Source organism: Carassius auratus, chromosome 18 (assembly GCF_003368295.1).
Source record: "Carassius auratus strain Wakin chromosome 18, ASM336829v1, whole genome shotgun sequence".
In the NCBI taxonomy this organism is placed as follows: domain Eukaryota; kingdom Metazoa; phylum Chordata; class Actinopteri; order Cypriniformes; family Cyprinidae; genus Carassius; species Carassius auratus.
Window position 1 is genome coordinate 15,735,262 of NC_039260.1, and position 72,089 is coordinate 15,807,350.

A 72,089-nucleotide genomic window follows, 5' to 3' on the forward strand; every position below is an offset into this window, starting at 1 on the left:
TTTTATTGGATCTTAGTGCTGCGTTTGACACAATTGACCACAACATTCTTTCTGTGTATGTATGCCACGGCCTAGCCTTTTACATCAACTCAGCAGATAGTTAACAGTTTCCCCAAGACAAACAATGAACCTTGTTTATCCTTTCCAAACTTTACTCAGGAAGCACTGTATAACTGCAAAGAACAATACATTTCAGTATTCCATTCAAATACAGAAGTTGTTTATGAATAACATTGAAATTTAATCTGATAAACATATAAAATAAAAGTGCCAGCTTAATGCTTACTTCTATGAGAATTTACATTACGAAGATGACGTTTAGCATATGCGATCAAAATACACATTTAGAACTCAACTTCATTAACAAAGGATCTCATTACTATTATTCTTAGTGGTAAATGATGTGCTAACTATATGACTTCGTACTTACAGGCAAACGTGTTTTCTGACCAAATTAATTCAAGCGAGAAAAATATGAGACCGCTTAATTCACTGAGAGACACTGAACTGACGCAAGACTGCTAGTAAAATGTAAACAACATGCTAGGTAAGGAATCGCCACAAAGAGGTCTCTCTTTGCCCAGATAAACCACAGAACATAACAACTGGAAACTGATTACCTCGCAAAGCGAGGTTAGCCAAAGTTATAGCAGTGGAACGAACGCTTAAAAAGCTGTCAGTTTGGGACAAAAGAAGATTGTTTTGACTAGTGATTCAGAATATGTTGTATATGGTTTCATGAAGGAATTATAGACCTGGAAAGTGAATGGTTTCCACATGGCTCGAACTAAGCCAACGGCGCACAGAGAGCAATGGCAGGAGATAGATAAATTATTACAGGAGGTAAATGCACATTTTTATCACCAAGTGTCCCACATGAAACATTCAGAATAGGTAAGGCAGCGGACAGGAATTGAGAAGTTGAGAAATTAATCGGCCAAGTGAATCTGTATAATTACAGGAAAAATAGTTTCTGGCCATGAAACTATTGTCCTATCCTTATAAAATTTAGGTTACTGAAAAGTAACAAATAAGCTTTGTAGATAAGATCAAATATTTCTTTGACTTTGTGATGTGAGCATTTTAGACAGAAGCAATCATGTATATATATATATATATATATATATATATATATATATATATATATATATATATATATATTGGATTTTAATAATTGAACTAATAATACATCAAACTATGATTCACACAGAGTAAATATGTGTTTAACAATACAAACAGTAAAAACAAATACAAGACATAACGGATACAGATGAGAGAGAGAGGATGAAAGTGTGAGCAAGAGAAAATGAGAGAGAAATAGTCGTGATCACAGAATGATCTCCCAGTATGGCAAAATCACAGACAGTTACCTTTTGAAAGACAACAAGGAATCAGATCACCTGAGATCAAGTACCCGATGAAGTACAACGAGAACTTCCTGGGTCAGGTCTCTTATCGAGCTACTGGTTCACACCTCTGTTCGCGCGAACAACCAATGAACGTCTGCAATCTGAAGCAGGAAAAAGTTCCTTTGTCTCTAAGGGAACACCCACTCGCGTAAATTATGGTGTTATCAGAATTCAACAGTTATATTCCAGCAAAATGGTATAGCGGAATAAATACATTTTACATATATTTCCTATATATGAATAGTTCAGTCAAAACAAGACGGTTAAATAGATACCAAGAATGACAGGTAAAAGTGATAGAAATGTAAAGTTACTTTTATATGCAGAATTACACACATTTATTAATTTATTTGTTAATTAAGTTTGATTTTAACACGCGATAAAATTGCAGATACTCCAATTTGATATGGGAAGACATCTAAGCACAAAATACAGTCAATACATTTAGAATACATTTTAAAAAGGTACTTTTCTCTTTTCTTACAAGAATTCCTGCAAGTTGCGTTTTTCCTTTTTCTCACAGTTGGGTCATAAAGTTTAATGACCTGGTCAGGGGTAAGGTTACAGAATCCTGACTCTACATGAGAACATTAATTAAGAGAAACATTTCCAAGCTATAAATCTGAAACTTGTAACTATTGCATAATACCAGTTATGCAACGCACAAACCTATCAGACCCATCTTAGTAATAACTTACATGATGATGGTAAAGAAACGTTTGTGTGGGGGTGTGTGTGTGTGTGGTGTGGAATGTCTCTTATGCCATGGGGGGGGGGGGGGGGGGGGTTGTAAAGTTACTTAAACCCATCCATGCTGGCGCCAGGCCTTCAGCTTGCAGAGTTTGGTTTATATGCCTGAATTCAAAAGCTAAAAGCTTTGGGTTTTAGCCAAGGAAGGTGTATTGTTTTAGATTCAACGAGACAGTGCTGAATCCACAGGCTGTCAAGACAGTGCTGAATCCACATGCTCTGGTCAAGCAGGTTGACACGGGTGGCTGTGTCATGCTGGTTGTAGGTCAGTGTAGCTGTACGCACAGGAGTGTTGACGAGCCATCTGTCACCTACAATCTCTGCTTGCTTCTCTGTGACTTGTGTAAGAGGCTTGGCTTCGGCAAGGCAGTGTGTGTCGCTGACCAGTGGTTGCAACCCACAGATTCCTTCAGGGTTGTCTCTGAGGAAGGGTTTGCTAAGGCAGAGATAAGGAATGTCTTTGGTCAAAGTACACATGTGCAGGTCTGGGGCCAGGTACAGCTGTGTGTCGCTGTCCTGGTAGGCCACCACATCTGGAATATGTGTCTAGGTGTGGGTGTTGCTTTTCCAAAACCTGATATTGACAATGTCTTTAAGTCTGTAGACTTAGCTTGACCTGCTGTTGGGTTGGTTTAGGAGCACATCCACTTCCCTCTGTTTGGGATTGGCATGCAGTAGGATGGCGCTATCCAGAGGCCAGGTGTATTTGTAGCGGGTCAGCTGGCGTGGTGATGGCGGAAGCCAGCACAGTTAGCACAAGGCTTAAGGGTATCATGTACAGTGGGGCATACCACAGCAGCATCCTGGTACAGACAACAGGGAGAGAGAGAAAGAGAGAAAGGGGAGTAAGAAACAAGCGAGGGTTGTCTTCGGTTGGACAGGGCAGTCTCTTTACTTTGTGGGCGGTGACTGGGTTTAGCTCGCCTTGGCCCATGTTTTGCCACATCTTGCTAAATTTTATGTGCCCCACTCCTATCTGTTCGAATCACCTCATGATCGAGATCCCCAACTTGCCGTGTGACCTCGAACAGTCCTTGCCACTTTGCAAGTAATTTAGAGCTCGAAGTGGGGAGTAATAGTACTTTCTCTACCGGTGAAAATTTTCATAGACGGGTTCCCCTGTTGTACAAAAGGCTTTGTTTGTCTTGAGCCTGTAACAAATTCTCCATAGATAGCCGCCCAAAGTGTGGAGTTTTGTTCTCAGGTCCATTACATATTGAATCTAATTTTTACTTTGAGAGGCTCGTCCTCCTAAGTTTCTTTTAGGACGTCTAAAACCCCCCGGGGCTGACGTCCATAAAGAAGCTTGAAGGGGGAAAACCCTGTGGAGACTTGCGGGACCTCTCACACAGCGAACAAGAGGGCTCCAACCATTTATCCCAATTTTTGATGTCTTCATGAACAAACTTACGAATTATGGTTTTCAAAAAAGTGCAATTAAATCGTTCCACCAGCCTGTCTGTTTGTGGGTGATAGATGCTGGTGCCTTCAGGATATCATGTTGTATAGTCGACTAGCATAATGCAAAATGAAGCCCTCTTGCAGATCGCTCCAATGACCCGATGAGGTCAATCCCAATTCTTTCAAAGGGGACCTGCATTAATGGTAGAGGGCGCAATGTCGCTTTTAAGGAGGCCGGTGGATTTACCAGCTGACACCTGTGCACGTTCTCGTGAATGCCTGGCCAAAAGAACCGGGCCATGAGATGATTTAGTGTTTGACCTAAATGCCCTGCCATGGGATTACAATGAGCTGCCTGGAAAAGCATTTCTCAACTTCTTTTTTTAGGAACTAACAGCTGTGTTGTATCCTCCTTTTTCTGAGTTTCTTGGGTCACTCTATACAACCGTTCTTTTATAATTGCAAAATAGGGATAGGAAAGAGGACAAGCAGGCTGGAGAGGTTGACCGTCGATATAACGAACCTGTTCAAAAGCCTGTTTCAATGACTCATCCTGTGACTGTTCCACAGGAAAATCATCGTGACCTGAGAGAAACCTGATGAAAGTGCTCTAGTTATTGGTGATTCTATTGTATTGTAGTATGTTTACTGGGAGCCAGACCACCTGACATCTTGCCAAATTTAAAAGTGCTGGCTAATGCTAAATGTAAATAGAGTAAGATTGTTATTGCAGATTTGCAGTTTTGAAACCATCCTGTTTCCAGTTTGGAAGATGTCACATGAAACTGAGTCTAGCATAGTTAGATTCTGTACAGGCTTTGTTCAGAAGGATGTTGAATTCAGCTGATGAATTGGCGTAGTCGAATGGACACCTGTTGGAGGTGAACTGTCGGTTGCCAAATGTGAATGCCAGCTTGTGTTGGTTTTCCGGGGTGCACCCGAATGGTCCAGAATCCAGAGACCACATCAAGTGTAGGGAAGATTGTGGCTCCTCTGATTCGGGGTATTTCTTGTTCTAACTGTGTCCTGGGCCACCGTGACAGCGGCACCTGTTGATTCAGTTTCCTGTAGTCAATGGTGGGTTGCCACTTGCCGTTAGTTTTGAGGACGGGCCAGATGGGGGCTGAGTAGGTGCTGTTGCATGGACGGATGACACCTTTCTCAAGCATGGATTCGATGATCTCCTGCACTGGTTCGTGTGAGGCGATGGGAATCTTGTCCTGTTTGACAAAAGTGAGAGGAGCATCAGGGTGCATAAGGATGCGCACCGTGTGGAGGTTGATAAGACCACAGTCTAAAGAGTCTTTAGACTCAGGATCACTCTCTGGAACACTCTCTGTTTTTTAAAGTGATAAATTATAACTTAATTCATACCATATTTCTGATATTATCGATCAATCTTATCAGATTAATTTTCATCGTTCACTTTTATTTTATATCCGTGAGTGCAGTACACCTGCAAAGCGTTAGCACTCTTTAGCTTGTCATTCGCGTTTTTCATTCGAACCTATCGCTGTTTTCTTTTCTCTTCTCCTCTCTCTCGCTGTGAACTTCAAAAGCCTCTTCCTAAAGAATCTACACCCTGGAGTCAGTCACCATCTAGGTGTCATGGCCTGTCCAAACTCCATGACCATCCAACAGCTGTGTAACCTAACACAGAAGGCCTATAACAAGCAGAAGATGGCCTCAAAAAAAGGTAACAGAACCGCCACACTCTTGAACTCCGTTAACAAAGACTCAAGCCTTGCACTGGATGACACCCAGTGGCATCACAACAATAGAGTCTTCCATCAAGAGCACAGAGAACGTGACACCCATGTCCACAACCATTTTCAGCCCAACCGCTGGAAAAATCCATGGGGCCAGCCACGCTTATCAAGAAACCAAAAGGATAAGAACATCTGGAAACCTAACCTGACATCCAAAGGTAACCACCTGACTCATCCAAGAGCAACTCATGTGGGTAAGCGACAACAAAACCGATCTCAGCACCACTCAGACATGCACAGTGCTGAGTACTCACAAGAACATGACAGCTTATAGTCAGAAGACATGGAACAAGTCATGATACAAAAGAAAGAGTTCCTTCAAGACCAGTTACATGCATATGACCTCAAAATTGAGTCATCCTCGCTGCGACCAGTGACAGAATGGAGGGCCGGTGATCACCTGGTGCACTACATCAGAGATGAAAAGCACCTGTTCAACAAGGACCCGGAACGAACAAGTCTTTGACGGCCAACCGTTGATGAAAAATCTGAGGTACCAAAGGACATCACCTCAGTCACTAACAGACTGTCAAATGAACTCCAACTCCAAGATCAACATTCCAGTCTGTGCAACATCAACCACCAGAGCACAGAAGGTCAGGAAGTCTGCTACAGCCAGAAGGCACCACAAGAAGAATGCAACATAGGAGACAAAGTTTTGCAACCCAGCTTCACACAGCCATGCCAAACTGCCTTACATTGTCTGCTAAAGAACTTCCTGCCTTGCTGGACTGACCCCCATTAGACCATGGACACGCCCTCATCCAAGCCAAGGATGCAGAGAGCCAGTCTTCAGTGACATACTAGAAAAAGAGGGAGACAACACAGACTTGAACAGATCTGACCACACATACACTACGTCATCAACACACACAACATTACCTACACCCAGAGGTAACCACATCTACTGATAACACATTCAACAAACGTATTCTTCCCACAGGTAGAATATCCAACTTTTAGCGTAACAAAGTTACACATACCCACCATGAAAAAACGTGCAGCCATCCTCACAATAGGTAGAACACCTGACACTAAGTTAAGGTTCATGATACACTAGCTGCACCTGAAATCCTAGCTCAATAGTAGTTATAAGCCATGCTAGAAAAACCCACAGCAGCTGTGTTTTGTTTTGTTCTTCTTTTACCTATCCTTCTCCTTCCCCTCTTTCCTGAGTAGGTGAAACACCTAGACACCCTGCAAGGGTCGAAGGTTGGATATTAGGATTGACTCTGAACACCTAATATCCTCCAGCCACTCTAAACTGAATGGAAGCTAGAGAGCTCCATGCATGATAGGTCAATTCATTTATTTGAAAATGAGGTTACTAGAAAACGTGAGTACAACCTAGAAGAACCAAACAAAGTTAACCACAAGTTTGATTGATGAATCAAAATAAAACAACGATTTTCAAATGATCTAAACTATCCTCAATGTGCTAAACTACATTGACTAATTGAACTTAACCAAGTGCGTGCGTTTATGTGCTAGATTAGTTTATATGTCTTAGATTTATCTAATAAAGCCTTATTCATATTGAAAAGAGAAGTATCTTGTGTTTTGTGCTTACAAGTTAATGTCTTAAACTGCCGATCTTGTTACTATGCTAATTGATAGTGTTTTCACTGTAGCCGCACTGGTTTGTACATAATAATTAACTCAAATGATTTATAGGGAATTTGAATAATTAATCAGGAATATGATTAATATATACATCTCATATGACACTTACATTAAAATTATTGAAGATGAAAAATAGCTCAATTGCATATATCAATAACTCATTACAATGCACTTTAATTTACTCATTAATATGTCAATATTCCATTCTTCATATCAATTATAGTGATATCTCTTACTGTAAATTACTGCAAATCAAACAGTGGTTTGTCCAGCAAACGGCCGTAAGATTAACTTATCAACTTTCAATAAAGTTATCACTTCTTATAATTCAAGGAAAAATATTCTCTGGCCATGAAAACATTATCCTATCATTATGAAATTGTTTACTAAAAAGTAAAGAGCGTGTAGCTAGATCATTTCATTGACTCGTAATGTGAGCGCTTAGGCAAAGGCAATCATGAATATATATTGGTTTGAACTAATAATACATATCAAACTACAAATCACACAGAGTAAATACGCCTATGACAATACAGATAGCGAACTTTGTACAAGACATAACGGAATCAAAATGAGGGAGAGAGAGAGAGAGAGAGAGAGAGAGAGAAAGAGAGAGAGAATGAATGAGAGAGAAAGGACGAGAGAGAGGTGAGAGAGAGAGCGTGATTACAGAATAAGTTCAGTTATGCAAACTCACAGACAGTAACCCTTAAAAGAATCAAATCATAGACACACTTTAAGCAGCATTTAAATCTCCATAGAGAATGATACTTGCACGTGACTCTTTGTGTTGCCAGACCGGCGTGCGCTGGAGCAGCATGGTCTTTTTGTGGCAAGGCGTGTTCTTTCGTGTCTTCCGGGGCTGCTGCGGAATCGCGCGGTATTTGAAAGGTCCAACAAAGCAATGTTTCAGAATTCGTCTTCCTCGTGTGGAGAGGCGAATAGGTGAATAAACTTAGTAAGGAAAAGAAACGAAAACAAATGAGATAAAAGCTCCCGAAGGAGCCATGAGAATTGCTGTCCTCTCAGCGGCCGTGCTGAGAGGGACTGCGATAGGAGAGCGGACCAAGGCCACGAAGAAGGACGAGCGCCAGAGAAGAAGGGCAAGGAGGACTAAGAGCGGCGGAACTTCCTGGGTCAGTCCTTTATAGCTCGACTGGTTCACGCCTTTGTTCGCGTGAACAACCAATGAACGTCCACGATCTGAAGCGGGAAAAAGTTATTTTGTCTCTGGGGAAACACCCACTCTAAGTTATGGCTTATCAGATTTCAGCAGTGATATTCTAGCAAGTTCGTAATTCCAGATTAATACATTTTTCATTAATTTCCTTTATATAAGTGAGTCCGTCAAAGCAAGACGATTAAACAGATACCAAAAATAGCATATATAAATGATCAAAACATGAAGTTACATTCAAATGCAGAATTACACACATTTAAAGTTTGATTAACACACGATAAAACTGCAGATACTCCAATTTATATGGGGAAACATCTACTGCGCAAAAAGGCAATACTCAATACATTTAGCATATATTGAGAAAAGGTACCGGTGAACTGGCTTTTTCCTGTCCTGTTTCCCAGTGGGATCATAAAGTTTTATGCGCTGGTCAGGGTAGGGTTCTATTTGAGAACATTACTCCAAAAACATTTTCCATTTAAAAGTCAGCAACTTATAATCCTTGCATAACAGGATTAACCATTTTTATGCAATACACAAACCTATTCAAAATACACATTATTAAGGACTTACATACAGAGTGTAAAGAAAAGTTTGTGTGTGTGTGTGTTTAGGAATGTGGGCATGGGGAATGTGTCTCCTTTGAGGCTGCTCACGTGATTCTGGAATTTCTTGTTGTAAATAATTTAAATCCAGCCAGGCTGGCGCCAGGCCAGGCATTTAGTGTAATTTTAGTGCCGCTGTTGGACGCTGTTGTCGCTGTTGGACATTGTTTTCTCTACTTCCTGTTGGCCTTCTGTAGCTAATCATAGCTCCATGTAGCTGTTTTTATTTTATATTTTTTCTCTATAATCTTTCTTACTATCACTGTCTGTTTGTTTTTTTTTTTTTTTTTTTAAATTGTAAAATATAACTTAATTCACACCATATTTCTGATATTACCGATCAATCTTATCAGATTAACTTTAGGTGTGTTCGACATCGGCTGCGGCTGGATGCAACCGATCGGCGAGAATAGCCGCGTGCAGGTGGGGAGGAGCTGCAAGCGGAGATATGAAGCCGGACACGTTGTGGCTCCCGTAGTTTGCTGCAATTACGTCAGTCATGGCAGATCACGTGGCGATTGCTTACTTGATCGCGTTTAAATGTGTGTATAAGTGGTGTTTTGAAAAAAAAAAAAAAAAAAAAGTGGTGTTTTGGAAGGGTGCCTTCCAAAACAAGATACCATATTGGACATATAATTTATCAGTATGACATGGGTGTTTCTGCTCATACAAAATGATAAAAGTAACCTATAAAAAAATTCCCTGGTGGGTATGTGTTTTTCAAGAAGGTTTCAGCAACAAGATTTACAGTGCCCTCCTGCTGAGCTTTTTAACATTTTAAACATAACACCACTGATTTTCATATACAGAAAAGCACAATTCTGTTGGATTTATATTGTGATTTAGACCAACTATTTGAAAGTGAACAGTGTTGTCAAGTTGTTAAGTTGAAGTTACAGCAAGTTGTTAGCAGTTTGCTAACCACATGCAGGTGAAGTATAAACACAGCAAAATAAACTAGAGAATATGAAGAAACCAAACAAATGGAGGAACATAATGTATTATGTATCATTTGTATAGGAGCATTTATGACCACATTAGATTGTATGCTTTTAAGATTAACATTTTAGTTCTTAAAAATGCTTATTTGAATAGGTTATGCTGCTGAATACTGTAAAAGGTCTGTATAAAAAAGAAAGTCATGCAAAATAAACATACACAAACTTTATATTAACAATAAAGTAAATACAGTAAAACAATATTTAATAAATATGATTTATAAGATGAAGACGACATAAAAACGTATTGAACTGTTTTTAAAGTCCATATGAGAATTTCTGAAACTGAAGCCGACTCGCAATAAACTTGAAACGCACGTCATCGGTGTCATCAGTGAATCCAGCCAATCGTGGATCAGTTGTGTCGTCATCAGAACCTGTGCAGCCGCTCTTCAGGAGCTGCGCTGGCTGAGTTCTCCGGCTACTCTCGAATCGCTCTCGTGGTACTTTGACGGCACACGTCACAGTCACGTGGCGTCAGCGCTGTATCAAGTCGGACAAAATTTCTAACCGGCATGCACTGCTTCAAGTCAGCCGACGATCGGTTTGCGCAAAACTGCATGAAGTCGAACAAGCCTTTTGATTGTTCACTCTTCCGTGACTGCAGTACACCTGCAAAGCGTTAGCACTCGTTAGCTTGTCATTAGCGTTTTCTTTTCTCCTCTCCTCTCCTCTCCTCTCTCACGCTGCAGTTTTCCACAAGTTCATCAAACAACCGCAGTAAGAATATTTCATCAAGCACGGTGAGTAATGGCTTCTCCTACAATTGTTATTTGCACCTCTTGCCACATGTACAGTTTATCTATCTCTGTCGCTGATGAGGGATTCACATGTGATAAATGCAGGGAAACAGTTAGGCTGACAGAGAAGATTTCAGAATTAGAGACACGCATCCAAACTTTAATTGAGGACAGTAAGAATGTTAGGGCTCTAGATATGGCTTTGGATGCGTCTAGCTCAGGGATTCCTGTACAATGTCCGGTTCCAGCAGAGCCCCTGCAGCAGGGCAACTGGGTGACGGTGAGGCAGCGTAGTCGTGGGTCAAAACACCGCTCTACTGTTCCGATCAAAACATTAAACAGGTTCTCCCCACTCAGTGATGCACCCACTGAGAAACCTGATGAAAGTGCTCTAGTTATTGGTGATTCTATTGTAAGGAACGTGAATATAGAGACACCAGCCACCATAGTCAAATGTTTACCGGGAGCCAGAGCGCCTGACATCTTGGCAAATTTAAAAGTGCTGGCTAATGCTAAACGTAAATACAGTAAGATTGTTATTCATGCCGGCGCTAATGATGTTCGACTTCGCCAGTCGGAGATCACTAAAAATAACTTTAAAGAGGTGTGTGAACTTGCAAGCACGATGTCAGACACTGTAATATGCTCTGGTCCCCTCCCTGCTTACCGTGGTGACGAGATGCATAGCAGATTGTCATCACTCAATGGCTGGATGTCTAAGTGGTGCCCACAGAATAACATAGGTTTCATAGACAATTGTACGAGCTTTTGGGGCAGACCTGACCTGTTTAAAAGAGATGGTCTTCATCCCTCCTGGGGTGGCGCAACTCTTCTGTCTAGAAATATGGCAAATAGTCTTAGTGTTTATACATGACTAACTGGGGCCCAGGTCAGGAAGCAGACAGACTGGCTAAACCGACCGTCTGCTAGCTGCCTCCCGTCACAGAGGTCAGCTAATTCTCAGCACATAGAGACTCTTTCACCTAGATATCACACTATAGAGACTGTGTCTGTTCCCCGAACTAGAAAATACAAAAAACGTCCAAACCAAGTTAAGGTTAACAATTTAATTGAGGTTCAACAAATAAAAAACAAATGCAATATGGATAAACAAATGATAAAGATTGGCTTATTGAATATCAGATCCATTTCTACGAAAACACTTTTTGTAAATAATATGATAACTGATCATAATATAGATGTGCTCTGCTTGACAGAAACCTGGCTAAAACCTGATGATTACATTATTTTAAATGAGTCCACCCCCCAAGATCATTGTTATAAAAACGAGCCGCGTCTAAAAGGCAAAGGGGGAGGAGTTGCTTCAATTTATAATAACGTTTTCAGGATTTCTCAGAGGGCAGGCTTCAAGTATAACTCGTTTGAAGTAATGGTGCTTCATATAACATTATCCAGAGAAACCAATGTTAATGATAAATCCCCTGTTATGTTTGTACTGGCTACTGTATACAGGCCACCAGGGCACCATACAGACTTTATTAAAGAGTTTGGTGATTTTACATCCGAGCTAGTTCTGGCTGCAGATAAAGTCTTAATAGTTGGTGATTTTAATATCCATGCCGATAATGAAAAAGATGCATTGGGATCAGCATTTATAGACATTCTGAACTCTATTGGTGTTAGACAACACGTTTCAGGACCTACTCATTGTCGAAATCATACTCTAGATTTAATACTGTCACATGGAATTGATGTTGATAGTGTTGAAATTATTCAGCCAAGTGATGATATCTCAGATCATTATTTAGTTCTGTGTAAACTTCATATAGCCAAAATTGTAAATTCTACTTCTTGTTACAAGTATCGAAGAACCATCACTTCTACCACAAAAGACTGCTTTTTAAGTTATCTTCCTGATGTATCCGAATTCCTTAGCATATCCAAAACCTCAGAACAACTTGATGATGTAACAGAAACTATGGACTCTCTCTTTTCTAGCACTTTAAATACAGTTGCTCCTTTACGCTTAAGAAAGGTTGACACCATGGTATAATGAGCATACTCGCACCCTAAAGAGAGCAGCCCGAAAAATGGAGCGCAGCTGCAGGAAAACAAAACTAGAGGTATTTCGTATTGCTTGGCGGGAAAGTAGCATATCCTACAGAAAAGCATTAGAAACTGCTAGATCTGATTACTTTTCTTCTCTTTTAGAAGAAAACAAACATAACCCCAGGTATTTATTCAATACAGTGGCTAAATTAACGAAAAATAAAGCCTCAACAAGTGTTGACATTTCCCAACACCACAGCAGTAATGACTTTATGAACTACTTTACTTCTAAAATCGATACTATTAGAGATAAAATTGCAACCATTCAGCCGTCAGCTACAGTTTCGCATCAGACAGTGCACTATAGACCCCCTGAGGAACAGTTCCACTCATTCTCTACTATAGGAGAGGAAGAATTGTATAAACTTGTTAAATCATCCAAACTTACAACATGTATGTTAGACCCTATACCATCTAAGCTCTTAAAAGAGGTGCTTCCAGAAGTCATAGGTCCTCTTCTGACTATTATTAATTCCTCATTGTCATTAGGATATGTCCCCAAAACCTTCAAACTGGCTGTTATTAAGCCTCTCATAAAAAAGCCACAACTTGACCCCAGAGAACTAGTTAATTATAGACCAATCTCGAATCTCCCTTTTCTGTCCAAGATACTAGAAAAGGTGGTATCCTCACAATTATATTCCTTCTTAGAGAAAAATGGTATATGTGAGGATTTCCAGTCAGGATTTAGACCGTATCATAGTACTGAAACTGCTCTCCTTAGAGTTACAAATGATCTGCTCTTATCATCTGATCGTGGGTGTATCTCTCTATTAGTTTTATTGGATCTTAGTGCTGCGTTTGACACAATTGACCACAACATTCGTTTGCATAGACTTGAACACTTTGTTGGCATCAGTGGAAGTGCATTAGCATGGTTTAAATCGTACTTATATGACCGCCATCAGTTCGTAGCAGTGAATGAAGATGTATCATATCCGTCACAAGTGCAGTATGGAGTACCTCAAGGCTCAGTTCTAGGGCCGCTACTCTTCACGCTTTATATGTTACCCTTGGGAGATATCATCAGGAAACATGGTGTTAGCTTTCACTGTTATGCTGATGATACGCAGCTCTATATTTCCTCGCAGCCCGGTGAAACACACCAATTTGAAAAACTAATGGAATGCATAGTCGATATAAAAAATTGGATGACGAGTAATTTCTTACTGCTAAATTCAGAAAAAACAGAGGTGTTAATCATAGGGCCTAAAAACTCTACTTGTAATAACCTAGAACACTGTCTAAGACTTGATGGTTGCTCTGTCAATTCTTCGTCATCAGTTAGGAACCTAGGTGTGCTACTTGATCGCAATCTTTCCTTAGAAAGCCACGTTTCTAGCATTTGTAAAACTGCATTTTTCCATCTCAAAAATATATCTAAATTACGGCCTATGCTCTCAATGTCAAATGCAGAAATGTTAATCCATGCATTTATGACTTCAAGGTTAGACTATTGTAATGCTTTATTGGGTGGTTGTTCTGCACGCTTGGTAAACAAACTACAGCTAGTCCAAAATGCAGCAGCAAGAGTTCTTACTAGAACCAGGAAGTATGACCATATTAGCCCGGTCCTGTCCACACTGCACTGGCTCCCTATCAAACATCGCATAGATTTTAAAATATTGCTTATTACTTATAAAGCCCTGAATGGTTTAGCTCCTCAGTATTTGAATGAGCTCCTTTTACATTATACTCCTCTACGTCCGCTACGTTCTCAAAACTCAGGCAATTTGATAATACCTAGAATATCAAAATCAACTGCGGGCGGCAGATCCTTTTCCTATTTGGCGCCTAAACTCTGGAATAACCTACCTAACATTGTTCGGGAGGCAGACACACTCTTGCAGTTTAAATCTAGATTAAAGACCCATCTCTTTAACCTGGCATACACATAACATACTAATATGCTTTTAATATCCAAATCCGTTAAAGGATTTTTAGGCTGCATTAATTAGGTAAACTGGAACCGGAACACTTCACATAACACTGTACTTTCTACATCATTAGAAGAATGGCATCTACGCTAATATTTGTCTGTTTCTCTCTTGTTCCGAGGTCACCGTGGCCACCAGATCCAGTCTGTGTTCAGATCAGAGGGTCACTGCAGTCACCCGGATCCAGTACGTATCCAGACCAGATGGTGGATCAGCACCTAGAAAGGACCTCTACTGCCCTGAAAGACAGCGGAGACCAGGACAACTAGAGCCCCAGATACAGATCCCCTGTAAAGACCTTGTCTCAGAGGAGCACCAGGACAAGACCACAGGAAACAGATGATTCTTCTGCACAATCTGACTTTGCTGCAGCCTGGAATTGAACTACTGGTTTCGTCTGGTCAGAGGAGAACTGGCCCCCCAACTGAGCCTGGTTTCTCCCAAGGTTTTTTTCTCCATTCTGTCACCGATGGAGTTTCGGTTCCTTGCCGCTGTCGCCTCTGGCTTGCTTAGTTGGGGTCACTTCATCTACAGCGATATCATTGACTTGATTGCAAATTAAAACAGACACTATTTCAACTGAACAGAGATGACATAACTAAATTCAATGATGAACTGCCTTTAACTATCATTTTGCATTATTGAGACACTGTTTTCCAAATGAATGTTGTTCAGTGCTTTGGCGCAATGTATTTTGTTTAAAGCACTATATAAATAAAGGTGATTGATTGATTAAAAAGGTTTAATTTTATATGCATGAATTCAAAATCTAAAAGTGTTTTTGTTTGCATTGTTTTAGATTCAACGAACCGCGATTCATTAGTTCAGAACCCATGAATCAATTACCTGCATATCCGTTACATCTCCCCCTTTTCACCGGATGAAGTCCCTGTGTGGAAATCATCGGACGGCAATCATCAGGATGGGCAGATGACAGGTGAATCATGATGGTCATGTAGCAGGTGGATCATGATGGCAGGTGGTTCCTGGAGCTGAGGATTCAGCTTGATGAGGTTCGGTGTTGTCTATCCCCTTTCCGGGGATTCCATCGGAGACCTCCAGCCACGGTCACGGTTGTCGTGAGTTTGGCTGAAGAGGTTTGCATCTCGTTGAGTCTCCTGTATAGGATGAAGGTCACGCCAAGGGTCAGGGCGGGACCAATGACAGTGGAGATGCACCGTGCAGTGTCAGCAGCAGTCCAGGCTCGGACTGCAGCTGACGGGTTCAGAACGGGCTGTCGAGACAGTGCTTGGAGGGCTGTGTCGACGGGAGTAATGTCAATGTGTTGGGTGGCATCTTTCAGTACTTGATCAAGCAGGTTGACACGGGTGGCAGTGTCATGCTGGTCGTAGGTCAGTGTAGCTGTGCGCACAGGAGTGTTGATGAGCCATCTGAGTCTGGGTAAAGTCATTCTGGAAGACAGTAAACAGCAGTTTCATGGAGTTTACGGTCTGGTTCGCTGCATTGACACTGGACATACCAATGTTAAACTTTATGGCGCCAGCAGCGGTTCTGAGCAAAGCTCCCGGGAACTGTTTGGAGCGGTGGTGGCGTCCACCTAACTCCATTTGTGTAACAGTCACTTTCTCATGTTGGCTGAACATGTGTTTGACATCGGCCTCAGTGTGAGTGAGGGAGTCCTCTCTCCATCAGATCCCTGTCCAGCTGTATTGGGTTACAGTGCTGGGGTAGTGTGCCCTGTCGTCGGTGATCCGGAGTCTCGGTGGTTCTCGGTGGCAGCTGTCCTCTCTTTGGCTGACAGCACAGCACGACAAACCACAACAGCATCCTGGTGCAGATAACAGGGAGTGAGAGAGAGAAAGGGAAGGAAGAAACAAGCGAGGGCTGTCTTTGGTTGGACAGGGCAGTCTCTTTGCTTCGTGGGCAGCGACTGGGTTTAGCTCGCCCTGGCCCATGTTTTGCCACATCTTGCTGCTGGCATGCACAGTGCGAGCTCCACACATTCAGGTGAGGATTGGAAGAAACCCAGCGTGTGGTTTAAGGTTTGACCACATTGCAGGTTGAGCCGAACAGCGACCCCTTTGGTGTAAGCTGGTACCACCGTACCCTGTTCGTTGACTAAGGTGCAGAGGCTTGAACTTGAGCTTGAGTCTGTCGTTAGGGTGTTGTACCCATGGCTTGCTGTTGGGGTTCCCGTGACCTCTGTGACCTGACAGTCTGGCTCTGGCAACCTGTGTGGCAGGAGGGAAAGAGGTTCTCGCACTTGAGCAAAGTCTTTTAGCTGTTTGAAGTTCAGTAAAGGGACAAAGTGGTCTAGCAGGTCTTTGCCGATGAGAAATGTATGAGTGTTCATTGGTGAGACATAAATGGGATGTACTAGACTCATCAGACCGATTGTCAGGTGAATGGAAACAACCTGTTCAGAGCGGATGTCATTCTGGCTGTACGACTGTACATTCAGTTCACAAGTTTGAGGTGTAAGAGTTCGATCTCGTCTCTTAGCTTCAAATTGGAGTCTTTTGAAAAGTTCAGATGAGATCACCGTCAGGTTTGATCCTGTGTTGATCAGGTCTTTCATGCTCACTCCTTTTCGGCCCACCCCCTTTTCGACAAGGCTGCCCAGGAATGTTGGCATCAGGGCATGTGTGACGATCGATGGGTGGTTAGGACCGGTCTTGTGTAGCTCGTTGCAAAGGCAGGTAGTCAAAACAGCATTTTCTGGTACCTTGTGTTTGTGGTACCTGGTGTGAGGACCTGTGCTGTCTCATTCAGGGTGTGCAGTTGTCAGCTGTGGAGCTTGGGTGATGCTGTCACCTTGTGATGTGACAGTTAGCTCTGTGGTCTGTGGATGACGAGCAGTGTTCTGGGTGCTTGGCTCATACAGATGGCAGTTAGACAGGGTGTTGGTTTCAGTTCTTATGTTTAGACATACAATGTCTGGTTCATCTTCCTTGTCTTTCTTGCAAGTTTTCATGTAAAGAAGCTCTTTCAGCATCCTCAGGATCTCTGCTGTAGGGAAATGCAGGCCCAGGTTTTATAGTCTCTTTCTTTCAGTTCAGTCTCTGCTCTTTTTAGGAGAGTGTCACCTTGCTGGAGTTTTTTGTTGCGTTCTTTTCTGGCTTCTCTCTCCAGCTGTTCTCTTTGATCTGTGTTGAGGTGAAGGTCTTGCAGGGCATTGTGAAGTCTTTCTACTTCTTTCTGTAGCTCTGGATCTGTGTCGTCCTCTTTTTCGCGCTGGTTCTGGGTCTTGAGAAGGAGCTGATCAAGGCGACTCTGGGTTGGGGCCTGGTCTTTCCAGGCCTCCTCAGCTTGAAGCTTAAGCGTTGCTGCTTGCTGTTCAAGGTCGATGTTGCTCCGTTCACTGAGCCGTGCCTGGGCGACGAGAATGTGAACTAGGCTTCCGAAGATCCTGGCGAGTTCTTTGTAGTAGTCGCTTTGGGTTGGAACATGTGCCATCAGTTCATCTAGCTCGGTGTCTAGTTGCTCTGGGTGCTGCAGGTTACTGGCATCCTTGGGCAGGAAGGGGGTCGTCACTGCTTTCAACCATGAAAGCACTGCTGGACTGGAAGACTGGAACATCCTGACTCCCTGTCAGTGAGAGAAGCACAGTACACACACAAAAAGACCAATGTAACTTCGTTCTACTGTTAACGAGCTATATTCATACGGGCTGTGCTGTTTAGGAGAATTTTTGGGGCTAACTGATCCAAACAGTCAGACAGTTCAGTAGCCAATTAACTTGGGTCAACAAAGGACCTGAAATGGAGATTTGACAGGCAGTAGCCTAGCGGGTCGCGTGATGACACCGGCTGCTGGTTGTCGCTCTACTATTTAGCTTCTTTGGTGGCTCTCACAGGTGTAGCAACAATCACTTTCTGGGGAATAATTAACTCAAATGAAGTGAATATTCATGAGTCTATGAATATAACGTGCTTATTGCTTACAAATATTAAATTACCCAAAGAGGGAATATTTAATCATTTAAAGGTAACCTTTACTAGAATTAATTTAAGTTAATCTAGACAATCTGTTCGTCCAGCGAACTGGAAGCTAGACTTCCTTATCAAAATTCAATAAAAATACCCTTCTTACAAACTCCAAGAAATATTAATCTTCTGATCAGAAAAAAAAACAATATTTTCTGTGTCTGTACTACTAAGATTACTGAAATTAATTCATATAAAACAAAGCTCGTAGCGTAGATCACACGATTCAGGGACTTCGATCTCAATGAGCAATAAAACAATTCAATTCAAGCAAATTATAGGATTTAATAAAACAGACTAAAGAGTACATAACTACAATTCACACGGAGTAAATATGAGTATATAGCAAAACGAAAATACAATTTAAACAAGGTAAATTAACAAGAATAATAATGAGATAAATGAGAGAGAGAGATAAAGAGAGAGAGAGAGAGAGAGAGTGAAAGTGAAAAGCAATCTCAGCGTGGCAATTTCAAACAGTTAACTTTGCAAGAGACCCCAAGTCATTGAATGATTTCACAAACATGGAATAGCCTAGACAACCTTAAACAATTTTAGTTGCGATATAAGAAAGTACTTGCTTTGATCTGGCTCTTGTGCGTAGCTGCGCTCAAACTGTCCGGTCTGCGTGGTTCTTTCCAGAGCAGATGATACGCGAGCTCGATGGTTAACGCGAAGGTAAACTTTGCCAAAAGATGACTAGACTTAAGTTCGTTTGGCTCGTGAAGGCAATTGAACGAAGTCAAATATCAGCAGACAATAAAGAAAAACTAGAATGAAACGAAAAGTAAAGAAGAATAACGGAGAACTTCTTGAAGTCCGGTTGCAAAGCTGGGAATCCTCTTTTCTCTCTGGCGGAATGCCCCGAATACAGGTTTCCCTGAGCTTTTAAGTAAATCTAGGTTTACACCTATTTTTTTAGTATGAGCCAATGAAGTGTAAACAAACTAAGGCGGGAAAAATCTTCTTTGTTTGCTGATCTCCGCCCACTGGTCTAATTTATGGCGATGTCAAAGTTAAACATTTTTCTTAAGCAAGATCGTTCCTCTGAAACAATGCATCTTTTTGTAATTTGCTATCAAGATTCGTTACAGTCGTGTTTTTACGATTATACCGACACTAAGAACTATGATTTTACCAGTCCCGTATCCAAAGGTACAGAGTTATTCTTAACGAAATGCATATAAAGTTTGCATTAAACACACAGTAACATTCATATATTCCACTATGCCGCATACATACATTTGAGCACAAAAAGGGAGACATTAAAATACATTTAGAGGTAGTTTTAGTAAAAGAAGGTCCATGGGCCAGCAAAAATGCTTGTGCCTGTTTTTGAGTGTGTGTGCGTCTCATGAATGTGTGTGCGTCTGTTTCACTGGAATGTGCGATCAAGAAGGGGGGGTGTTTGTCTTCCCTTTTGAAGTTCGATATCGCATCTCTGGATAGTCTCCAAGGTGTTATAACTCTCATCCTCGCCAGGACATTGCCGTCATGGCGGCGCCCAGGGTGGTGAGTTATGTTGTAAGAGGGTTGTAAAACGAAAGTCCTTGTTTTTTCTTTAACTCACGTTCTGGTCTTTGAGTGTAGAATGTGTCAAAAGGGTCAGGATTCATTAACATGGAACAGATGGTTGAATACCATCCGCTCATTGGTGTTACACAGGTTACTGTCTCTATGTGAAATGAAAGAAACAAATCACAACAGAACAGAGGATAGAAAAAGATCAAAGTGAAACAACAATTGAAATGAGATAAAAACAATAGAAACACAATGTGTTAGTGAGAATAAGGAGGCCTAAGCATACTGCTAGATTTTAAGATAGGGCCAACAGGTGAGTGGGCTATCTGGGTAGGAAACCTAGAAATATGGAGTGGCTTGAAGAAGCAAAAGGGTCAAACACTTAAAATATATCCGGGGAATATCTAATATTCTGTGGCTTATAATAAATGGCTGTGTTTTATCACATTTGGTTCACCTGGGTGAATTGAAGTCATTCAGGTGGAAACCAGTGGCTTGGTCAACCTCTCCGGCGCTCCCGAAACACTCAACCGCAAGTGCCCCCGGCCCTCCGGTACTCTGACGTTGCGCCCTCTCAAACAGCTTGTGACTTTTAACACAACCTTTGGAGTGCCAAAGACACTGTGACACACGCTCCCTTTCTCGTCGTCTAATTTACACCGAGAGAGAGAGATTTATCTGGTACAGTGAATTTTTCTGAGCAGCAGGATACTGTATACACTCAAAAAAATATTTAACCCCAAAAGCTAAAACTTATTTAATTCAATTAGATGTCAATTTTCCATCCAATGTAATCACATAAATCCAACGCAAAAGTTAATATTTGTTTAAGCTTCACCTTTTCATGTTCAGTTAACGTAAATGAATTAAATACAATATATGAAAACTGATGAACTGTGATTTAAGCTTGTATAATACATAAACTTTACTCATTTTCAATAACTTATTGTTACTTGCTTTATATAAGCACCTTACATTTTCTTAATCCTATTGAATAAATGGACAAAACATGTTACATTTTCAAACCTTTATTGTTGTAATTGAAAGTGACAAAAGTGAAAGTGACGTGACATTCAGCCAAGTATGGTGACCCATACTCAGAATTTGCGCTCTGCATTTAACCCATCCGAAGTGCACACACACAGAGCAGTGAACACACACACACACACTGTGAGCACACACCCGGAGCAGTGTTCATCATTTATGCTGCGGTACCCGGGGTGGCAGTTGGGGGTTCGATGCCTTGCTCAAGGGCACCTAAGTCGTGGTATTGAAGGTGGAGAGAGCACTGTACATGCACTCCCCCCACCCACAATTCCTGCAGGCCCGGGACTCGAACTCACAACTTTTCGATTGCCAGTTCAACTCTAACCATTGGGCCGCAACTTCTCTATTTTTATAATTTTAGCTAACTTGGCAGGTCCTCAACCCAACCACAAGCTCCACACTTCACCACAACGGTAACTCGCACAAAATACACTAATATAAAGTCTTTTAAAATGCCCATATAATAGAGCATTAGACATGAAAAAGTCTCCTTATTATCACATTTTACTAAAAACTGCATAAAATAACACTTTATTTCAACATTTTCTCTCCCCATATCCAGTCCTGTGCAAAGCATGATGGGAAGTGTAAAACTTATTTTGAGGTACTTGATTGAAACATGTTCTTTCAAAATGAAAACTTTATGTTAAACCAATGAGTCAAAGTTTTAAGTCAGTTTAACATGACACAATCATGTTGAACTGAAAAATAGCCAAAATGGCATTAATTCAACATGAATTGTTCAGATAAAGTGAACAAATGTGAAAAATCATTTTTTTGAGTGTATGTTCACGTAAAACATAACCGACTGTGTTAATGAGAGTACTTGTATGTGTTCATTCAGAAGTTACGATACGCTAAAGACTAATCAGTTCTGTGTAAGCTCATTGTCTGAAACGCTGCTTTACATTTACATTTATTCATTTAGCAGACGCTTTTATCCAAAGCGACTTACAGATGAAGACAGTGGAAGCAATCAAAAACAACAAAAAGAGCAATGATATATAAGTGCTATAACAAGTCTCAGTTAGGTTAACACAGTAAACATAGCATGGGATTTTAAATAATATAATAAATAAAAAGAAAACAGATAGAATAAAATAAAAAAAATAAAAATTAAATAAATAAATAAAAGAATAGAGCAAGCTAGTTAGAGGTCTTTACACATACACACACATACATATACAATTGCGTAATAAAGAATATAGAATAAGAATATAGAATATATATAAGAATATAGAATACAAAAAGATTAGAAAGGTAGTTAGATTTTTTAAAGAATAGAATTAGAATAGTGAGTGTTAAAGTTAGAGGGTCAAATAAAGATGTAAGAGATGGGTTTTAAGCCGATTCTTGAAGATGGCTAAAGACTCAGCTGCTCGGATTGAGTTGGGGAGTTCATTACACCAAAAGGGAACATTTAATTTAAAAGTCTGTAAAAGTGACTTTGTGCTTCTTTGGGATGGCACAATCAAGCGACGTTCACTTGCAAAATGCAAGCTTCTAGAGGGCACATAAGTCTGAAGTAACAAATTTAGGTAAATGGGTGCAGACCTTTGTTAGTTTTGTAGGTAAACATCAATGCCTTGAATTTTATGCGAGCAGCTATTGGAAGCCAGTGCAAATTGATAAACAGAGGTGTGACGTGTATTCTTTTTGGCTCATTAAAAATTAATCTTGCTGCCGCAGTCTGAATTAATTGTAAAGGTTTGATAGAATTGGCTGGAAGACCTGCCAAGAGGGCATTGCAATAGTCCAGTCTGGACAGAACAAGAGCTTGAACAAGGAGTTGTGCAGCATGTTCCGAAAGAAAGGGCTTGATCTTCTTGATGTTGAATAAAGCAAATCTGCAGGATCGGACAGTTTTAGCAATGTGGTCTGAGAAAGTCAGCTGATCATCAATCATAACTCCAAGGCTTTTAGCTGTTTTTGAAGGAGTTATGGTTGATGTGCCTAACTTGATGGTGAAATTGTGATGGAACGATGGGTTTGCTGGAATCACAAGCAGTCCTCATCCAGGAAGAAATGTCTGTTAGACAAGCTGACATGCGAATAGCTACCCTCGGATCATCAGGATGGAATGAGAGGTAGAGTTGAGTGTCATCAGCATAGCAGTGGTATGAAAAGCCATGTTTCTGAATGACAGAACCTAATGATGCCATGTAGACCCGGTGTTCCTCCCTCTCACCACTAGAGGGCGCCACTTCCCAATCTCCCGGACTCATTCACCATACACTATACACCTGGTTCACTCGGTACACCTGTTTTGCATCCACTCACTCACTTAGACACACACAGCTGATCCCCATTTGTTCACGTACATATATTCTCCTCACTCCCACCACTCGGCCTGCCTGGATTAATTGTACTTGTGAATTGTTGATTGTTATTTCTAGAGTGTTCCTCGAGATGTGTGTGGTTTCCCAGTGATCGTGTTTGAGCCCATTTTGTTTTGCCTTGTTGGCCTTTTTGTTGTGTTCTGATTAAAGTAAGTTATTCCTTGCATCTGGAACCTGACCTTGTTATTTCCTCGGCGCCGTCTCTACCGCGCCATGACAGAATCCAGGCAGCAGTTATGGGTCCAGCAGGGATGTTCCTCGACTTCCGCCAGGGAGAACGAGGCATCGAGGACTATGCCTGGGACTTCGTGGGGGCGGCTCGGTTGTCGGTGACAGAGAAGACCTGTCTTATGGTCTTCTTCTGGGGAGGACTGGCCGAGCCCTTTAAATCTTCCATGCCCATACTGGAACCCCGACGAGACGCTGGAGGACTACGTGAACCTGGCTCTGGAGTTGAGTGGCTCAGCTGGGGTGCCCTACCCTGGTAGGGGAGAAGACCCAGGAAGTTCCCGGCGAGGAGGCGGGTGCCGTTCACGACTCCCCCGAGGAGGAGGCGGGGCTTGCCGTTCACGAGTAACCGAGGAGAAGGCGGGGCTTGCCATTCACGAGTCCCCCGAGGAGGCGGGGCTTGCCGTTCACGAGTCCCCCGAGGAGGCGGCGGGTGCCGTTCACGAGTCCCCCGAGGAGGCAGCGAGTGCCGTTCACGAGTCCCCCGAGGAGGCGGGGGTTGGTGCTCACGAGTTCCCCGAGGAGGCTGGGTTTGGCGCTCACGAGTCCCCAGAGGAGGCGGCGACGTCGAGTGCCGTTCACGAGTCCCCCGAGGAGGCGGCGGGGCTTGCCGTTCACGAGTCCCCTGAGGAGGAGGCGGGGCTCGCCGTTCACAAATCCCCCGAAGAGGAGGCGGGGCTTGCCATTCACGAGTCCCCCGAGGAGGCGGGGTGCCATTTACATGTCCAATCAACGAGTCCACAACTCATTCAATCATTACACAATACAGAATAGACATAAATGAAATGATATGAAGCTGGAGATTGTGGATTCTATTTTAGATTGTGATAGACCAGATATTTTTTTATAGTTTTATGCATGTTGCTATTGTACAATTTGACTTATTCTCTTTCAAAGACTGTTCAGAAAACACACACACAAAAAAAGCACATTGTATTGAGATGGTTCAGCATATGTGAAACAACATAAATAATACTATTTGTCACAAACAACTTAACTTCTGAGTGTTTTCTGTAAAATAATATACAGATATCACATTATTCCATACTGCAAGTGTGCAAAAGATGATTTCATACTTATTTAGACTAAAATTTTATACAAAAATGGTATTATTCCTTCCTTCAGTTGGAATAGAATAACTTTTGCATAGATTAGGATATAAAGAAATTTCTTTTTTCCTCTATTAGCTGACATGTGCTGGAAGCACATGACATTGGTCTGAAGTTGCTAGGCCCTTCATTGCCTGAGCTATTCTATTTCAAACTTCAGTTTACACAAATAAAATAAAAAAGCGCCTTGTTTTTTCCCCTATTTATTATAACACAGACAGCATATATTGTCATTTTTATCACTTTCAACAGTGTTTTATGTAATTTCAAAGGGTTTCCTTTAAAATGATACCAAACTTTGTGAGCTTACACTTTTGCATGTGTATAGGCAAGCATTCAAAATTAGGTTAGAAAATGGAAAAACGGAAATCCCCAAAATAGCATTTGTGCTTGAGGATATATATATATATATATATATATATATATATATATATATATATATATATATATGAAATTAACAAGAATGTACCTGAAAGTGATCCAGGGCCTCGTTTTTACCAAAATGATTTACAATTTACTTTAATAAATATAAATATGTAAAAGGTATGCATTATAGTTGACACCTAGATGAACACCCAGTCAACACGTGAGATCATGCGATGATCACAGTGACACCACACAATCCTCATACTGTGATCCTCAGCATGTGTGTAAAGCGTGAGCTCAACGTGAGTTCATCTGATCCTCATACTGTGATCCTCAGCATGTGTGTAAAGCGTGAGCTCATTGTGAATGCTTCACACTCCGGTCCAGTTGGCGGTGGTAAATGCACCATCTAAGCTGGTCTTCCAACCAGAAATGGTGAGTGGCCTATTTACATACTTTTAGATGTGCAATGTGGTCTGCCCCTTTATTTTTTTTATTTTTTTTTTAGCAGAGTACTGCTCACACATGCTACATGTGTACCAGCCATTTTGCCTTCAGTAATCACACCAAAATTGCTAGCTGCAGCTAGTTTGCATATCAGTATTTGTGAATTGTTAGGCCTGTTATGTCAGACCATTACAACATTAATAACTTTATATTTCAATATATTATTATTTTTTTTTTATTTATACTTATATTTCAATAATTAACAAGCGCTGTAAAACAACAGTAAGCAAGAATGCTGCACTGGTGGAATAGCGTAAACTATCATTGCTCTTTGGATAAAAAGATGAAGTACGCCTACTCTTAGACACTCATATTAAAGATAAAAAGCCTTATTTCACCACGCTATATGACTAGTTTTTTAACAACAACTTCTATCTGCGGAACTGTAGCTGTTTTATGTTAAAAGCTTCAACGTCACTTCCCATTTACCAAAACTCAAAGTGACTGACATTCATCCTCTTATTAACATAACAAGCAACTTTACCCAGACATCAGATGCAAAACTACATCATTAAGAATGTAAAGTGTAGATCTACAAAAGTGTAGTTTAAAGTACTTTATGATACACACTTTCTTTAGGATACACAACAATTGTCCAAAGAAGACTTCTTAAACAATTATCAAATACAGTAATCAGTGAGATTGGCTAAAGTTGTCCTCTCAAACAAAAAAAAATGTGTAAAAGATTTATGTGTTTCATATAATGTTTAACTAATACAGAAGTTCTTTTTGGCCTGTTAGGATTTGGAAACAAAAATTAAGGCATTGAAAAGACAGCAACAAAAAGCTAGTAGAAAATCAAAAAAGATAATTTTGGCTCTTCTGAAAAAAAAAAAATGAAAACACTTCTGATAGTGAACACTCCTCCAGAGAACTTGAATCAGACTACTCATCAGACGACTCAGAGAATATGCTGAATGTTGTGGAGCAGCATCTAAATGAAGACTTGCAAGAACAGTATGATTCAGAATCACAAAAGAATACCATAATTAATATGCAAGATCAAGTGCTATGGTATGAAATTGATAAACTAAATGATTCCATGGATGTTACCAGTGAAAGTAACTCAGAGCTAGCTTGGTCTCTGGAGAAAAAGCTGTCTGAGTGGGCAATGAAATTCAACATCTCCATGACCTCTCTCACTCATTTGCTTGAGATTTTGAAGGAACATGACATTGATGTTCCAGCAGACGGACGAACACTATTCAAAACACCTCGTTCTGGCAGTTTGAGAATAACAGAAAAATCAGGTACATTTTAACTTTGAAAATGTCCATGCACTCATTTGGCAATATTATTCAGAAATCCCACTGAACTGTAAAATCTTGTTTTTGATAGGTGGCAAATACACATATTTTGGATTAAAGGAAGGTCTTACGCATACTCTGTCTGAGCAAGACACTTCAAAATACGACCACTTCGAGATTTCTTTGAATATTGATGGCTACCCATTTTCAAGTCTAAAAACCTGACAATGTGGCCACTTCAGTGTGCTTTCATCAACATTGATGAAGTGAAAAACAGTCCTTTTGTTGTTGCTCTGTTTTCTGGAGCAAAGAAACCAAATGATTTGGAGTTTTTGAGGGATTTTATGGAGGAGCTGCAATAACTGATGGAAACAGACTTTAAAGGGAAGACAATTGTCCTCAAAAACATCATTTGTGATGCACCAGCACGAGCCCTCATCAAAGGAATAGTTCAGTTTAATGGCCGCTATGGCTGTGACTTTTGTGATCTAAAGGGAGTTCATGAGAGCAAAATGCTTTTTTTGTATAAAGGAAATCTCAGAACCAATGAGTCATTTAGACAGAAGACCAATCCTGAACATCACAAAACAGATAGCCTTCTTTTGAATCTGGATATTGATATGATCAGGCAGTTCCCAATAGATCCCATGCATTGTGTAGATCTAAGAGTGACTAAGCGAATGTTGATGCTGTGGAAAGAAGGACCTTTGGCCCATAGATTATCAGCTGGACATCTTAGCACCATTACTTATTTTCATCAAGCTGTCCGACATCACATACCTCCTGAATTCAATAGGAAACCCAGGGGGTTAGATGAACTGAAGCACTGGAAAGCAACTGAATTCCGAACATTTTTGCTTTATACTGGACCAATGATTTTGAAATATGTTCTCGATAAGGAGAAGTATATTCACTTCCTTTAACTTAGTATTGGAATGCGCATCTTGTACAGTGAAAACCTAATGGAGCATCATGATTATGCAGATGAGCTGTTAACATATTTTGTAGAAAAAGGTAGCAGCCTGTATAGCATGAGTTTCATCTCATATAATGTGCATTGCTTGCTACATCTCACTGATGTTGCAAATTACAACAGATCATTACACTATTGTTCAGCGTACAAGTTTGAGAACAATATGGGTCAAATCAAGAGGTTTATCCGCGGTTCAAGTGATCCACTGATTCAAGTAGCTAACAGATTGGCAGAGAGGCAAGCAATATCAAGTTCTAAGAAATCAAATGTTAACTCTGGTACGCCAAAGAGAAAAGAATGTTACAGAATGACCAATGATAGCTACTGCCTTATACATGGAGGTTTTTTGCAGAATGGAACCTTTGTACACCAGAATAATTGGCATATTCAAAGGATTTCGGAATTACACTAAAATGTTACATACTGACACCACTCAACTGAGACATAAAGCAATCATGATACCTTTGTCATTGATTGATAAAGATGAATACAATGCGGTAGCGCTTATACCACTCATGCATTCAGTTTGATTAGCTAGTCAAGTAAGTCAGTAACATGCCTTTTTATTGCATGTTATCGTGATTTTGATCCAAAGACTATGAATAAAGTGTGTGTGTGTGTGTGTGCGTGCGTCTTTCAGTATCGAATTTGTTTATTCTGTGATGGACAGACATCTGTTGTACCAATCAGTTGGATTTTTGATGACAATGGAACATTGAAGTGTCGATGGACATCATCACTCTCAAACATTAAAAACAATTCTCCACCAAACCCTAACTGAAGGGTTTATGACGTTGTGAAGATCGTTGGACCATCAATTGGTAAGAAATTGCAATAATGGTGCATTTGAATTGAAAATGAATGTGATGCTGAAATGTGGGTATAAGAACACAAATTCAAGTTGTTGTGCCTAATATAAGACAATCACAATTTTAGTTTTACATAAGTATTTAACATTTCTGGAAGATTTTTTTCTCAATATTATGATAGGTGGTCTTATAAATTTACTAATCATAATATATTTATGTATTCTATGATGAATAAATAGTTGACTGAATTTCCATTATACACACAGTATACATAAACTTACCACTTACAGGAGACTATGATCAAGCAAATCAATACATCTCAGATTACACAACAGAGGACTCAATTACTTATTCAATGACAGACCCTGCAGTTGTGGAATTACCTGAGAAGAGAAAAAGGAAAAATATGCTCTGTGATGAAAGTGACATCAATTCAGAGACATCTTCCTGGGAAGGTCTGTATATATTGAAATGATTGGTATGAAGAAAACAATTTAGCCATAACTCTGTGATCATTCTTTATTTGTATGTACTAAACAGATGATATGAACTTGAAGCAGTCAGGAAATGAAGTGAAGCAATCTGGTCTGAAGTCAAGAAATGTCCCACTGCCCAGACCTCCTATATACCATGGTTAGCCTGTTTTAACTTTGATGTAGAACTTTGAACTTGCTAAAGCACTTTTATGTTTTTTCAATCCATTTTTTTTTTCTTTTGAACATTAGTCAATATTCAGCTCATTAAGAAAGTTCAGTGTGACAGTGTTTTAACTTTTTAACTAAACTTTTATTTAATAAAAAATATTTTTCTTCTGCATGATCTATCTTTAAAGATACTCTTCAGAGAAGTGGGGAAAAAGATGAGAATGATCCCAAGCCCACAAGCTCTGATGTCTCAGGTGATTTAAACATATACACACATATACAAAAGATAAATTCATGTATTAATGGTGTGTATAATGTGTTACTATTCAGAGGTTTTTACACTTTATATTGCCAAAACCCACCATATATGATGAACCTTTAGCTAAGTAGTAATGTAAACCTGAAGATAAACATTTTTAGTTCAGATGTTTTAGTTTTATAGAAGCTTTACAAAGAATTCTGTTTTACAAAGAAATACAAATCCCATACTACAGATAAAAAACAAATATAAACACTTAAATGTCTCTATCAAGAACTTAAAAATGTGACTGTAACGATGTTTGAATATATTAATATTTATGTTTTTTATGAATTTTATGAAGACCCTTACAACCCTCTGGAGGCCTGTTGTGGGTCCCCTGACCCCAGTTAGAAAACCCATGCATTCATGTATTGATGTACATTAAGCCACTTACTTCTATATCTTCCTCTCAGAATTTCATGATCTTCAACAACATCACATGACTTATAAAGCAATTACAGTGCAAACCAGGATACCAGGTGTGTATACATTGTTTATTCATTGTGTATACAAGGTTTGTTATGGCAAAAGATTAGGTGATCATACTAATTTTAATGTGATAAACAGATGATGTGCATTTAAAGAAGTCAAGAAATGCAATGAAGCGAGTTGGTCTGAAGACAAAGAATGTTCAGCTGGCCAAAACTCCCAGATACCATGGTAAGCTTGTGTTTTAACTTATCTAAGGAACTTAGCACAATCAGCTTTATAATTTTATTTGCAGATTTTGAATGTCTTATGTCTTTTCTTGAAAGTAGTCAAGAGTCCACTTATTCAGAAAGCTCTGTGTGTCAAAACATCTGGTGAATATGAAACACTTTTTCTCTCAAATTGAATCTGGTTAAGCTAATTTGATCATTCTAATTCACATTGTTCAGGTGACTGTCTGGATGATAACAATGAAAGCCCTGATGAGTTATTTAAACTCAAGCCAGCCCAACCCAGTATTCTTAGGTGAGACAATAGATATTCCCGTTAACACATGCAAACACATCACAAGGTACCTTATAAGAGAATTTTGTGTCATGACTCTCACAGATACTCTTCAGGAAAATGTGGCAATGCATGAGGATGATCATCCCAAAAGCTCTGCTTCTTCAGGTGAGTTATAATTTAATATAATTTATTGTGTGTGCGTGTGTGTTTTTTATTTTTATTTTTATTGTTTTTTTACATTGTACCAAATGTCCCCACAATTAAAGTGAACCACCTACATGTGCATTGTGGATAAAACGATCAGGGGAAAAAACGGTTTAATTAATGTAGAAAAATAAATATAGAAACAATATAACTGATTTAGATAAATGCAATTTCACTGACCTTATATATGTAATTTTGATAACAGGGAAGGAACCAAAGGAAACAAAATGCAAAGTCACCATGGAGAAATTGTTTTGTATGTGATATATCAATTAGACATTATTTATTTATAAAGACATAAAACATCCTTTGCTATATAACAATCTAACTTTACAATTTTTCAGATCTGAATACTAAGATACTCCAACAAATTAAAATGCTGGAACAGAGACAAGCTGTCATCATGAATGACTTGGCAAAAGTTAAGCCTGTTCTCATGAAGCGGGCAGAAGAAGATGCCCATGAGGAACTTTTTAAACAACAACAGTGCTCCAGCTTTGAAACGTTTGAAGCCTTCTGTCAGAGGCTTGAAGAAGACAAAAATTATCAAGAGCTTTATGTTAGTACTACTATATAAATTTAGCGTTTATTTTTACAACAAAGCCACAGTTTTTTTTTTGCAGCAGATACCATGTAAAATAAATGTTGAAGCCTGGTATATTTTAATCATGACAATATTATGTATGTTTTTGTCAGGTACACTATCTCATCCATACTCACGGCACCTCCAATATAGGTGAGATGGTGAAAGAGGCTTTAATAAGCATAGTGTCAGACAATGTTCTCTGTCTGTATAACAGAACGGGGAAAGATGGGAAGAAGGTGTTGCCACCTGTGCTCCTGACATGTTTGAAAAGTAAGTGTTTAAGTTTTGGTTTGTGAAGCTGGATGCTGCTATAGAAATTGTAATGTTAACACCTTGCTCTTTGTGTTTTTAGAATGTGTCAGGTCTTTTCACAAACAAAATGAAATAAAGGTGAAGAAGCTAAAAGTAACCACCAGAACAACACCAGACGCGGAATGTATTCGCCAAGTAGAATTTTTTTGTCCAACGCCAAAACCAGGCTGAAAAGGAAACCAAATAAAGGAAAAAGCTGACTTTTTGTTTGATTGTTTTTATTGATGGAAATAAGGAATGTGGGTGTAAAAGTTTGAGTTAACTGAATCATTTTAGATAACAGTGAACTAACACAATTATTGCATAGTGGTGTTATATGGTGATCTCACAGTATGAGCACACAGTGACCACAGTATGAGCACACAGTGATCACAGTATGAGCACACAGTGAGTGTGATGTGACCTCATATTTCCACCACAGTATGAGTGCACTGTGATTGTGCAGTCACCTCATGCTGTGAACAAAGTATGAGCACACAGTGAGAGCTCTTTGTGGTTACACTTTTAGTTCACTGTGACACTCACATTATGACCGCACCATGAGAATATTGTGAGCTCATAGTGACATCATTGTGAGATCAAATTGTTGACTGGGCAATTACAGTTGTTTTTATTATTGTACATTATTCTCCTCAAATGCTCTCGAAGTTAGAAAAGTGTAGTAGTCTATACCAATACCTCATGTAACTTTAGAGACGGTCCCTATATTTGCGAATATCGAACATCCAACGTCAAGCCAACTTTATGCCCGCTTTTTACTTTTTTTTTTTTTTACTTTCTTCTGTTTTCTTTCCTCTGCAACGGATGGTTGATGTCTTTTAACCAGGCATATATGTCCATCCATCAATTATGAACATTCAGCCGCAAACATGAGGTGCGAGCGTTTACAAGTGTGGTCGGGGGGAATGACAAGGTTTTTTTTTTTTTTTTTTTTTTGAGCACTGCCCCCCAGGGATTTGCTGCCCTACACAAACTGTGTACTCTGCATATAGAGAGCGGTGGTACTGCCTAAAATGTAATGTTTCTGTTAATATTGGGGGCTGAAATTCTTCAAGATTACATCTTCCTTGGGGAGTCCCTCAAGGTTCGATTCTTGCTCAAATTCTTTTCTCCCTTTATATGTTACCGTTAGGAGCAATTTTTCACAAATATAAAGTGTCATTCCATTGCAACGCTGATGATACGCAGATTTATTTGCCTGTGAGTGAGTTCAAACTCAAATTAAAATTCAAACTCACTTGACACTTTATTAGCATGCTTACACAATGTTAAAGAGGGGGTGAAAAGCTAATTTTCACTCAATCTCCTGTTAATCTTGAGTACGTATAGAGTAGTACTGCATCCTCCATATCTCCAAAAAGTCTTTAGTTATATTATATTTATTAGAGAAAGATAGTCTGTACTGATTTTTTCCGGAAAAAAACACGAGCGGCTGGAGGCGTGACGTGTGGGTGGAGCTAAAGAATCACGAGCACGACTAGGATTTTGCATTGAGAGCATTTGGAAGCTGTGACATTACCATCATCCAAAACAAACCATGGCTAACAGTAAGATTCAGCCGTATATTTTTGATCCAGAATCAGATCTCGAGGCTGAAATTGAACAAGAGCAGCAGCAGCAACGACTACAGCAGGACGTCTCTATGTAGTATATATTGAAACTATATATATTTGCTTAGCGGTTTTGGAAAGTGACTAAGTTCCACATTATGTCGTTTTTTTTTTTTTTTTTAAAGGGGGGGTGAAATGCTCGTTTTCACTCAATATCCTGTTAATCTTGAGTACCTATAGAGTAGTACTGCATCCTTCATAACACCAAAAAGTCTTTAGTTTTATTATATTTATAAGAGAAAGATAGTCTGTACCGATTTTTCCCGGAAAAACACGAGCGCCTGGAGGCGTCACGTGTGGGCGGAGCTAAAGAACAAGCACGAATTATGTCGATTGCAAGTGTCACAGGTAGCAGAAAGTGCAAGTAGCGATTGCAACTGACATTGTAATTTAGTTTATTTTTTTCTTGTCTTCGCCACCTGGCTACTGTTGTAAAATGTTGGGAAATTCGAACAAAAAGTTAAAAAAAAAATCAATAAAATAAAGAATAAAGACTGCAAGTGATGTCACTAGCGCAAGTGCAAGTGTCTGAGAGTGCAAGTGCAAGTCTGCAGCCAGACCCTCTTGCAACTCCGTTGATGCTCTGTAAAAATAAACTCCATCCACTGGTCCCTTAATGCTGTTTTTTTTTTTGGTAATCTGTACAGGGTTGTCTTGCCCTGGCAACCGAAAACACACTTTGGTGACATTTCGCTCTCTCACACTGGTCAGTGAATGTCTCTGCTCTGGTCTATGGGCACGCACGCGCTCTTCTGGGAGAAGTGCCCTTAGGACCCATATAAGGAAATTCTGCACCATCTAACGTCACACGGACCCATACTCGAAAAAAACTTTCCGAAACTTGTGACAAACCGGAAGGAGTATTTTTGGAACAAAAATACTCCTTCAAACGTACAACTTAATTTTTGAAACTTTGTCCATGTTTAGCATGGGAATCCAACTCTTTAACAGTGTAAAAATCTCAGTATGCATGAAATAGCATTTCACCCCCCTTTAAGGATTGGATGGCTGCAATTTTTTTAAAGGTTAATGAAAATAAAACTGATGTTATTGTGTTTGGCCCTAGAAAACATGAGGTGCTGCCGTGCTTGAAAGCAATTTTTTTGACTGGTTTTGTTAAATCTAATGTAAAAAAAAAAAAAAGGATTTGTTCTGGATAGTGATTTAAAGTTGGACAGAGAAATTAACATTGTGGTGAGATCTTGTTTTTTTTTTTTTTTTTATCTATGTCTGCTAGTTAAGACTAAACCATTTCTATCTAGTTCAGATTTTGAGAGAGCAATTCCGTCCATTGTCTTTTCACGAATGGATTATTGTAATTCACTTTACTATGGAGTTGACGTTCGAGCACTCACGTTTACAGAAAATCCAAAATACTGCTGCAAAAAATATCAAATCGACAAAGAAATATGAATCTGTGACTCCGTTATTAATTTCATTAAAGTGGCTGCCAGTACGACTTAGAATTGTCTATAAAGTCCTGGAACTTGTCTTTATGGCCTTGCAAAATATAGCTCCTGTGTATTTGTCCGGTTTGGTGACAATCTACACCCCCTCTAGATCCCTGAGATCAGAAAATCAACATCTGCTGTGCACTACCAGGACCAAATATAAACATAGAGGTGATAGAGCTTTCTCTCGAGCAGGCCCTAAATTGTGGAATGTCCTCCCTTAATCTATTCGCTCTGCCAAATCCTTACACATGTTCAAAGCTGTATTAAAACAACATCTTTTAAAATCAAATGGAGAGCATTTTTAATTGGGTTAATGTTTATTTATGTTTATGTGAGGTGGATATGTCTACCTCTGTCAACTCCTTGAGTTGTATTAAACTGTGCTATATAAACAAACAAACAAACAAGAGGTTTTTTTTTTATGCTATCCCATCTCCACCCCAATAATTAGTGCCGTTTCCTTCTGTTTTTGACAAGACATACAGGACAGTTTTGAAGTAGCGCCATAAATGGGTTAAAGCAAAAAAAAAAAAAAAAAAATAGATTTTTTTTTCCTCAACCAAACCCCATTCCATTCCACACTCTGTCACACCCATGACCAGCATATTGTTTTGTTTTCTCTCCTCACTCGTCAATAACCACGCAGTGATGTACTACGAAATCCACCTGCATGTCTTCCGGTTTACAACAGTCAGCAGATGTTAGAAAATTTTTTTTTATTAGGCTTATAAAAATTAGGCAAAAATGCTTGGATTCACTACAGGTGAATAAAGGCCCCCTGTAGTGAATCCATGCATTTTTGTGAGATAAAAATCCAGATATCAAATGTAATAAACAATTTTTTTCTATCTTCTACTGACTGTTGTAAACCGGAAGACATGCAGGTGGATTCCGTTGTACATCAGAGCTGCGTGGTTAGTGGCGAGTGTGGAAAGAGAACAAAAAAAAATGGTGGTCACTCTAAAGAAAAACGTCAGAGGATTTCAAAATAAGCCAAGAGTTTTAGTTTTTCCTTTGCTAAAGTAAGGAAACTTTCTTTGCTTTGCTCCTACATTTCCAGAGGCTCGCGCACGCAACACATACGTATTCCATGTTCTTCCTGCATTTATCTTACAAGAACACATGGATTCGGTAAGGGGGCTTTTATTCACCCTCGGAGCCATGTGAGGGACATTTTTTACAGATGTGCGTACTTTATTTAACGTCTTCTGAAATGTTGACAACAAACACCCGCTTAAACCCATTGAAAGGCTTGGAAGAGCAAGGACAATTTCGATTGGATTATTCTGAAAGAAAGTCACATACACCTAGGATGCTTCGAGGGTGAGTAGAAGTTGGACGAATTTTCATTCTCGGGTGAAATAACCCTTTAAATAACTGAAATAATGCCTTAAAATGTACCTGAACAGCCAACTGGTGGCAGCAAGTCATTGAATTTTGTCACTGAATCATTCATACAATTTATTCGTTCGAGTGGCTAATTTAGTCTTTATAAACGAGTAATCATGAATCTATGACTCACTGACTCACTAGATTCGTTCAAAAACGTGCTTTTTGAGGTGTGTAGCGGCTGAGTTGTTACTTTATTTTGAACTATTTTCGTTGATGAAATAGAGCAAATCAGGCAGTACTTGTTTATTGAAATATATTAAATCAATGTCACATTTGCAAACTCCCTTAATAACTATTAAAAGCTATCACTCTCCTTATCGCGATCTGGGGGTGCACAGAAAATGAGAGTGCACGAGTGAGTTCTCAAGACTCAAAAGCGCCAAAATTCAAGTCCTGCTCTGTGATTTCTGTCAATAACCTGACTGTGAATGATGCAAGCTGCGCTATGTTTTCAGTGAGAAGCTGCAGCCATGCATCCCCAGGATTTTTGATGTGCCGGCAGAACAACAACATCATACTACATGTTTTCCCCTCACTTTTTCCTTTTGACGGAAATCCATTGTAGCGATGTAAAACTTTAATCCCTGCATAAACAAAATGTATTTTAAATTAATTCAAGCACTTTCAAGGACCTTGTTTTCAAGTACTTTCCTGGCCTTGAAGCCATATGTCTGAAATTTTAAGTACTTTCAAGAAGTGTGGGAACCCTGTGTAAAATACGGGACAAATCGCATCCCATAGTGATTTGATACAGGATGGATTTTTTTTTTACGGGATGATTACGTATTTTAAGGGACAGGTTACAACACTACCCATAACCCTCAGGTCTCAGATCTACCTGTAGAGTTAATTTCTAACCCAGATCAAACACACCCATATGTAATTCAAGTGTTGCTAAAGAACTTAATTATTTGGTTCAACTGTGTTTGATTAGGGTTGGAGCTGAACTTTGCAGGAAGATAGATCTCCAGGGACTGGACTGGGCACAACTGCTTTAAAATATGCAGCCTTAGGATGTGTCTTTCGGTTTGAAAAAGCACACTTCCTTTTGAGTCCACACTTTCATGTTGTAATCCAATTTGACTTTCAGGTAGACATCTGCTGCAGAGCTCATTTCACTGCCAGCTTGGCAGAAGTGAGCAATGAGGGCACACAGTGGCTGCAATAGGGGTGCTTTTGTTTTGAGCACCCTTCTAAAAGCTAAAATCACACTGCAGGCATTGAAAGACCACAAATGCACATGAAATATGCTATTTGGAACGATGTCAATGTATTTATCATTATGTCTATAGTTTGATCAAGTCCAGTATATTGTGGGCGGGAAACCTTTGACCCTGAGAACAGGGGTCCGTTCTTCGTACGTCGCTTATTACATCCGAGATCAAATGACACATCCAAGATAATATCATCGAGCTAATCATGATCCGGCTAATTGGGTTCTTCGAACAAATCTGTTGTGTATGATTAGTATCGCTGGATTGAGTTATCTGAGATAATTGCGTGTTCATGTGTTGGCTTAAAAGGGGAAATGTATCGATACTCGAAACCATGATCAGCAGTGCAGCGATTGGCTGGTGGCAAGACGGCAATGTAATGACGTCATATAATTTAAAACGACACCCGACGAAAAACTTGACAGATTTCTGGACTTTTATAAGGAAACAGCCAAGCAAACAAAACTACATAAATGTTATAATAGATACATATTTTTATTTTATTAGAATTTTTTTCATTATTCCCAATTAGCCTATTTAGATTCGCAATTTATAATAGTTGTGCAGTCTTTACATTTTTATTTCAATGTAGAAATTATCTATTCATTTCATTTTATATTTGGACAGATTTGTTACATGACAGCATTAATGAAAGTTTCTTAAGGGTCAATATCATGTTATCTGCATCTGCTGCACTCCATCAAGCCACTCTTATAATAGCAGTCATCACTCAAAATAATGCACGACTCTATTATCTCTATAGCATGTGTGTAAGACTCTAATACAATTATGAAGTAATAATTTTATGACAAATAAATATTTCGTGAGTAAAACTGGCTGTGTCTATAGTAGGCTGTTTTGGACTACACAGCATTTTTACATTATTTTTAAATATTTTTTTTTAATGATTATTATTTTTAATTATTGTCCCTGGATCAGTACGATACTCTTGTAATAAAGTAGCGGTGGTAGCAGACATATTTTGACTATCAGTTCTGGTTAAAAAGAAACGATCTAATCCTGTTTACATGAAATAAGCCTGCTCCCGAGCAGGTTTAAGCTTACGGACCTGTTGCTACGACAGCAGCTCCGGGATGAGCTTCGAAGAACCAAATGATCCAAGATCATGCCAAATCGTCAACATTGAAATCCAGCTAACTGAGTTAGCGACGTACGAAGAACAGGCCCCAGGTATGCAGTTCTCTCTGACCCAATGTTTACAAACATCCCTAGTAGGATTCTACTTAGTTCCCTTTTGACAATATTACGATTTTTGAACTCCAACTTAGTTGTTGCTATTGATGGGAGAAACAAAGTTTTTAAAAACATTTTTCAATCAGTTGCACCAATTGCTTTACAAAATGATTTACTAATATACAAATATTAAGTTTCTGTATAATGAATATTAAATTGTAGGGCTTGTTCGGTTTGTTTCTTGCAGAGCTTATTTAATCAGACCAATAAAAGACTAGTTTGATATGTGGCCCAAATCACTGGTTCAAAACAAATGACAATTTTAAGTAGCACTGTCTATATGCATATAAAAACCTTTAAAGCTCCTATGTATCATAGAGCAGAACAGATTTTCAGAGAATTTTGTCAGTTTGATGGGAACAATCAGATTTATTCTACAGAACTTATTTTTTCAATGTACATGACAGTGAATTTAACATTAGACATCAAAGAAACAGTTATAATCCAACGAGCACAAAGGACAATGAGTTTCATTTTTTATTTGAGCAAGTTTAACTTCCTTGTTCCTTGTTCCTTGTTGAGTAATGGAGGATTTCAAAACACGACCTGTTGTTATGAATATAGACATTTCAGGATGCCATTCATTTTAGAGAAAAAAAATGTTGCTACATTTCAAAAAGTTGATTTGTAAATGAAACACCACAGCATTAGGTTATACATATGCACAACACATAAAAAGGAAATTAAATTTGGCAATATTTTATAGATAAATTATTGAATTAAGTACATCGTGAGTTTATTGTACCAGATAAGACATAACTATATACACTCTCGAGGTAAATATACACAATGTATTAATTTTTTACAGCAACCCAGTAAAATGATTTTATTCTTCGATGATTATATTGATGATAAAAAAATCTTACACAAAAATTGCTCCTCTATTAATAGTAATAATATCTGGAATGTTTCAAATTTATCAAGAGTTACACAGCATACATATTATAAAATAAACATGGTACGAGTCAGTGCTAGCTCACTCTCTGTCTTGATGCAAGTTTTTACTATAATCTCATAAATGTTTCATATTAATACAGTTACTTTTTACTGAAGCCTCCTTGAATAATAGGTTACTGTTTTCACAATGGAATCCTTACTCATTGACGGTCACAGACATGGGATTGTCATATGCAGCAGTCTCTAGTTTATCTGCTTTCTTCCGGCGGAGTTCAGGAGGAGGCCGAGGTGGAGGGTTTTGAGGAGGTTCTTTGATGCTATCCCCAACACGCTTTGGTGGCTCTGTGCGGGGCAGTATGGGCTCCCAATGCTCTCCGTGAATAGCTGCCTGTGATGCCAAAGTTCAAATTCATGTATGAAATCAAAGGCCACACAACCAAATGCATCCAAAAATATATATTGTCCAAAGAGTTCTTCTCCAAGGGACAGTTCTTGAGTCAAATGAAATAAATGAATGATACAAAAATACTGTGGGATGGATCATCATATTACACTCACATAATCTGTAATCACATCAGTGGTCAGCGCAAAGAATCAGATGCAGACTGTAGAGACGTGTTTTTAAAACTTAAATTAACCCAAAATCCTGTCGACATCTACATCATTCATACTTGTGTCATTCTTAAATGTTCTTTCTTCCGTGGAACACAAAAGGGTAATGTAAGAATGTGCGTATGAACTGCTTTTTTAATATTCCGGTGCTTTTCAGCATTTTTGAAGATTGAAGATATCTGTCACCTTTCATTTTCATAATTTAAAAACTTTTTGCTAAACACCAAAATAATCATATGGGTAAAAAACAGAATTTTCATTTTGGTTTAATGTGAAAAAGGGGATTTTATAGCAAATGAGCATGAAGCAATTTTTTTTTTTTTTTTTTCCTATCTTCTTTTAGTTACAGTTGTATTCACATTCATGTTGTTTTTCTGGAGTTCAGATGAAAGAACACTGAATTGGAATATGAACTTACTGAAAGATAGATTAAACTGGCAATTCCTAGGCACACACATCCCAGAACTGTGGCTAACATGAACCCCCCTGGAACACACAGTCTGCAAAGTAAAACACACAGATTCAGACATATGTGTGCATGATTTCAAACACAAGTAAGATGGTTTCTTATAGCCTATGACAAGAGAAGGGACATGCATGACAACACCTAACTGAAATACAACAGACTTACGCAGCGTGCAAGAATGCTCTGACGTAATAGTTTCTGGTCAGGGGTCCAAAAGCCTTTACACAAACTGTGAAGCAATACTGACCACTGTAATCAAACAGAAAAGCTTTTCATGTGAAGTTTATAATTCAAAGCACACAAAGGAAATCTTCATAATTCAAATGACTCATTACAAAATATTTTGCAGAGGATCATTGATAGCATGTTGGAATCACCAGCCTGCATTTCCTGTATAACAATGTACAGTCTGAAATCAGTTTGACTCATAAAACACTCACGTTCTCTCAACGCTAGTGCCTTTGCCCCGTTTGCTTCGTGGATATTCAAGCAAACACACAAAAACACCGGCAGCACTATCACAGTCAAGGATATAAATGAGTACGCTAGAAATACAATGTTACTTTACCAAATAAATGTGTACTTTCTAAGTCAACAGACTAGAAGAACAAATGAGGAAATGAGATGAAAATTAGGGGCAAATCAGAGTTTTGCACATTTACAGGAGAAAGCCCTGTATGGGTTTTAAGGATACATTCCAAAAGCTGCAAACTGCCAACCCCTGAATTGACCAGCCACCCCGACAATACCACCAGTCACATAAACTGCAACAAAAGAGAGAAAAAGTTAATTTCATTTCCTCATTTCCATTTCCTCATATTCACACTAGCTTGCATTAACTTAAATATTATGTTTTAAATGTAAAAATAAATACAAATAAAATAAAGCCATCTTTGTAAATATTATTTTACATTTAACTTATTAGCTCAGAGAGTGAAAATCAACTTCTTGCTTTCAAAGATAATAAAAGAGATTAACACACATTAAAAAAAAAAAAAAAAACACTTGAATGATAGCTGCTAGGTTTATAGTTTAAACCTATGCTGTTTGTATTTTCGGTCTTCTCTTTAGAGTTTTACATATATATAGTCACGACACTATTCGAGAAACATTAATGTAAGTAATAATTTAGTGCTTGTTCAAATGTTTTAGAGCGCCTGAAAAACTAAACGAGACATAATTAGAGTATATGTTCTTACTGAGTCCAGCAGCCAGTGCTTGCTCGTTTGCCCACATCGCCCACTCAATTTTCCCCATGATCACTTGAGCGCGTGCTGACAATGATAAATGAACTTTATTTTCAACTTAATTCTATAAAAGAAAAGTAGGAAGTGGCCAGCGTCTCACAAACCCAGCCCTTTCGTTTCATCACTTCCTTTCACTTGTTCTACGTTTCTTCAAATTATACAGTGAATTCTTCAAAGGAAATAAAAGCGCTAGACTGGACACGTTAATAAAAATAGTTACCACAAGAGGCGGGACAACAGCAAACAGGAACTTCCTCGTTGGTCAGATTCCGATTCCTGTTGTTTTTTTTTTTTAATTATTTTTCGATTCGTGTTTTTTAGATTGAAGGATCCTTATCTCACTATGATTGACTGCAGGATAGGTCGTAGAATCTATCCTTCTTATAATACAAAGATTTATTTTTAAATAAAATAAAATAAAAATTAAGATATCATTTTGTATGCATTGCCAGTGAAATTAGTAATAGCCCACAGCTCAGCAGGGACATGCGTTTTGATTAAATTTTGTACAACAGTTTTCTTTTCTACTTACAGTTAACAAAATAATCTATATCAAATGGATCCAAGGTTTTTTTTTTTTTTTTTTTTTTTTTTTTTAAGAATTAAGTTATTCATTGACGTTTTAAGTGTTATAAGTGCATGTGTTATCGTTCAGTCTGTACCTGCTATATGGTGTATCCTGCTTATGTGGAGAGAATCTAAATAAAATGAGTGGGAAAAAATATTTATAAAGGACAAAACCAAACTGCCATGTCATTGTTTCATTCTTTAATAATGGCACGTCAAAATCAGGAACAACAAAAAATATATTAAATTAAATTAAATTAAATTGCGACTTACAGTGCATTCAGGCTATCAATTTTTACCTATCATGTGTTCCGGGGGAATCTAACCCCCAACCTATACATACATACATACATATATATATATATATATATATATATATATATATATATATATATATATATATATATATATATATATATATATGATAGGTAAAAATTTAAAGCCTGAATGCATATATAGGACCCTATTGGAATTGCTCCGTTTATTAGGGCCCGAGCACCTCGGTGCAAGGACCCTCTTGTATCTGCTTTGTTTATTAGGGCCCGAGCACCTCGGTGCGAGGACCCTCTTGTATCTGCTTTGTTTATTAGGGCCTGAGCACCGATGGTGCGAGGACCCTCTTGGAATTGCTCCATTTATTATTATTATTATTAGGGCCCGAGCACCGATGGTCCGAGGACCCTCTTGGAATTGCTCCGTTTATTAGGGCTCAAGCCCGAAGGGGCGAAGAGCCCTATTGTTCCCCTAAGGATTATTCTTATTAGGGCTCAAGCTCGAAGGGGCGAAGAGCCCTATTGTTTCCCTTAGGATTATTTTTATTATTATTAGGGCCAGAGCAATGAAGTGCGAGGACCCTATTGGAATTGCTCCGTTTATTAGGTCCCGAGCACCGAGGGTGTGAGGCCCTATTGTATCTGCTCTGTTTATTAGGGCCCAAGCACCGAGGGTGTGAGGACCCTATTGTATCTGCTCTGTTTTTAGGGCTCAAGCCCGAAGGGGCAAAGAGCCCTATTGTTCGCCTAAGGATTATTCGTATTAGGGCTCAAGCCCAAAGGGCGAGAGACCTATTGTTTTCCTTATTGTTCTCCTGGTAGCTCCGTGTAGCTGTTTTTATTTAATTTTTTCTCTAGAATCGTTATCTTATTATCACTCTCTGTTTTTTTAAAGTGGTAAAATATAACTTAATTCACACCATATTTCTGATATTATCGATCAATCTTATCAGATTAACTTTGATCGTTCACTTTTATTTTATATCTGTGAGTGCTGTACACCTGCAAAGCGTTAGCACTCGTTAGCTTGTCATTAGCGTTTTCTTTTCTCCTCTCCCTCGCTCCAGTTTTTCACAAGTTCATCAAACAACTGCAGTAAGAATATTTCATCAAGCACGGTGAGTAATGGCTTCTCCTGCTATCGTTATTAGCACCTCTTGCCACATGTACAGTTTATCTATCTCTTTCGCTGAAGAGGGATTCACATGTGATAAATGCAGGGAAATAGTTAGGCTGACAGAGAAGATTTCAGAATTAGAGACACGCATCCAAACTTTAATTGATGACAGTACGGATATTAGGGCTCTAGATACAGCTTTGGATGCGTCTAGCTCAGGGATTCCTGTACATTATTCGGTTCCGGAAACAGACCCCCTGCAGCAGGGCAACTGGGTGAAGGTGAGGCAGCATAGTCGTGGGTGAAAACACCGCTCTTCTGTTCCGATCAAAACATTAAACAGGTTCTCCCCACTCAGTGATGCACCCACTCAGAAACCTGATGAAAGTGCTCTAGTTATTTGTGATTCTATTGTACAGAACGTGAATATAGAGACACCAGCAACCATAGTCAAATGTTTACTGGGAGCCAGAGCACCTGACATCTTGGTAAATGTAAAAGTGCTGGCTAATGCTAAACGTAAATACAGTAAGTTTGTTATTCATGCCAGCGCAAATGATGTTCGACTTCGCCAGTCGGAGATCACTAAAAATAACTTTAAAGAGGTGTGTGAACTTGCAAGCATGATGTCAGACACTTTAATATGCTCTGGTCCCCTCCCTGCTTACCGTGGTGACGAGATGCATAGCAGATTGTCATCACTCAATGGCTGGATGTCTAAGTGGTGCCCACAGAATAACATAGGTTTCATAGACAATTGGAGGAGCTTTTGGGGCAGACCTGACTTGTTGAAAAGAGATGGTCTTCATCCCTCCTGGGATGGCGCCACTTTTCTCTCTAGAAATATGGCAAATAGTCTTAGTGTTTATACTTGACTAACTGGGGCCCAGGTCAGGAAGCAGACAGACTGGCTAAACCGACCGTCTGCTAGCTGCCTCCCGTCACAGAGGTCAGTTAATTCTCACCACATAGAGACTCTTTCACCTAGATATCACACTATAGAGACTGTGTCTGTTCCCCAAACTAGAAAATACAAAAAAACGTCCAAACCAAGTTAAGATTAACAATTTAATTGAGGTTCAACAAGTAAAAAACAGAAGCAATATGGATAAACAAATGATAAAGCTTGGCTTATTGAATATCAGATCCATTTCTACGAAAACACTTTTTGTAAATAATATGATCACTGATCATAATATAGATGTACTCTGTTTGACAGAAACCTGGCTAAAACCTGATGATTACATTATTTTAAATGAGATCACCCCCCAAAATTACTGTTATAAACATGAGCCGCGTCTAAAAGGCAAAGGTGGAGGTGTTGCTTCAATTTATAACAACGTTTTCAGGATTTCTCAGAGGGCATGATTCAAGTATAACTCGTTTGAAGTAATGGTGCTTCATTTAACATTATCCAGAGAAACAAATGTTAATGATAAACCCCTGTTATGTTTGTACTGGCTACTGTATACAGGCCACCAGGGCACCATACAGACTTTATTAAAGAGTTTGGTGATTTTACACCCGAGTTAGTTCTGGCTGCAGATAAAGTTTTAATAGTTGGTGATTTTAATATCCATGTTGTTAATGAAAAAGATGCATTGGGATCAGCATTTACAAACATTCTGAACTCTATTGGTGTTAGACAACACGTTTCAGGATCTACTCATTGTCGAAATCATACTCTAGATTTAATACTGTCACATGGAATTGATGTTGATAGTGTTGCAATTATTCAGCCAAGTGATGATATTTCAGATCATTATTTAGTTCTGTGCAAACTTCATATAGCCAAAATTGTAAATTCTACTTCTTGTTACAAGTATGGAAGAACCATCACTTCTACCACAAAAGATTTCTTTTTAAGTTATTTTCCTGATGTATTCAAATTCCTTAGCATATCCAAAACCTCAGAACAGCTTGATGATGTAACAGAAACTATGGACTCTCTCTTTTCTAGCACTTTAAATAAAGTTGCTCCTTTACGCTTAAGGAAGATTAAGGAAAACACCATGATATAATGAGCATACTCGCACCCTAAAGAGAGCAGCCCGAAAAATGGAGCGCAGCTGGAGGAAAACAAAACTAGAGGTATTTCGTATTGCTTGGCGGGAAAGTAACCTATCCTACAGAAAAGCACTAAAAACTGCTAGATCCGATTACTTTTCTTCTCTTTTAGAAGAAAACAAACATAACCCCAGGTATTTATTCAATACAGTGGCTAAATTAACAAAAAATAAAGCCTCAACAAGTGTTGGCCTTTCCCAACACCACTGCAGTAATGACTTTATGAACTACTTTACTTCTAAAATCGATACTATTAGAGATAAAATTGCAAGCATTCAGCCGTCAGCTACAGTATCACATCAGACAGTGCACTATAGACCCCCTAAGGAACAGTTCCACTCAATCTCTACTATAGGAGAGGAAGATTTGTATAAACTTGTTAAATCATCTAAACCAACAACATGTATGTTAGACCCTATACAATCTAAGCTCCTAAAAGAGGTGCTTCCAGAAGTCATAGATCCTCTTCTGACCATTATTAATTCCTCATTGTCATTAGGATATGTCCCCAAAACCTTCAAATTGGCTGTTATTTAAGCCTCTCATCAAAAAACCACAACTTGACCCCAAAGAACTAGACCAATTCTAGACCAATCTCGAATCTCCCTTTTCTGTCCAAGATACTAGAAAAGGTGGTATCCTCACAATTATATTCCTTGTTAGAGAAAAATGGTACATGTGAGGATTAGTACTATAGTACATAGTACTGAGACTGCTCTCCTTAGAGTTACAAATGATCTGCTCTTATCATCTGATCGTGGGTGTATCTCTCTATTAGTTTTATTGGATCTTAGTGCTGTGTTAGACACAATTGACCACAACATTCTTTTGCATAGACTCGAACACTTTGTTGGCATCAGTGGAAGTGCTTTAGCATGGTTTAAATCGTACTTATATGACTGCCATCAGTTCGTAGAAGTGAATGAAGATGTATCATATCGATCATAAGTGCAGTATGGAGTACCTCAAGGCTCAGTACTAGGGCCGCTACTCTTCACGCTTTATATGTTACCCTTGGGAGATATCATCAGGAAACATGGTGTTAGCTTTCACTGTTATGCTGATGATACTTCTTCGCGGCCCTATAAAAAACTAGATGACAAGTAATTTCTTACTGCTAAATTCTGAAAAAACAGAGGTGTTAATTATAGGACTTAAAAACTCAGCTTGTAATAACCTAGAACACTGTCTAAGACTTGATGGTTGCTCTGTCAATTCTTCGTCATCAGTTAGGAACCTAGGTGTGCTATTTGATCGCAGTCTTTCATTAGAAAGCCACGTTTCTAGCATTTGTAAAACTGCATTTTTCCATCTCAAAAATATATATAAATTACGGCCTATGTTCTCAATGTCAAATGCAGAAATGTTAATCCATGCATTTATGACCTCAAGGTTAGATTATTGTAATGCTTTATTGGGTGGTTGTTCTGCACGCTTAGTAAACAAACTACAGCTAGTCCAAAATGCAGCAGCAAGAGTTCTTACTAGAACCAGGAAGTATGACCATATTAGCCCAGTCCTGTCAACGCTGCACTGGCTCCCTATCAAACATCGTATAGATTTCAAAATATTGCTTATTACTTATAAAGCCCTGAATGGTTTAGCACCTCAGTATTTGAATGAGCTCCTTTTACATTATAATCCTCTACGTCCGCTACGTTCTCAAAACTCAGGCAATTTGATAATACCTAGAATATCAAAATCAACTGCGGGCGGCAGATCCTTTTCCTATTTGGCACCTAAACTCTGGAATAACCTACCTAACATTGTTCGGGAGGCAGACACACTCTTGCAGTTTAAATCTAGATTAAAGACCCATCTCTTTAACCTGGCTTACACATAACATACTAAAATGCTTTTAATATCCAAATCCGTTAAAGGATTTTTAGGCTGCATTAATTAGGTAAACCGGAACCGGAAACACTTCCCATAACACCCTATGTACTTGCTACATCATTAGAACAATGGCATCTACGCGAATATTTGTTTCTATCTTATTCCGAGGTCACCGTAGCCACCAGTTCCAGTCTGTATCCAGATCAGAGGGTCACTGCAGTCACCCGGATCCAGTACGTATCCAGACCAGATGGTGGATCAGCACCTAGAAAGGTCCTCTACAGCCCTGAAAAACAGCGGAGACCAGGACAACTAAAGCCCCAGATACAGATCCCCTGTAAAGACATTGTCTCAGAGGAGCACCAGGACAAGACCACAGAAAAACAGATGATTCTTCTGCACAATCTGACTTACTGACAATCTGAACTACTAGTTTCGTCTGGTCAGAGGAGAACTGGCCCCCCAGCTGAGACTGGTTTCTCCCAAGGTTTTTTTCTCCATTCTGTCACAGATGGAGTTTCGGTTCTTTGCCGCTGTCGCCTCTGGCTTGCATAGTTGGGGTCACTTCATCTACAGAGATATTGTTGACTTGATTGCAAATAAATGCACAGACACTATTTAACTGAACAGAGATGACATCACTGAATTCAATGATGAACTGCCTTTAACTATCATTTTGCATTATTGACACACTGTTTTCCTAATGAATGTTGTTCAGTTGCTTTGACGCAATGGATTTTGTTTAAAGCGCTATATAAATAAAGGAGACATTAAAACCAACATTCAAACCACCACTTAAATAGGACAGCAATCACTGTAATTGGAAAGAGTGGAACTATTTTTATCATTCTAAGCCAATCAAATACCTTATAGGAAATTAATAGCATGGTAAATAAAAAAAAAGGATTTATATACACACATATAATGTGTGTGTGTGTGTGTGTGTGTGTGAGAGAGAGAGAGAGAGAGAGAGAGAACGGTCAAATAGGAAAAATTACGCATGTAAATTCAAAGTGAGAATTAAAATCACTCTTTTTTTTTTTCTTCATGGACAACCAACCAATCACAGTCTTCAAAAGATTGTGTCATACATAGCAGCAGGGTCAACCCTGCCTCCTCACTAAGATGAAAGTTTTTGTCTTTACCTTACTCAGAGTTGCTCTCAGATCGGTCCCGAATCGCTCTTAAGCTAAGACTCCTACGTAAAACTTTTTAAGCTAAATTAAGAGTTTTCTGAGAGGATTCTTAGAATCTTTATGAATACGGCTGTACTTTAACCAAGACCTCCTGCCTCATGCCTGTCACTGGGGGAGCTACACGTTTCTTCACTGATGTTATACAATATCCTTATACAAATGATTTTTTTTTTTTTTTTTACAGCATCTAATGCTTTTATTTTGCAGTGAAACACATCTAAGAAGATTAATAAAATCAAGTGTCTACCAGTATACCATCATGCATGATTGATATTCCTGGTTATAGTTGTTATAGAAAGGATAGACCATCACGAAGAGGAGGGGGAGTAATGATTTATATTAAGGATATTTTTAAATGTGCTGAGGTACAACTAGAAATTGCTGGATTAGAATGTTTGGCGTTAAATGTTATATTGTCCCCAAAAATGAATTTTAATCTTGTGATCTTGTATAATCCACCTTCATATGACATGTCTTTTTATAATAATTTAGAGGAAATGTTGAAGTTTTTAAATGGGCGTATAGAAACTGTTATATTTGGAGATTTTAACATAAATTGGTCAGACAAACATAGCAAGCAAAAACTGAAATCAATTATAGCAAAACACAAATTTAACCAGTTAATAAAAGGACCAACAAGAATAACACTCTCATTGATTTGGTATTTACAAATAAACCTGAACGGGTAATAAAAACATATAATCTTTTGACAGGTTTGTCTGACCATAACATGATCCTGGTTGTTAGGAAATTAACAAAGAAACGTTTGCAGAATAATTTTCATCAAATCTTTAAACCAGGAAAAGTAGGTATTCCTCAGAGCAAAATATTAAAATTTGAAAATAATATGAAAAACATAAATTGGGATGATGTATTACAAATTGGTGAATTGGACAAAAACACTGAAACTGTGATGAGAACTATTGAAAAAAACTATTCAAAAATACACACAACCGCTAAAATGTAGACAAAATGTATCTCTACCATGGTTAAATTCAGATATCTATCAACTAATGAAAAAGAGAGATATAGCTTTGAAAAAGTCATTGATTACAAAAACGCAGACAGATATTATACATTTTAAATCATTTAGAAATAAAGTAATTAGTGATATGAGGAAGGCAAAAACTGCATATTTTGAGCAATCGGTTATAGAATCAGGAGGAAATAGCTCATCTCTTTGGAAGTGTATAAATAAACTTTCTAAAAAGAGGGTACACAAAGAAAACCTTTAGTGGAGCTGAACATAAATGGTAGATTAAGTACTGATAGCACTGAAATTGCCAATGAATTTAATAGATATTTTACTCAGTCTGTGGAAGAGCTTGCTATGCGTTTTAAAACTATACAACTACCTCAAAATGTAATAAATGGCACACCCTCATCCTTTCATATTTCTGAGGTTGATGAACTTCAAATTATTAATCAACTGAATAACTCAAGGGCTAAAGAGATATTTGGAATGGATACTGCATTTGTAAAAACATATAGTGCTTGTTTGATAAAGCCCTTGGTAAATCTGATAAATTTATCAATTAGAGAAAATAAATTCCCTTCAAATTGCAAAACTAGTATTGTAACTCCAATTTTCAAAGCAGGATCAGCTGATGAGGTTCAGAATTATAGACCAATTTCTATTCTTCCTGCAATTTCAAAAATTCTGGAAAAATTGGTACCTGAACAACTTATCAATTATTTAGAAAAACATAATTTACTTTATTCTAAACAGTTTGGTTTTAGGCCTAAGTATTCAACAGAAATGGCAAACTGCTATCTCACAGAATTTATTAAGGAATCCTTAGATAAAGGTAATGTAGTAGGTGCAGTGTTTTTAGATCTCAAAAAGGCATTTGATACTGTGAATCATGAAATTCTCCTACACAAATTAAATTTATTTAACTTCACTCAGCAAGCAATGAATTGGTTTAGATCATATTTAGAATCCCGAGATCAGTGTGTTAATAATTCAAGATCAGCTTTACGAAATAATAATATGGGTCTCCCTCAAGGGTCAATTTTGGGCCCATTGTTGTTTTCCTTATATGTTAATGATTTTCCAAACTGTTGTAAGCAAACAAAATGTCAGTTATATGCAGATGACACAGTAATTTATGTATCTGCAAAGACTCCAAGTTTAGCCGCAGAAATATTAACAAATGAAATGATTGGTGTGACGCAGTGGTTACAGAACAGTTGTTTGACCCTGAATTGTACAAAAACTGTCTCAATGTGTTTTTCAATCAGAAAGAAGAAATGAGTGATTTTAATGAAATTTGATATGCATGTTAAGAAGCTATGTAGAACAGTCAAAACAAATCTGAATTGTTTTTACATGATTAGACCATATTTATCCTTGAAAGCAGCCAAGTTATACATGCATGCAATGATTTTTTCAAACTTATCTTACTGTGTGACTGTCTGGAGTCAGGTTTCTTAACTGACTATTAAACCTGTTAGATCCCTATTTAAACAAACACTAAAAGTTTTGGATAAGAAACCAACCAGATGGCATCACTGTAGCATTTTACAAAAATATAGTTTGCTTAGTTTTGGAAATTTTATAAATTCATCTGTTATTAAAATGTTTTTTAAATGTTTAAACAATCTTGCGCCAAAGGTTATATGCAAATTGATATTCAAAACAGAGTGGTAGGGGGATCGCTACAAGAGGTGCAACTACACAGAACTGTATAGCACCACAGAGAAAAACTAAATTTGCACAATCTACATTTACAGTTCAAGGTACATTGTTATGGAACAGCTTGTCAGCTGAATTGAAAATGCAAACACAGTTGAATATTTTTCAAACAAAACTGAAAAAGTGGTTCAAACAAAAGCAGATATGTGAACATTGATGGTTGTACATAGACTTAGTTGTTTATTTTTTATTTTTTAGCCTAACCAGGGACTGGGGCTGCAAATTAGCCATTGGCTAGAAGCCTATATGTAGAGCATCGGCTGCATGAAACTGTAGCAATGTTATACTGCATTGTCCCTGTTAAATAAACTGATAAATAAATAAATAAGTGAGCCACAGAGATGGCATCGTCCAAGAGCACAGGCATGTATTTTTCTTTTCTGCATTAGTAAGAACACTACTAACTCAAAGAAAGTATATGTAAACATTTAAACATCATATACTAATAATGAACAAGAGTGCAGATTAAGTAACAAATATATAAATGGAAACCACCCAAGATCAGTAAACGATCTTTAACTATTACTGTATTCATTTTATATTAAGGGAGTTCATCCAGAGGCAGAGAGTGAACTTTGTGTCCTGAAACCAGAATCAGTTGTGAAGAATGGAATCAAGTCTACCCCATAAAAGGCTTACACAGGTAATTCACAACCGTTTTGTGTGTGCGTGCGCGCACACAGCTATAGCTTAATGTCTTCACGACTCATAATTTGTGTTCATTTCTTTAGGTCCCCTTCCAGTTGCTGATGTCTTGGCTTTTGGTGCAAAACTAAGTCAGATTAATCCCAAACCTTTGCTGCCACACATACTTGAGGACATGTCAAAAGTAGAGTTGTACCTCTTGGCAGTCCACTTTCATACCAATGTCCACCTATAGCTGCAGTTGTTCCTGATGTTAATTTTCCCCCACTACCTGTGCTTGGTTTTCAGTTTGGCTGTAATTTAAAATAGTCCAGACGGACGAGTGAATAATCCATCTCAAACATTCCAGTTTGGCCTAGTGGAGGTAAAAAGCACCTCTGCTGAAATTATTGCTCAGGTTCCATTTATGAAAATTCAAAGAGGACTAGCCAAATTTAAAGAGACCCATAAGTACTACTGGCAGGTACAAGGTCAGACTGCAGTCACTGGTCTACACTGGTGTGACTTTGTGACTGACACAAAATCAGATTTCATAATACAGATGATCTGGCGAGATGATGCCTTCATAGCATCAATGAAAGTACTATTATAACGTTTACCTGGATGTGTATCTTTCAGTGGTATGAATGGACAGATTCTGTTCATATTATAGTATGAACCTAAGATTTATTTTAACATTCATAGTAAATATATACTTTATGTAGTTGAGTAGTATGTAGCATATTTTGTAGTAGATCTTTTTGAAAGATAGACATTTGATACATTGTATGATATAACAGAATATTTTTTCATGAGTTATTATAAAAATACAGTATTGTTCAAAATAATAGCAGTACAATGTGACTAACCAGAATAATCAAGGTTTTTAGTATATTTTTTATTGCTACGTGGCAAACAAGTTACCAGTAGGTTCAGTAGATTGTCAGAAAACAAACAAGACCCAGCATTCATGATATGCACGCTCTTAAGGCTGTGCAATTGGGCAATTAGTTGAAAGGGGTGTGTTCAAAAAAAGCAGTGTCTACCTTTGACTGTACAAACTCAAAACTATTTTGTACAAACATTTTTTTTTTTCTGGGATTTAGCAATCCTGTGAATCACTAAACTAATATTTAGTTGTATGACCACAGTTTTTTAAAACTGCTTGACATCTGTGTGGCATGGAGTCAACCAACTTGTGGCACCTCTCAGCTGTTATTCCACTCCATGATTCTTTAACAACATTCCACAATTCATTCACATTTCTTGGTTTTGCTTCAGAAACAGCATTTTTGATATCACCCCACAAGTTCTCAATTGGATTAAGGTCTGGAGATTGGGCTGGCCACTCCATAACATTAATTTTGTTGGTTTGGAACCAAGACTTTGCCCGTTTACTAGTGTGTTTTGGGTCATTGTCTTGTTGAAACAACCATTTCAAGGGCATGTCCTCTTCAGCATAGGGCAACATGACCTCTTCAAGTTTTTTAACATATGCAAACTGATCCATGATCCCTGGTATGCGATAAATAGGCCCAACACCATAGTAGGAGAAACATGCCCATATCATGATGCTTGCACCTCCATGCTTCACTGTCTTCACTATGTACTGTGGCTTGAATTCAGAGTTTGGGGGTCGTCTCACAAACTGCCTGTGGCCCTTGGACCCAAAAAGAACAATTTTACTCTCATCAGTCCACAAAATGTTCCTCCATTTCTCTTTAGGCCAGTTGATGTGTTCTTTGGCAAATTGTAACCTCTTCTGCACATGCCTTTTTTTTAAAAGAGGGACTTTGTGGGGGATTCTTGAAAATAGATTAGCTTCACACAGACGTCTTCTAACTGTCACAGTACTTACAGGTAACTCCAGACTGTCTTTGATCATCCTGGAGGTGATCATTGGCTGAGCCTTTGCCATTCTGGTTATTCTTCTATCCATTTTGATGGTTGTCTTCCGTTTTCTTCCACGTTTCTCTGGTTTTGCTCTCCATTTTAAGGCATTGGAGATCATTTTTTTGCACCTCTTTATAGGTTTTCCCCTCTCTAATCAACTTTTTAATCAAAGTACGCTGTTCTTCTGAACAATGTCTTGAACGACCCATTTTCCTCAGCTTTCAAATGCATGTTCAACAAGTGTTGGCTTCATCCTTAAATAGGGGCCACCTGATTCACACCTGTTTCTTCACAAAATTGATGACCTCAGTGATTGAATGCCACACTGCTATTTTTTTGAACACAACCCTTTCAACTAATTCAACTAATTGCCCAATTGCACAGCCTTAAGAGCGTGCATATCATGAATGCTGGGTCTCATTTGTTTTCTGAGAATCTACTGAACCTACTGGTAACTTGTTTGCCACGTAGCAATAAAAAAATATACGAAAAACCTTGATTATTCTGGTTAGTCACATTGTACTGCTATTATTTTGAACAATACTGTACTTTTCATTGTCAAATATTTCATTGTGTCTATCAAATTATTTTAAGGGACATTTTTATTTAAATAATTTCATTATACAAAAGATACTTCATTATACTTCAGAGTGGAGTTTCAGTAATGTAGCTTTCACAGCAGATTTCTGTACAGTCCAGGATGACATGCAGGTTTGGATTGAACAAACGGTAATTCTCTGGCATGGAAGAGCTTATTTGTTGCCTGGACATCTAAATGGGTACTGAATCCAGGTAATCGTCCTTCTCAGCATAGCCACGCTTACCCAAATGTCAGCGATAACTTGATTGACTGAAACAAAAAAAATATATATTTAATTATAAGACAGAACCATTGTTTTTACAAAATCATTTAATTCAACAACTAGTGTTAGACTCATACAGGTATAATTAGACCTAGATTTCAATCTAATAGCCTGAAAGAATTCGCTTTACCCAGACGTAAATTGACCATGGTTTTATTATAGTAAAAGTGTAGTAACATGTTTTTTTTAGTGTAATGATTAACGTACCGTTTGTATAACCACAGTTTTACTATAAACACCATGGTTAAACTATGGGTAGTGTAGCAAAACCATGGTTAATCTGTGGATACCATGATAACGACCATGTGTTTTATTATTTTATGGTTATTTTTCGTGTCGGTAATTTTACTACTTGGCAAAAATAAAAGCTCGCTAGTTGCAATATGGCTAACTAACTTTTTAAACGTGCACACAAGACTCTCGAAAAGCATGTTCTCTTCCCTATATAACTTAATTAGTGTAACATTTGAATAAAACTGTTAAAATATAAAATAACAGACGCTGCTTACCTCCTTTTGCCATCAATCAACCATTATATACCACTTCCTGTGAATGGCGTGCATGTGACGTCAAATGGGGCGGGGCAACGCAATACTCCACCTGAGTCCGTTATGTCTGATGACTTTTTGTCTGAGTCCGTTTCGTCTGATGACTTTTTGTCCGAGTCTGTTTCATCTGATGACTTTTTGTTTGAGTCAGTTTCGTCTGATTACTTTTTGTCCAAGTCCATTTTGTCTGATGCCTAACGTTAATTGTATGAGACCTGACACCTGACGTCATTTTTCCTGAGACCTGAAGCTTTTCAGTCAGGCGCAATGCCGTTTTGTCTGATAACTGAACCCTTTTAGTCTGAGGCATGACGCCTTTTCAAGTTCAAGTTCAAGTCTGCTTTATTGTCAATTCTTCCACATGTACAGTACATACATACAGAGAATCGAAATTGCGTTACTCTCAGACCACAGATAACATTAACATTAAAGCCTAAAAATCTAGATCAAAATATAAAATGTAGATACAACTATACAATAAGGGAATGTTAAAAAAAGACATAATAAAGTTAAAAAATAAAGTTAAATAAAGCAGCGCAATCAATCAATCAATCACCTTTATTTATATAGTGCTTTAAACAAAATACATTGCGTCAAAGCACTGAACAACATTCATTTGGAAAACAGTGTCTCAATAATGCAAAATGATAGTTAAAGGCAGTTCATCATTGAATTCAGTTATGTCATCTCTGTTCAGTTTAAATAGTGTCTGTGCATTTATTTGCAATCAAGTCAATGATATCGCTGTAGATGAAGTGACCCCAACTAAGCATGCCAGAGGCGATAGCGGCAAGGAACCGAAACTCCATCGGTGACAGAATGGAGAAAAAAACCTTGGGAGAAACCAGGCTCAGTTGGGGGGCCAGTTCTCCTCTGACCAGACGAAACCAGTAGTTCAATTCCAGGCTGCAGCAAAGTCAGATTGTGCAGAAGAATCATCTGTTTTCTGTGGTCTTGTCCTGGTGGTTCTCTGAGACAAGTTCTTTACAGGGGATCTGTATCTGGGGCTCTAGTTGTCCTGGTCTCCGCTGTCTTTCTGGGCAGTAGATGTCCTTTCTAGGTGCTGATCCACCATCTGGTCTGGATACGTACTGGATCCGGGCGACTGCAGTGACCCTCTGATCTGGATACAGACTGGATCTGGTGGCCACGGTGACCTCGGAACAAGAGAGAAACAGACAAATATTAGCGTAGATGCCATTCTTCTAATGATGTAGCAAGTACATAGGGTGTTATGTGCAGTGTTTCCGGTTCCGGTTTACCTAATTAATGCAGCCTAAAAATCCTTTAACAGATTTGGATATTAAAAGCATATTAGAATGTTATGTGTATGCCAGGTTAAAGAGATGGGTCTTTAATCTAGATTTAAACTGCAAGAGTGTGTCTGCCTCCCGAACAATGTTAGGTAGGTTATTCCAGAGTTTAGGCGCCAAATAGGAAAAGGATCTGCCGCCCGCAGTTGATTTTGATATTCTAGGTATTATCAAATTGCCTGAGTTTTGAGAACATAGCGGACGTAGAGGAATATAATGTAAAAGGAGCTCTTTCAAATACTGAGGTGCTAAACCATTCAGGGCTTTATAAGTAATAAGCAATATTTTAAAATCTATACGATGTTTGATAGGGAGCCAGTGCAGTGTGGACAGGACCGGGCTAATATGGTCATACTTCCTGGTTCTAGTAAGAACTCTTGCTGCTGCATTTTGGACTAGCTGTAGTTTGTTTACTAAGCGTGCAGAACAACCACCCAATAAAGCATTACAATAGTCCAACCTTGAAGTCATAAATGCATGGATTAACATTTCTGCATTTGACATTGAGAGCATAGGCCGTAATTTAGATATATTTTTGAGATGGAAAAATGCAGTTTTACAAATGCTAGAAACGTGGCTTTCTAAGGAAATATTGCGATCAAGTAGCACACCTAGGTTCCTAACTGATGACGAAGAATTGACAGAGCAACCATCAAGTCTTAGTCTTAGATAATTAACACCTATGTTTTTTTCTGAATTTAGCAGTAAGAAATTACACGTCATCCAATTTTTTATATCGACTATGCATTCCATTAGTTTTTCAAATTGGTGTGTTTCACCGGGCTGCGAGGAAATATAGAGCTGAGTATCATCAGCATAACAGTGAAAGCTAACACCATGTTTCCTGATGATATCTCCCAAGGGTAACATATAAAGCGTGAAGAGTAGCGGCCCTAGTACTGAGCCTTGAGGTACTCCATACTGCACTTGTGATCGATATGATACATCTTCATTCACTGCTACGAACTGATGGCGGTCATATAAGTACGATTTAAACCATGCTAATGCACTTCCACTGATGCCAACAAAGTGTTCAAGTCTATGCAAAAGAATTCTGTGGTCAATTGTGTCAAACGCAGCACTAAGATCCAATAAAACTAATAGAGAGATACACCCACGATCAGATGATAAGAGCAGATCATTTGTAACTCTAAGGAGAGCAGTCTCAGTACTATGATACGGTCTAAATCCTGACTGGAAATCCTCACATATAACATTTTTCTCTAAGAAAGAATATAATTGTGAGGATATCACCTTTTCTAGTATCTTGGACAGAAAAGGGAGATTCGAGATTGGTCTATAATTAACAAGTTCTTTGGGGTCAAGTTGGAAGCACCTCTTTTAGGAGCTTAGATGGTATAGGGTCTAACATACCTGTTGTTGGTTTAGATGATTTAACAAGTTTATACAATTCTTCCTCTCCTATAGTAGAGAATGAGTGGAACTGTTCCTCAGGGGGTCTATAGTGCACTGTCATTTAGTGCATTTAGTGCAAAAACAAAAGCTTATTAAGTCTGATTAAAGTGGCAAAGGGCTCAAGAGCAGTTATATTATTAAACTGACTGATGAGGTAGTGGAATGACATCAGTTCCATGGAGAATGAGGTAGTGAGCAGACCAAAGCTGCACAAAGTGACTGGTGCATGTCATCGTATAGTAGTGGGGGGGGGATCTGGGGGCCAGGGGGTGTCATAGTTCAGTGGTGCATGGGGCAGAAGAGGGGAGGGGGGGGCAAGTTCGGGAGCGAGTTCAGCTTCCTGACAGCCTGGTGGATGAAGCTGTCCGTCAGTCTGCTGGTCCTGGCCTGGAGACTCCACAGTCTCCTCCCTGATGGCAGCAGACTGAAGAAGCTGTGTGATGGGTGGGTGAGACGGGTTCCATAGATGTCCTGGAGGGAGGGGAGAGAGACACCAATGATCTTCTCAGCTGCTCTCACTATGCGTTGCAGAGTCTTTCGGCAGGACGCGTTGCAGGTGCCATACCACACAGTGATGCAGCTCGTCAGGATGCTCTCAATGGTCCCTCTGTAGAAGGTGTACATGATGGGGGGTGAGGCTCTGGCTCTCCTCAGTTTGCGGAGGAAGTAGAGACGCTGATTTGATTTCTTGGCCAGTGCTGCTGTGTTTTCAGTCCAGGAGAGGTCCTCTGTGATGTGAACACCCAGGAACTTGGTGCTGCTCACTCTCTCCACAGTCGCACCATTGATTTTCAGAGGAACGTGCTGAGTGTGTGCTCTCCTGAAGTCTACAACAATCTCCTTCGTCTTCTCCACGTTCAGAGAGAGATTGTTGTCACTGCACCACCCGGACAGGCGGCTCACCTCACTCCTGTAGTTTGTCTCATCCTTGTTGCTAATGAGACCCACCACAGTCGTGTCATCTGCAAACTTAATGAGGAGGTTGGAGCTGTGTGACGGTGTGCAGTCATGGGTAAGCAGAGTGAAGAGGAGGGGGCTCAGCACACATCCTTGGGGGGCCCCAGTGTTCAGTGTGATGGTGCTGGATGTGCTGCTGCCGACCCGTACTGCCTGAGGTTTTCCAGTCAGAAGTCCAACAGCCAGTTGCACAGTGAAGTGTTGAGCCCCAGTTGGATCAGTTTGTAAATGAGCTGTTGAGGGATGATTGTGTTGAATGCTGAACTGAAGTCAATGAACAGCATTCTGACATATGAGTCCTTTTTGTCCAGATGTGTGAGTGCTAAGTGGAGGGTAGTGGAGATGGCATCATCGATCGAGCGGTTGGACCGATATGCAAACTGGAAGGGGTCCAGGGAGGGGGGGAGTTCAGACTTAATGTGGTGCATGACTAGCCATTCAAAGCATGAGGATGGGGGTAAGTGCAACAGGACGGTAGTCATTGAAGCAGGATGGAGATGGCTTCTTCGGGACTGGGATGATGGTGGTAGTTTTAAAGCATGTGGGAACAACAGCCTGACTCAGTGATATTTTGAAAATGTCTGTGAAGACATCAGTGAGTTCTGCTGCAGTCTTACAGTACACGCCCAGGGATGTTGTCAGGACCCGGATCTTTGCATGCATTGATCCTGCTGAAGGTGTTGTCTCTCAGCCTCTCTAATGCCGCGGGACAGGTTGGCCCTGGCTGTTCTCAGGCCCACCTCATCTCCAGCTCTGAAGGCAGCGTTCCGTGTCTTCAGAAGTCTGTAGACCTCCCCTGTCATCCACGGCTTCTGGTTGGCCCGGACAGTGATGGTTTTTGTGACCGTTACATCATCAATACACTTGTTGATGTAGGCAGTGACAGTCTCTGAGTACTCCTGGAGGCCAGTGGTGTTATTGAATGTGCCAGCCTGCTTAAACATGTCCCAGTCAGTTGTGTTGAAGCAGTCCTGAAGAACCTCTGATGATCCTTCTGGCCACACTTTAATCTGTTTTTGAGCTGGTTTGGCGACGAGTGGTCTTCATGCAGGCATTAGCATAACAGTGATGTGGTCTGAAGCTCCGATTTGGGGGGGGGGGGGCTTTGTAAGCTCCTCTCTGAGTGGTGTAAACAAAGTCCAAAATGTTATTACCTCGTGTTGGAAAGTTAATGTGTTGGTGTATTTTTGGAAACACACTCTTTAGGTCAGCATGGTTGAAATCCCCAGCTTTGATGAGAAAAGCATCAGGGTGTGCGGTCTGCTGCTCATTGATGTGCTGGTACAGTTAACCTTAGTGCGTCGTTCCTGTTGCAGCTGTTGTTCGGGGGAATGTACACTGAAATGAGCAGTATAGCAGTAAATTGCATCGGCAGATAGAACGGCCAGCACTTAAAGGTCCCGTTTTACGCGCTTTTTTGAAGCTTTGATTGTGTTTACAATGTGCAATATAACATGTGTTCATGTTTCGCGTGTAGAAAACACAGTATTTTTCACACAATTCACCTATCTGTATACTGCTGTTTTCACTGTCACAAAAACGGGCTGATGACTTCCTTGTTCTATGAAGCCTCTCCTTCAGAAATACGTAACGGGTTCTGATTGGGCCAGTGGTTCCTGTGTTGTGATTCGACAGCAGCTGAGAGCAGGCTGCCCTCCTGGTAACGCGATTGGGCTAGAACGCACGTGCTGGAGATGTATTTATAGTCACAGGAGGAGCGTTTTTTACTGATGAGATGCGCATGAAAACCGCATTCGTTTTTTTGCACAGCCCTAACATCTAGTTAACAAAGCTTAACAGCGTTGCCCTTTGTGTAATAAGTTACAGAAACTGTTAAACGCACCAACTTAAATAATAAAATACACTTACCGGTTGTGGTCCATAAACAACGCCTTCTCTAGACAAAGAGGGAAATGCTCCATCTTTCAAAAATAATCTTTGTGCAAATCCAGCATTAAACTGATTGAGATTGAGAAAGTTGTCCTCAGCAAGCTGTAACCATTAATCTCAAAGTACAGCATTCCTGGGAAGCCCAAACAAATATGATTGGACTCCAAGATGAAAAAAAACAGCGTTTCAACGACATGGCGACAAACACAAACAGCTCTTCCTTCTTCTCCGTCGGAGCACAACAAGGCCACGCCCCCCTGTTTGTGAATTCATGTGGGCGGTGGTTAGTCAAAAAAACTGTTTTAGTGACGTCATTCCTGCAGGAACTACAGGGCTGTAGTCCAAACGGGTCGTTTTTTATAGGCAAATTCTGTTAAATCAGATATCTCGCTTGGCATTAAACTTTGAGCTTTAGAATTTTAAAGATATTATTTATACTCTAACAACAACATTACACACTAACTAAAGTTTAAAACATGGAATCACGAAGAAGGGGACCTTTAATAATCATAAACTCCACCAGGGGTGAGCAGTGTTTGCTGATCACAACAGTATCGCGGCACTACGCATCATTGATGTAAACACAAAGCCCGCCTCTGTCAAAGAGAGCTCTGTCCATTTGATAGCACGTCAGCTGGTCGAGCTGAATAGCGCCATCTGGAAGGCTGTTGCTGAGCCATGTTTTTGTGAACACAAAAACACAACAGTCTCTTACAGTCCTCTGTTGAGCGTAGTAATGGAATGTAATCCAGTTTATTGTCCAACGAGCGTACGTTTGCCAGTACGATGGTGGGGATAGATGGCTTTTGTGGGTTAGCCGTTAGCCTAGCCCGGATACCTCCACGCTTACCCCTCTTCTGCTTCCTCTCACAGCGCTTGTGGCGCCTCCGCTGTGGGTGAGATGCAGTAGTGGGGGTCGGTGATGGTGAAGGCCTCCGTAGCAGACCTAGATCCCGTAGCTGTTCCGCATGCTCGCAGTTTAACTGTAAAAATGCGGTTCTGCCGACATTGAGCAGAAACTCGCGACTGTATGCGCGTTTACAGACGCGATGATGACGTACAAAAACGCACAAGACATAAAACACGAAAACACCATTCTGTCGGGACAGAGAGAAGCCGCTGCATGTGGACGCGCCGTCATGTTTTCATTTAATGACTGAGGCCTGAGGATGTCCTAAAATGTACACCATAGTTTAGCGCGGCGCGGGCGCATCCAGTTCGTGCAAATGATGCGAATTGACTAGCACAGATAATGCATCTGTCTATTCCATCATTTCACTGATTTAATTCTTGCGTGTTTTTTCATTGTGTTTGATCACAGTTCATATGTGTGGGGAAAGATAAGCTATTAGAGTAAAAATATTGTGTTAGGCTGCTTCATGAGTTAATAAGAAAAAAAGATTTTACAATTCCTGTAAATGCAGTGATGAAGTTCATGTTCTCATGATTTATTTTTATGTTTTTTTCACAAATCGCACCCTGGGGGGGATGCAGGAGTTGTGAATGGTGTGAACGGTTGTTTGGAGAGGCGATCAGGACGGGTTGCAGGAGTTGTTAATGGTGTGAACAGCTTAGTGGAGAGATGTTCAGGGCAGGTGATGGGTGTTCTTTCAAACCTGCAGTAAAACTTGTTCAGATCGTCTGCCAGTCATTGATTCTCCACAGTGCTGAGGGACGGTGTCTTGTAGCTGGTGATCTCTCTCAGACTTTTCCACAATGATGCTGAGTTGTTCGAAGTGAACTGAGTCATTATTTTTCCAGAATAATTTCTCTTTACCAATCTAATCTCCTTTTCCAGTGTGTATTTAGCCTGTTTACAAGACATTGCCCAACATGGATGTAGTGTCAGTGATGTTACCCGTAGACTCCTGAAGTGTGTTTTTGAAGCCTAAAGTGTGCAGAGCGGGCTGTCTCCATCTTAGCAGCGCATCACCGTGTGACTCTCCCGGACAATCAAAAATGGGCAAAAAGGCGGGAGCTGGTTGATGAAGCCATGCTCACCTAGTGCGACGGCAGTGTCAGCAGCAGCAGTCACTCAAGTGGCCACGCCGTTAATTATACAGAACTTTAAGTCTTAATATAATTTAAACGGATGAGTTATAAAAAAAATTCACCCCCCTCACAGTTGTCATGAAGGGCAAAATTAGCTATTTAGACCAAAATAATTTTTTACACCAATTTTTTTTTTTCTGCTGTAAAGTTGGGAATTTTAACATGGGGAGTCTATGGGACTGACTCCCTTTTGTAGCCAGCCTTGAGCGGCCAGTCGATGAATTACAGTTTTAGTCACTTCCTTATTGGCCTCACGAGAGAGAGCGGGAGGTTGGCACTCGGTCCGATGTCATGTAATGTCATGTTTTAAACAGTTCATTGATGCACGCTGGAAAAATGCTCTTACTAAGTACCCCCCCACCCACCCCACAAGTACAAATATAAAAAAATAAAATAAAATAAAGATTGATTTTCTATATAATAAAATTATATAAGATACTTAGTCTTGTTTTCTGGTTTGGGGTTCTAAATTAAGTGCATTTTACTTAAGTTAAATTATATGCCAGTGTGGTAATAAAAATAATGGAAAACAAGATTATTCTGAGTGTCCATTACTAAGTGCAAATCTACTGTAGCTCCGCCCTCCGCCCTCTATCGACACATAAGGTTAAATACGACACATGTGAATAAAGTGACGTCATAACTTCGGCACTCTACAACGGCTTCAGTTAACAAAACTAGCTTGTAACGCAATTGATTGGGTTGGAGTCCGGCTTTTGCAGAGCTCATCGACTTTTCCCATCACATGTGACATTAGAATTTATTTTCAATAAAAATTTACAAAATCTTCTAAAAGTGGAAGTAAAGTGCCTAACGAGTGTTTAATAATGATGCAACTATTTATAATTGTAATAAATATAATAATTGACAATCTGTTATTATTGCAGCCTGTTAATGTAGAACAATACTGAGGTGCTGGGGGGGGGGGGGGATTTGAATCCCATTTCCTCCATTTACATACAGTTAGGGACTATGGTGATACAAAATCCAGGAAATAATTAAGTAGTTTATAATGATAAATTCTGCCAAAAAGAATAATAGGCTACTAAGTATAAGACAAAGATATCTTAACTTTATTTATTGTTGAATACCCAAGACTTGAGAGAATAATTTAAAAAGTCAAAAACGTTCAGTAAACATTTTCCCTGTCTCACCAATGAAATATGAAAATGTGCTAGCCTGTTTCTGACATGACATAATTAAAATTAATTACCTGAACCTTTACACAGCACATACCTGCAACTCTGAACTACTTCTCCCTGTCTCACCCTCCCTGTCTTTAAGCAGTTTCACCTCATCTGTTCTCTGATATGAAAGCATGGCATAAAAAAAATAAAATAAACAAAAGTTCATCACAACTGAAACTATATTATAGCAGTCAACAGAAAAATATCAGGGCCTGATTCTGTTTCTCTCCCACCACACAAGTGAGCAGGTAAATAATATGAAACCACACCCATGTGATGATGTGACCATGTTAAAAAAATATTCTAAACAAATAACAACACACAATTTGGCTCCTACAAGAAGAACATTTAACTTGATAATATTCAAACTGTATTCACTATTTATCATATACACTTCTTCCCTTTTATCACCAACAAATCAAAAATCACCTGGCCTTTCATACAGTACATAACCTGTAACGTTGTGCTGCTACTGCTTTTCCCTATCTCACCCTCTCTGTTCTGAAGCAGCTCCGCCTCATCTGTGCTCTGATATGAAAACAACTGAGTTATGATCGTATTGAGTCCACATAGCCAGAAAAGAGTCTCTGGATGTACATTTTAAAAGCTGGGTGTGCCACATTCATTTTCAGATTAATGTGTAAAAAAAAAAACCTGACTGCGTATCAATAACTTTACAGACTAGACTGGGCTGATCTGTAAAACTATATTCAGGCTCACCACATAACCATAACACTATATAAAATATAGGCTAACTCAGGCTAGCTCGACATTAAGCCTTTTCTTTGAACAAGTAAATAAATTTTACAAATAAACTTCCATTTTAAATGAACAAATATTTTAAGTGAACAACAATATCTCAAGTTTAGAAAAACATTTATTATTAATACTTATTTTATTTCTGCATCTGAGTATAATGAGTTGAGTAGCATATAACAGCAGCCAGAGTCTGCTTGTCATACATTGCTGACAGAATTGCGTTTCATGACTGACTGCGATACCGGCTGCTCAGTAGAACTACAGTGTGCTTGCCTCCTTGCACTATTTAGAGTGTGCACGAGACGTCCCTGCCTGTACGCGGACGCGCGCATCGACACAGACAGGCAGGATGTCTGTTCTGCTCGGTCCTGCTCCTCCGTGACGATGACGGCGCGCGGTTAAAAAAAATCATAAACTAATTTGAAAGTGGGGGGGGACACGAACGGGATTTTGAAAAGTGTCCCCATAGGAAATTACGCCCGTGCCATGAGATACCATACAATGATTAACTATTTGTTCATTAATCTAATTACGTTCTGCCAGTTTTCACCTGTGATATAACACTGTGTAGAATTACATTTGTATTGAGTCTGAAGTATGCAGACGGCTTTTTTGCGGGAACGCCATGGTCAATCATAATATCAGCGCTCCATTGATAATGGCTTTTTACAGCTGTGGTGTACGAGCCTAACTCAGGGTCAGTAAATTTAGAGTTGATTAAACCAACTAATTTCAGGGTAAGTCATCTCAGAGTTCAAGTTTAAACTCAGAGTTGGTTGAACCTCCTTAGTGAAACGGGCACCTGGCGAATAAAGCGAATTATGATTCTGAGGCTATTGTTTTTGTAATGCTCCTTGGAAGCACTAGAAGTCGCTACAATCACACACACACAAACGCACACACACTGAACAATCATCAGGAAAGCAAATGCCATCTACTACATAGCGTGTAAATCCAAGCAACTAATAACAGTTGCCATCAATTATTTATCAGCCTGTCTTTTGGGATGATGGCGACGATGAAGAAGCGCTGCTGAAGCTGCATAAAGCGTAAGACAATAACACAAATTACATTTAGATGTCATGCTAAGTGGCTAGCAGGCTGCTTAAATTTCAGTTTGTCTGCTGTCACCACAAGTTGATTTTATATTGTACAATCCTCCATTCATTATCTGTTTCAATAATATGTACAGATGTTATGCTGAACATTTTATGCAGTTATTGACTTTATCGGTGTTTTTCACGCGAGAGTTGTCCTTGTTAGTAACGTTAGCACTATATGATGATGCATCTCATGCTAACACGAGATATTAATTAACTTGATACTGTCCGTTCAAACATATACTTAAAAAAACAGTTTAGTGTACAATTTCACCAGCTGTCATTTAAATCGTGCATGAAAAACATGAATTGCAGTTAAATTAGCGCTAACATGAAAGCCATCATATACAATGGGAATTAATACTTATTTCATTTTTATCATTAAATGGCTTCAAAATTGTACATCTTTAAGTACTAATAATTGCCCATCAGTGGAACAAAATCGTATACAAATCAAGCAGGCAGGCTGTTTTCTATATTTTTACAGTGCTAAAAAGGTGCAGATATACTTCTAAACAGACAATAACAAATATTAATAACCCTTTAGGTAGAGTGCAGTATAAATAGTATTAAATAAGTGCATTGCAGTGTAAAGTGATGTAAAATAGCAGATAATGCATACAATATATATGGTAATAGGCAAGTCAGTAATAAAATTGTGAGTAGTAAACAGTAAATTATAAGTATAATAGTATAATACTATAATATAATAATAGATAAGTAAAAGCAAATATTAAACATCAAGTGTAGAATAATACAGAATAATACAAACAATAAAGGTAGTAAGTAGTAAATTAAATAGAGAGAGTTGAATAGTAACAATAAAACATGAAAGTGACCTTACGTGTTGCCAAGAAAGGTGTCCCATACTTGGAATTTGTGCTTTGCATTTATCACATCTATGTGCACAGTGAGCAGTGAGTAGTGAACAAATGCAGTGGGCAGCCATTTTGCTGTGGCCCCTGGGGAGCAGTTGAGGGTTCGGTGCCTTGCTCAGGGGCTCCTCAGTCATGATATAGATGGTGGAAGAGAGCACTGTTTATTCAATCCCTGAACCTGTGACCTTTGGGTTACAAATCTGACTCTCTAACCATTAGGTCACAACTGCCCAATAAAATAGGATTAGTATAATAATAGCATAAAAGACTATATGTGACCCGTGCTGGCAAAATGAGTTGGAATGTGCATGGGCTAATTTTAAGTTACAGGCAAAAAAAAAATGTTTAGTCAAATTTTAGGTTTTCACAAAAATGAGTTCATTAAGCTCTTGTCTAGCTATCGCAATGATCAAATAGTAATTAAACATCTAAAATTATCTTTATTTGTACATTTTCTGAGAAAGTACCTTTTCTCTACTCGCTTCTCACGTTGTCTCTTATCAGAGCACATATAAAGACACTTCTGGCAGCACGCGATCCCGATAAAATTAAACATTTGCACAGAATTACAGTATTTAAGTGTTTCAAGCAAATGTTATATGTTATGTTTTAAGTGAGAGTTTGGGGAAAAACATGATGTGTAACATTATATTAGATCCATGCATTATGGTATGCCTTAATATATAGCTTAGGCCATCTGTCTCAATGTTAAAGGGGTCATATGACATTCCTAAAAAGAACATAATGTATATTTGGTGTAATGCAATATGTTTATGTGGTGTAAGGTTAATAATGTTTTAACTCCAGATTCACTTCATAACGTCAGTCGAGTGATTAGAACAAATCCTTCTGTGAGATGGATGGAAATCCTTCTGCATATTTATTGTATTCTAAGTAGGGCTGCACAATTATTCGCATGTGATAACCACAGGTCCAATGTTGTGCCAGTGGTGGTAAATCACAACTTAAAACATTTTTTCATAAAAATATTAATTGCTAATTAACTTTAGTAATTGTATAAGGTGGCATGAACACAGATTTTGGATAAAATATTTGTCATTGTTTGCAGACAGTAACACCATCCAAACAGTGAAACCACATAATAAATAACCAATTCTATAAACATTTCTAAATTCATGTAAAACACACAATTTTTTTGTTATTATTATTATTAGCAAGTTAATGTTTTTATATAGTGTATTGTTAATTCTACAGTAGCCTATTGAAAAATGCAATCATTTAAATTATAAATGAGTTAAGTTGTTTATTTGCTTCACATAGGCACTGTATTTTTATTATTAAATATCTCTCTTATCTCTTATTAAAATAATGCTTATGTGTCTGATTGTACACCTTAACCGTAATAAACAAATCTGTAACGCTTTAAAATAAGGTTAATTAGTTAACTACATTAACATTAACTAATAATTAACTGCACTTATACAGCAATTGTTCATCTTTGTTCATGTTAATTTCCACATTTAATAATACTTTATTAAAATCTTGTTAATATTAGTTAATGCACTGTGAACTAACATGAGAACATTTCTATTAACTAACATTAACAAAGATTAATAAATACTGTAACAAATGTATTACTTACTCATTGTTAGTTCATGTTAGTTAATACACTAATGTTTAATAAATGAACTTTGTTGTAAAGTGTATGAATCCCGAGGCATGCTGTCACACATCTGACAAGCCACCATGCGAAACAGAGAACACTCGCCGACAAATTGTGAAATTGGCTTGATACTCATTTCCGCTGACACTTTCCAGCCAAGTATTTGATTCCTCCCACTCTCGTTGGTACTTTTGCATCCGCAATTCTTTCAAATCGACTCTCTGTCAAGAGACCCAGCCTCCTCTGACCTTGATTGCCTGTGAACCTGAAACAAACCAATCAATCCACTGATGGCATCGAGTATAAACCAATCAGGGGGTGAATTGGATGAGTCTTCACAGAATGTCGGTGGGATGATTTGCATGAGATGCTGCACTGAAGACAAATCCGAAAATACTGGACAAACCCCGTCCCGTATTGATTCAAAACGGGACGAGCTATTTTATTCTCAAATACAGGACGATTCCATATTTTAAGGGACGGGTGGCAACCCTAGTTATTTCGATTAGCATTTCATCTGATTATAAGGCATGTTGAATCAATAAAGCAGTTAAATATTCAGTTTATTCAGCTACAGCTATAGGCATTTCCTGGATTTCTTCTTCGGGGCATATTTGGATTTTTAGTGCGAGAGCGCAATCTGGCCTTTGGATAGATTTTTACTGCTGATCACAGAACCGTGCTTCACTGAAAGATATGCATGACCATCGCTGCTTCTGCCTAATCGCTGATTGGCCAGCTATCCAGTGCATTGTGATTGGCTGAATGCCTCAAGCGTGTGACAGAAATGTAATGCCCATTACCATACTGTGATGCCATCTCTGGGCATGACAAAACAAAACCAATAAAACCATTACAAATGAGGCATTTGTTGCATTCAGTGGGGCCATAATTACTGATTATAATGATATAGTGTATTTTTATGCGATGCATTGTGTATTACGCCACATAAACATAAAACCATGTCTGCATTTGTGATCGGAGAAACGAATAACAACAAGCATTACTCTACACTGCTTAAAACTCGTGTTTGAATTAGGGATGTAAATTTTCGATCATTACCATGATCGATCATCGTTTAAATTAACAATCAATTAATTGATTAATCATTAACTTTAATACTGCAAAATGTGTCTTTTGCAGCGCCACGCAGTCACTGGCAAGACAAGGATAAAGCCATTTAATAATAAAAAAAATGCTTTCTCATCCGAATTAACCTCTTAGCCTGCACCCCGACACCCTCGTCCTGAACGCACCTCAACTTGCACTTGTCAGTGTTCATGAATAGATTAAATGAAACGGGACAAATTTAATCTTGACAAACTACGTATCTTTATAAAGATCTAAGCCTCAAGCATCGACGACAGATCGCTGTTTTTCAATGGAAAGCTTATAAAGACTGTATTTGCTACATTTGAGTTAGCAGTACATATAAAACATGAGCAATGGAAACGCTGTACATACCAGATCCGTTGTAATAATGAGTCATAAACACATCCACAGCTGTAAATCCCGGTTTAGTCCACTGAACGACATCTCATGAAGCACATTTAGTCCAACGAAGCAATAAGGTTGTAATATGGATCATAATTCCTTTGTTTACGTTTCAGTTGTTCAGCGACAGAACTGTTTGCATCCATTATGGAATAACTCAAGGACGGAAACTGTGATTGGTATTAAAATAAACAGCATGATTTTGCAGCTTACAGTGTCACAAACAGAATGAGGCGATCCACCGGAAAAAAAGAATGAATGAAAGATAGGCGACCGATAGTATATTTGAATTTTGGCGCTCTGACGCACCTGTCAGCTGATGGAGGCGGAACTTATAGCGATCACCTTTTTCTTTGTTTAATTTTTCAACAGTTTTTATTTATGTCAGAGTGTGTTTTATGTTGAATGTGAATGTATCTGCATGAATACCATCTGTTTGAGTGCAAATCAGCCCAAATCAGCTAGCTATTACTGTATGATCACGGCTATCAAAGTGAACGTGTCTATATGAATAGAGAGAGTGGATTATTTACTTTTATGGCACATTTGTGTTATTACCATCTGTATAAGTGGCCATCAGCACAAGAGCACTTATTTGCATCATAATTCATTGTAAATGCATTTCTAGCAATCTCAGCATTTTCTGTAATTGGCAAACAAAGTTAAATATTTTTTATTTTTCTTATTATTCTTATTTTTCTTACTCAAATTATTCTTATTGTATTTTTCTAGTGCTCAAATAAATCACTTATATGATATCTAAGTTACTGTCTAGTGTTTTATAATTGAAAAAAACTATGCAGTGGTATGTTTACTGACTAAATAGTTTTTAGAAGCCTTCAATACTATTGGGAAATATATTTTCTTAAATTTGGGGGGTGGGGGGTGTAGACATAGTCTCATAAAAATATTAGCAGGAGTCTCATTTTTCATGATATCTTATTCAGATTTGAAATAGAAACTCATGAGACATGTGGCTTTCAGCCCATTACTTTTCTAGATTGCTCCAGGACTCATTTCATGTATTTTTATATTAAATAAAAAAATATTTAAGTGTGGTAAAAAAAAAATTCAAGGCACTTCTGTGTCTATATATGAAAGATCCCCCCCCCCCCCCCCCCCCAAAAAAAAAAACCCAACTAGATATTAAACAATCAAAGCTGAAATAAACCAACTCTATTCAATACTCCTGTGTGACTTCCATCATTTAGTAAAGAATGTAAAACAATTATTCATGGTTCATCACTAAAGTCTTCACTTTTCTCCGCCTTTCATAAACAATACATACATTTTTTTTTTCAAAACCTCATAGCTTAATGTGTAAAAAAAAAAGCTGTGCATTGTAATGAACACAGTAATTCTATGTGAAAAGTTGATGTTTAGGAACAAGTATTGTAAATAAGGGTCTTTTATAGATTTTATCTATAATCAAAACAACAAAAGATATTTAATACAAAGAGGTCAGAATGTCAGTGGCCTAAGTGCATGTGATTTATAAAAGTACAAAGTTGATTTAATTGGGAGTAGTTTCATCATATGCCAAACCTAAAAAAACTGCAGTGGCAAAACACTCTTCATAAATTCAAGCTCAAGGCCAAGGATGACAACATAGTTGCACGGTAGTTGCATCTGTGTAATGTTACTGCATAAGAACACGTGTGTGTAAACACAATATAAATCCAGGGTTTTTCCTACATTGAAAATTTTTTGGCGGCCGCCAAAAATATTTTTTGTCCCGCCAAAGCATTATTTAATCTGTAATTGAGTTTTGTGAGTGAAGCAGGCTACTGACGAAGTGACGGAGAGCACAGCATCTCACCCCCGCGCAGGCACTCTCTGTTTTCAGTTCTGTCTTTTCTCTCTCCCTCACATCAAAATTAGCTGATCCAAGGGTCGTCGCTAGTGGGGTGAAAGGTGGTGACGATTATAGGGGCACACAGCTGAGGGGGTGCCCCTGGCGAACCCTCAACCATCTGAGGCCAGCCTAAAAAGATGCTCAGGACAGTTGACAGGGCGCTGCTGCTTGTGGTCACA

At 38.8% G+C, this 72,089-nt stretch overlaps 2 protein-coding genes across 6 annotated transcripts; one reads left to right on the top strand and one right to left on the bottom strand.

Annotated features, from left to right (window-relative positions):
* Nucleotides 1-28,973: 28,973 nt before the first annotated feature.
* LOC113118825 (uncharacterized) lies at nucleotides 28,974-31,758 on the top strand. Of its 5 annotated transcripts, XR_003294381.1 has the most exons (10): nucleotides 28,974-29,030; nucleotides 29,116-29,208; nucleotides 29,408-29,473; nucleotides 29,934-29,999; nucleotides 30,088-30,180; nucleotides 30,399-30,474; nucleotides 30,559-30,621; nucleotides 31,005-31,219; nucleotides 31,357-31,516; nucleotides 31,599-31,758. XR_003294381.1 is itself a non-coding variant. In XM_026288237.1 (9 exons), the coding sequence occupies exons 2-9, from the start codon at nucleotides 30,148-30,150 to the stop codon at nucleotides 31,627-31,629; spliced, it is 570 nt and encodes a 189-aa protein (XP_026144022.1). In that variant the 5' UTR covers nucleotides 29,935-29,999; nucleotides 30,088-30,147; the 3' UTR covers nucleotides 31,630-31,758. The 5 variants fall into 5 exon arrangements, 4 of the variants coding, with proteins under 4 accessions (XP_026144022.1, XP_026144019.1, XP_026144020.1 ...); XM_026288237.1 differs by lacking the exons at nucleotides 28,974-29,030; nucleotides 29,116-29,208; nucleotides 29,408-29,473 and adding exons at nucleotides 30,279-30,323; nucleotides 30,866-30,916 and having other exon boundaries at nucleotides 29,935-29,999; nucleotides 31,461-31,516; XM_026288234.1 differs by lacking the exons at nucleotides 28,974-29,030; nucleotides 29,116-29,208; nucleotides 29,408-29,473 and adding an exon at nucleotides 30,866-30,916 and having other exon boundaries at nucleotides 29,935-29,999.
* Nucleotides 31,759-38,827: 7,069 nt separating this feature from the next.
* Nucleotides 38,828-41,835, bottom strand: cyba (cytochrome b-245, alpha polypeptide). The gene is made up of 6 exons (XM_026287790.1): nucleotides 41,657-41,835; nucleotides 41,152-41,221; nucleotides 40,898-40,972; nucleotides 40,623-40,706; nucleotides 40,410-40,491; nucleotides 38,828-39,767 (listed from the first exon to the last, which is right to left on the bottom strand). Exons 1-6 carry the CDS (start codon nucleotides 41,712-41,714, stop codon nucleotides 39,576-39,578), a joined length of 561 nt encoding a protein of 186 aa, XP_026143575.1. The 5' UTR covers nucleotides 41,715-41,835; the 3' UTR covers nucleotides 38,828-39,575.
* Between the last annotated feature and the right edge of the window lie 30,254 nt (nucleotides 41,836-72,089).

Excerpts from the sequence above, each read along its gene's own strand:
- cyba (XM_026287790.1), bottom strand. The coding sequence starts at position 41,714 with ATGGGGAAAATTGAGTGGGCGATGTGGGCAAACGAGCAAGCACTGGCT. Across the intron at positions 40,973-41,151 it reads CAGTTTGCAGCTTTTGGAAT|TGCTGCCGGTGTTTTTGTGT; the intron begins GTATCCTTAAAA and ends TGACTGTGATAG. Across the intron at positions 40,492-40,622 it reads AGAGCATTCTTGCACGCTGC|ACTGTGTGTTCCAGGGGGGT; the intron begins GTAAGTCTGTTG and ends TTTACTTTGCAG.
- LOC113118825 (XM_026288234.1), top strand. The coding sequence starts at position 30,148 with ATGTTCAGCTGGCCAAAACTCCCAGATACCATG. Across the intron at positions 30,917-31,004 it reads CACCATGGAGAAATTGTTTT|ATCTGAATACTAAGATACTC; the intron begins GTATGTGATATA and ends ACAATTTTTCAG. Across the intron at positions 31,220-31,356 it reads AAAATTATCAAGAGCTTTAT|GTACACTATCTCATCCATAC; the intron begins GTTAGTACTACT and ends TGTTTTTGTCAG.